The sequence below is a fragment of the Anopheles moucheti genome, chromosome 3, assembly GCF_943734755.1.
Source record: "Anopheles moucheti chromosome 3, idAnoMoucSN_F20_07, whole genome shotgun sequence".
NCBI lineage: Eukaryota > Metazoa > Arthropoda > Insecta > Diptera > Culicidae > Anopheles > Anopheles moucheti.
Window position 1 is genome coordinate 11,938,437 of NC_069141.1, and position 70,697 is coordinate 12,009,133.

General features: G+C 45.0%; 4 protein-coding genes across 7 annotated transcripts; 3 read left to right on the forward strand and 1 right to left on the reverse strand.

Annotated features, from left to right (window-relative positions):
- The first annotated feature begins 13,986 nt into the window (after nt 1-13,986).
- On the forward strand, nt 13,987-32,963 carry LOC128305614 (dachshund homolog 2). Its single transcript, XM_053043151.1, has 12 exons — nt 13,987-14,801; nt 20,525-20,551; nt 22,122-22,291; nt 24,281-24,494; nt 24,555-24,623; nt 24,920-24,996; nt 25,064-25,312; nt 25,377-25,631; nt 27,225-27,308; nt 27,736-27,882; nt 28,053-28,493; nt 31,540-32,963. Exons 1-12 carry the CDS (start codon nt 13,987-13,989, stop codon nt 31,668-31,670), a joined length of 2,679 nt encoding a protein of 892 aa, XP_052899111.1. The 3' UTR covers nt 31,671-32,963.
- Nucleotides 32,964-35,652: 2,689 nt separating this feature from the next.
- LOC128302075 (transmembrane protein 87A) lies at nt 35,653-38,942 on the forward strand. 3 transcript variants are annotated; one of them, XR_008287364.1, is made up of 11 exons: nt 35,653-35,669; nt 35,759-35,966; nt 36,115-36,175; nt 36,246-36,352; nt 36,418-36,588; nt 36,660-36,860; nt 36,932-37,215; nt 37,280-37,498; nt 37,565-37,836; nt 37,911-38,517; nt 38,689-38,942. XR_008287364.1 is itself a non-coding variant. In XM_053038799.1 (10 exons), the coding sequence occupies exons 2-10, from the start codon at nt 35,853-35,855 to the stop codon at nt 38,129-38,131; spliced, it is 1,650 nt and encodes a 549-aa protein (XP_052894759.1). In that variant the 5' UTR covers nt 35,653-35,669; nt 35,759-35,852; the 3' UTR covers nt 38,132-38,942. The 3 variants fall into 3 exon arrangements, 1 of the variants encoding a protein (XP_052894759.1); XR_008287363.1 differs by having other exon boundaries at nt 37,911-38,195; nt 38,261-38,942; XM_053038799.1 differs by having other exon boundaries at nt 37,911-38,942.
- Nucleotides 38,943-42,251: 3,309 nt separating this feature from the next.
- Nucleotides 42,252-45,615, reverse strand: LOC128305671 (uncharacterized). Its single transcript, XM_053043241.1, has 6 exons — nt 45,452-45,615; nt 43,943-44,151; nt 43,728-43,863; nt 43,374-43,639; nt 43,169-43,304; nt 42,252-43,094 (listed from the first exon to the last, which is right to left on the reverse strand). The coding sequence occupies exons 1-6, from the start codon at nt 45,528-45,530 to the stop codon at nt 42,985-42,987; spliced, it is 936 nt and encodes a 311-aa protein (XP_052899201.1). The 5' UTR covers nt 45,531-45,615; the 3' UTR covers nt 42,252-42,984.
- Nucleotides 45,616-55,457: 9,842 nt separating this feature from the next.
- Nucleotides 55,458-59,353, forward strand: LOC128305670 (uncharacterized). Of its 2 annotated transcripts, none has more exons than XM_053043239.1 (6): nt 55,458-55,592; nt 56,829-57,037; nt 57,172-57,307; nt 57,416-57,678; nt 57,794-57,926; nt 58,085-59,353. In XM_053043239.1, exons 1-6 carry the CDS (start codon nt 55,484-55,486, stop codon nt 58,198-58,200), a joined length of 966 nt encoding a protein of 321 aa, XP_052899199.1. In that variant the 5' UTR covers nt 55,458-55,483; the 3' UTR covers nt 58,201-59,353. The 2 variants fall into 2 exon arrangements, with proteins under 2 accessions (XP_052899199.1, XP_052899200.1); XM_053043240.1 differs by having other exon boundaries at nt 57,178-57,307.
- Nucleotides 59,354-70,697: the final 11,344 nt, after the last annotated feature.

Consider the following 70,697-nt stretch of genomic DNA (forward strand, 5'->3'; position numbering starts at 1 on the left):
GAGCAAGAGTACTACTAGATATTGTTCACTCCTTTAAACTATTGGTCAAGGTCCTTTAATTCAACCAGAATATTATGAATACTTTATTATTAACCTCAGGATGCGACTTCAGAAGTTGCTACCTTTAGAGACCTTGTTCATTATTTACAGCGGCTACAGCGGCTACTAGATTACTTACCTGTCTTGATGTCAACATTGAACAGTGTTCCATATTGGTTTAGTTTTGAAGTTTGCTCTGGTCTTATTAGGGGCCATTAAATGATTTGTTGTAAAATAAATAAATCTTCCATAATGCTCCATGTAACATCAATGCGATAATCCCTGTTTTCGGGTGTATACTTCGAATTACAACAGCCCCACGGTGCCGGTGGGGGTCGAGATAATTATGACACATGTGTCACAGTAAATGATACATGCAGTGCGCTCGCCGTAGAATGTCCGACCACAAAATGCCACTAATTTAGTCAAAACCGTATTCTACTACTGCTTGCTGTTCCGGTGCGTCGACCGAGCGGCCACTACCCGTTGCGACCGGTCAGTAGACGGCCCAGTAGATGGGGACGGGCTGCTACAAAACCGCAAGCGTTAATCGTATCGGAAAACCGCAGGCACGTAAAATGTGTAGCGTCGAAAGTGACCCGAGATGTGTATATATGTATATATATATATTTTATGGTGAATTTTATTTACACACTCACGGCAATGCCGGTTGCGTGGCGTGCTGATATTCGCATGCAGATAGCAATCTTCAGCTCCATTTATCTCCTACACGCTGTTGCATTTTTTTTTTCGTTGTTGTTGCGTTCATTCTATTGTTTATGTGCGATTTGCACGCCGCCTCTGTTCTGCATTGGTTCTGCTATATTTGTCTGCGAAGATGAAGATACCTTGCGAGACGTCGATTTGTGTGGTGTTGCTCACGGGAAAAAAAGGTGTCCAGTTTGGGATGCCCCGTTTAGTTTAGGCAGTTCGGGAAACGGACCGAAACGGGTGAATGTTGTTTGTGTGTGTGTGTGTGTTTGTGCGTAATGCAATAAGTGTGTTTAACACGCGTGCTAAAGTCTCACCACAAAAGCCTAACTAATAACACGCCTGACGGGTAATGCCTGGCACTTGATCGAACGTTCGAAACATGATAGTTTTGATCTGTCTCTGGTCCGCGTTGGGACCGAGCGGGGTGGACTTCCAACGTGCCGGGGAGGAAACAACCCCGTCAAAGCACGAAGATAGCCACGATTTGACAATGTGTGGTTTGACAATTGGCCAAGGTGAGAATGTCGATTAAGGTTAGGAGGGTGCTTTAAACCGGTAGTGGACAGCACGCTGGACGGATCAGTTTTCTTTTCATTCTTTCTCTTCTCACCACCACCACCATCTCGGACCACGTGTCGGAACTTAGGGGGATGGAGGATCCGCCGGGTGGGTTGAGTTACTTTTTAGCGCCGCTCTGTGTGTGTGTTTGCACCCATCTACATTGTGCAGTATCACGGTCAGGTCCGTAATCATCAACCGGGAATTCTGGCACTCCGGTAAACAACAAACACACACACACACACACACACGCAGTGTTCGACCCCTTTGATTTGGCTTCGCCTCGTAAACGGTTCGACACGACGCCCCTTCGGTGGAAACGATTTGAATATTTGTAAAAAAAAACAGCAGCAATGCGGGGGTGTGTGTGCTGGACGTGCAAAGACGTGAGAAAGAAAGGTGCCAAAGGATATTTGGGGAAAAGATACGTTTAAAAATGGGGAAAAAGGGCAAAAACGCAACACAGCACGCGGTAGCGGTTGCAGTCGCTCCGCTTGGCGACTCTATGGGATATGTCATACAATCCGGTGACGTTAGGGGCATTTGCGCTGTTGAATGGAAATAGCATATGCATGACCTTGTTTTGTTTCCATTATTGCTTCACCAACACGTCGCACCCTTATCGCCGCGCTTATCCCACTCCCACCCCCTGCTCCTGGCATTAACACGCCATCGAGGCGCTCCGAGGGTTATGGTGCCGTGTTTGCGAGGGCGAGGGCGCTATCAAATCCAAACAGTTGGTTTTTTGTTGATGCGACGCCCATTCCACTCCCTTCGCCAAGTGCCGCTCGTGCAATCGGGCTCACATTTCGCTTTGAATGAACTGACTGTTCGATAGTATTCGGGCGTTGAAAGTTCGCCCGTTGCGGTGCGGAAGCGCAGGGCAGCAAACCGATTCCCTTTTTAACTGTCCACGACAGCAGCGAACGGCAAACATTAGCCTGTGCCTTTACGTGTAAGCAGCAGGACGGGACAGGTTTTGCGTCGAGTGCTCCGTGCGCAATGGGACACATCGTGTCCGTACGGGGCACCGAGCAGCAAAAGAAAGGGTTCCTAGCCATTCCTCGGTCGAGGCAAAAGTACAAAAGGTTTTAATTAAATACTCATTGGTTATTGTTACAAGTCGACAAGACTACTTTTTAAATCCCCATTTATGCAAATGTAGTTTGTATGACTTTTGCGTCGTGTTTTCGTTCTCCTGCCTGCCCTCCGCACCGCCTCCTTGGATTGGAATTAATTGCGTGGAAGGGGTGGGGTTGTGGTAACGGAAAGGGGAAGAGAACGGGGGAACGGGTAACAACATGATGATGGACATCCTGCCTGGATGTCGACTTTTGGTGGCGACACCGCAACAAAAGAGCGCCAAAAGACTACGGTACGACACAACACGTCACAGCAGGCAAGGAACGCAACCTGCCGGTAGATCGGTAGACCATACGGACAGTGGTCAGTATTTGGGTGAAAGGCGTGAAAATTGTCATTAGAGAGCAATAAAGCTAAGGGGAGTTAGCGGGGGGGGGGGGATGGAGATTAAAAAGGGAGATTGAAGTGTAGTGAGAAGATCAAAGCAAATCACGCCCCGATTTTGGGGGGGAGGGGATGGATATGGAAAATATCAAATGCAGATCATTATTGTTTCGCTTTTTTTTTTCGGACCTACGGAATGGGTTTTCGAACTGTTGGGATTTGACATTTTTGGGTTGAAATTAAATTTAAAGCTGTGAATTGCTGTTAACACATATTCGTAACGCAAAACTATTGCTCCAAAAAGCGAACGGTGCCGTTAGCGTGCCCGACCCTCTTCAGTCGAAGTTTTCCCCGGGAACGGGGAAAATCTGTCGTTTCAGCAAACTATCTCACCGTAATAAGACTCAAATACCTTCTCCCGTATGTGATAAGGAAAGGATAGCGCCAAGCAAAGGGCCGACACTGTGTAATAAAATCAAATAAAAGGATCACCCGAATAGATAGAGCGCGACACAAGCGTTCGCTTGTTCCGTTCCAGAACCATCACGGGTCACACACACATACAATATGTGTGGGTGTTTAAGTATACGTGTGTGTGTGTGTGTGTGTGCGCTAGAATAAATTAAAATCTGTGCTCCGAGATCTTATTAAAGATTCAATCTTACTTTTAGTTACACACGGCGGAAACCAACAAAGTGTAAAATATTGTTTGGAATTATTATTACTTCCCAGGGACGATTATTTTCTTGAATGCTCTTCGGCCTCGACACGCTACATGCAAATGGAAACTTCAGATTTGTGTGTAATAAAAACATGAAACAAAAGGGCACACCCTTCCTTTATTAGGTATTCAAATAATTTATATCCTCGATGCCTCGAACCTCCACTCCCACCCGACTTGCCGGCCCGATCACCTAGCACCCCCCGGGCACCTTTTACGTCGAAGAAAGTTGGAAAGGATTATTTCACGATTTTCGGGCTGCTCAAGAAGTTTCGCCCCGAAATAGCGGCGCAAACCGAGCACCAAAAGGGCGGGCACCTCCCACCTCCCTTACGTGCAGGGAATTTTCTCCGAGGGGTGGGAGGGGTAGTGGGGGTAGGAAAAGTCGGGCCCTTTCCCGGTCAGTAAATTGGGAAAAAGCGGTGCGGCGAAACGAAGTTCGTACGCAGTCATTGCGCAGCAACTGGGGCCGGGGGACGAGGTGGGAACGGGATAGGGGTTTGGGGACGGTGTTGGAAATAGAAATAATATTTTCTAACGAAAATTTAACCTGTTGATGTGTTTGGCAGGGTACCACGGAAGCAATAAGAGCAACAGCAAACCTCTATTCCGATGTGCGAAGCTACTTTGGGTTTGGAATTAAGAGCAACAGGCTTTAACTGCTGCTTTGCGTACATTTTGCGCTTGCAGCAGCAGAAGACTAGCCCAGAAGATGGTGGTGGTTGTTGTTGCTTGTGCGGGATGTTTTAAGCAAGTCCACAGCCACAGCTCAAGGAGATTTTGTCTAATTTTTCTGTGCCCCTAATGGTGGCCGGAGAAACGGGAAGGATTACCGCTTACCCTTTGTCTGTACGATGAAATATAAGTTAAAACCCCTGTTTTGCGGGATGTTTCTCCCTATTGTTTTCACCTGTACCATTCCCGATGTCCCGGGCCGATGTTTGGTACATCGGGCAATGGGACCGGAATTTCCTTGTTCGATTCTTCAATTTTCCGGACCACTTTTCCGGTTTCGGTTAAAGCGGGTCGGGGTGTACGCCGTACGGTCCGCTTCGCTTCGAAGTAGTTAAATCGAATGAATTATTAATTGCTGAGCTACAGGTTTTCTGTGTCACTCGCACAAATTGTACCCGTACTGCCGGGGTTTTGATTCGTACCGTTGATTTGAAGCAAAGCACCGAATGGGAATGCATTCGAATAAAGCATGAGATGTAATCATACTTCACCGCGCACCGTCTGAATGGGTACCGGCGTTCTGAATGCGTTACTCGTTGCAATTTCGTCATTCATGATGTGCGACAGTGCAGCGGACCAATGCAAACAAACCTGCTGCAGCGGGCGGTTTGCTGAGCAAATAGTGTTTCGCCTCAATTAGAGTTTGCGCTGTCTGGATGCCCTCGGTTGGTAGATGTGCCACCGGAATGGGCGGTGAGTTTTTCGTTTGCACGATGCAAATTGTGCACTTTTCAAGACATTCTATTTGGTTTGCTCTGTGCAAACAGGTAGCGAAATGTTTGACCAAAAAGCCCCTGTAAGGTTGGTCTCATGCACGCCCTAGAGGCTGGTGCATGCGTCTCCGGTAGAATTCAATTCAAAAGTTTACTTTTTATCAAACGGCCGATTACGGAAGATAAATACACAGTTTATAGCTGCACCCACTGGGGCTGGACGGTAGTCAGAGTCCCTGTTTCTGTTCGGTTCACTGATGCTGTACAGTGTCCTCCCCATCAGGTTGAGGCAGCGCTGAACGGGCCTTGACCATTGTTGTACATCACATGGTTTAATAAGCGCTTAATGTGGAGCGGAGCTCAAAATGGAGCGGTGGTTTTATACCGGAAATATTGATTTTCCTACCCTAAGAAATGACTTCCCGCCCAGCTTGACAAGTCCGTCGAACCGAGGGGATACCCGCCTGTGCTCCCAGTGCCGCCAGTGGTGGAGTTTTCGGTAAAGTATTATGTAGAAAACAAAGAAGATACAAAAAAAAACCGTCTTCGTTGGAGGTATTGTGCAGGATGCTGGACACGACGGTAAGTTTGGTTTGCGATAAAAGTAAAACCAAAGTAAGTTTAACAACAAAAAAACCCACTGAAACTGTGGAGTATCAGCAGCAGCAGCAGCAAGAACAAAAAAACTGGGATCGGAAATTTAATCTAACATTATTGGTAAAGAAAAAGGAAAGCAAAAAAAATACACCGAAACTTAAGAGCCACATTGAGTTTCAGAGCATAGTGACACAAAGCGGGCGAAATAATAAACGCACCACACAAAAATCATTGATGCGGGCTTCCCGAGTTTAGTGTGTGGTTTGGTGAGTTATTAAATGACAGGTAGCAATCGAGCTCCTTTTTTTTGTCCCGTTGCTGTGGCTGTGAGGAGCAAAACTCCTCACTAAGAAAAAGGGAACAGATGAAGCAAACAACCAACCAAAAAAAAAAAAAAAAGCGAACTTAGTTATGATTTGCCACCAATAAGCAGTAATAAGAGCGGGCTGCAGATTAATTTTCATTTCGTTTTTAGGACGAACGGTCCCCTGATTGGCTCTTGTGGTAATTTATCGTGACAGTTCGAGCGCCGACAGATGCACGGTGGTCCATCGGTGGGGTACAGTTTTTTTTTTTGTTTCTTGTCGGATTTTGCAAATGAACATAAATGTGGGTATTTATAAATATATATACAGTGTTTTTTTCTTTCATCGATATTTCCGTACGGTTCTAATGTTCTTTGGCAGGGCCAAATTTGAATATCGGTTTTCATTCGGATGAAATTTTCGAGAGTGATATTCGATCTTCTCAAAACGTACCGAGCTGTCGAACGAATCCGGCTAGATGCGGTACCAGGCGTCGCCTTATGGGAAGAACTTCCTGCGATTCCCGACAATCGAGGGGTTTTATGATCCTTTCTTCGTAGTCACGCACTTGCGTATCCGGGGGGGGGGGAGGTTGGAGACCGGGCCGATTTTTGGAAGGACAGATACGGCTGTTGCTTATTAGCAAGATTTAATGTATCTTCGCATCATTATTGTGTGGCGAAGAGAGTGTTGTGTAAGCACTTGAATCGATTACAGTTTAGGGGTGTACGGCTTGTTTGCGAAACCCGCACTTCTATGCTTATCAATTTCCAGCGTGTAGTGGTGGCGGTCATATGGATGCTGTTTAATTATACGGGAGCGTGATACTTTACAAGCGCCTTGAAATATAAGTCCACCGAAGCGATTCGGCTGGTGACATCCACACCAGCAACAACGAAAAAAAACGCAAATGATGGGTCTAAAAAGTCCAAAGACAAGATGTTGGAAAATTCATTTCATTCAGAGAATAAACAACGAGTGCAACGTGACTAATATCTACCCGTCGTGGGTCCTTCCAACCCGGACGGGCAGTGGCAGAACGGAACCATGGCTGAATATAAATTGGATCATTTGTAGTAAGTTTTGTGCGCTTTAAAACATTGCAACACGGCAGACCATTTTCGTAATAAACCTTGGAACCATATGTGCGGCAGTGCGATGAGTTATTGAACTAATAAACTAGTGTATATGTACTGACAGACATTACGGACAGCCCGTGTACATCCCCCAATTTGCGCCAGCGGGATCCCGGATGTGCGCAACAGTAACACGGTAGATTAGAAGATTTTGGAAATAGGTTTCTTTGTCCTGCGGATTGTAGTAAGAAGAATTTAATTTGCATTTAACCATCGGATGCAGGTGGGCAGTCTGGCCCGGTGAGGATTGTCTATTGTGTGCCGGGAGAGAAGGTCAATGCAGGATGAATCGGTGTGGACGCGAGCGGGGAAAGTAAATTCGGGCGTGGATGGTAAAGGAAACAAAAGAAACGACCATAAGATGCTAGGAGTGAATGGAACATAGTATACAGTAGTACACTGCCGGGATTCGGGATTTGCTCGATGCACCTTCTGCGCATGGTCCCGAACGAAACGGGCGTGTTTTTCCGTGCCGTTTGGTATTCATGTATATGCATACCATGGGTCGTCCTTAGCGATGTCCTAGCCAGGCCCCCCCCTCCCCCCCCCCCCCGCTCTCGGGCACACGGCCGAGTATGTTATGTGCACGCGCAGCTATAGACGCGAGCTGGGCTCCAACAGCACCGCTACCGCACAGTGTGCTACCCGACAGTACGCAAATTACCGCATTCTCGTGCGGTGGTGGCAGAAGCGAAAACTGTGCAAAGATTTCACGCCAGTCAGGCATCGGCTTTCTTCAACCTTGTACCCCAACGCACGGGAACGGGCCTTTTACGCGAGGCGTGCACGCGTAGAATCGATAAGCGCACACGGGAATCGGAACGCTTCCTTCCAGGGGCCGCACTGTCGCAGCGCCTTTCGCCTTGGAAGTCTTCATAAAAACACCACACCAAATAAGCCTCCCAGAGATAGAGAGAGGGTGATAAACGATTGAATTTCGACGGGCACCACGAAATATCTACCCTCCGTATTCTTGCTGTTTTTTTTTGTTGGCTCTCTGGCAACCGGGCACCCAAGCAGGAGGAAGGCAAAAACACTGATCCTTTATTATTGCGCTTTTATTGCAGTCAGTTTCTCCCGGTTGTGGCAGGAGATAATAAAGTGACGTGAGTGCAGGATGATAAAAACATGAAATATATATATATGTGCCCGATAGGAGTAGTTGCCGTAATAACCTGTACGAGTTTGATTAGCAAACTTCGCTGCCACCTCGGAATGGGTGGCTCGACGAATCGAAGAGATTATGAAACGATTCGAACTGATTCGACGACGGCACTCCATCATAAATTGGACATCGATAGCACGGCGATGATATTTTCGGTGCTGCCATGTAATCGATGTAACCGTTTTTCGCCGTGCGATAAGCCCCCTCTTGCTGCACCGTGCGCGCACTTTCCCGAGAGCAATTTTCTTGCTGCTAAGCCCTATTTTGGCAAAGCCTACTGAGCGGAGTTTGTTGCTTAACGACTTTTGGCTGTCCTTCGACGGCACGCAGTTTGCACGGTGCTTGGAATTGGTCACCGTTCACCAGCATCCACGGACGAGACGGACCTTTACGCTGCTGGCATGTTAATCAGTCTGTTCTGGCTGTAACGATTTTATTTTCCCTCCCGTCCAACTAACCAACTCGTCAACAACTCGTCAGTCGGATATTGAGGAGCAGCAGCAGCAATTGGGAAATGCGTGCCTGCCTCCCGGAAAAACTCCGGCTTCTTGTGAATGGGAAGTAAAAACCGGCTTATCATCTTTTGTGTTTGTTGTGTAATTTTTTACTTGTACGGAATTTCAAAGGATTTGTGGCACAGTTGCGCAACCCCGACCCGAGGGCCGCCTGGTAGTCGGCCACGGCACACGGATGAGAAGATATCAATTTCTAGCATCGGTCCAGCGCGGTTTTAGATTCCCATTCCCAGGGCAGTGCGGAAGCGTCGCAAAAGGCTGCGTCATTGTATAGACAATTAAATTTGAACAGAGATTTCGGTTCGAAATTGAATTACATTGCATTTCTCCGGGGGGCCCGGGGCCGGCGCGGGGCAAACGGGCCAATTTTAAACCGGCCGTTTCCGTTTCTGCCGTTGCGGTGATATATATAAAAAAAAGGCCCATCACCATTGCCATCATCCGTATGAAGTGAAATGATAAAAATGGCTTTGATAAGGCATGTATGTGCAATAAAAAATAATAAATAGTCATCGTTTCCTTTTGTTGCTGTTGTGGGGCTCCCGTGCGCTAGGGGAAAAGAGGGGAGCGGGAAAAAAGCCCCCGATGCGGTGGCCGGCCGTGAAAGGGGATAATGTGAAAAGGATAAGTTCCATCATTACGGTGGTGACATACGAAAAGCGATATTAAATTTATATCCCGAGTGCCCGGGAGTAAGGAAAAATCATCCCATCAACAACAACAAAAAAAAAAAACACACACACACACGAGAAATCCATCGAAAGAAAATATCACATAGAAATATGAATATTGCAAACATTTTCAAGTCGATGGTTGATAAATATCGCGACACACAATAACAAAGCCAACCAACAAAAAAAAAAGGAAGAGCGAATCGAGGGACATCAGACGACCGTGACACACGGTAAGGTGATTGGAAAAATGGGAAAATCGTTCGCGCAGCACCCTTTTCTATTATTTTTCAACTCAACCAAGGAATGACATTTCACATTTTTTGGCTTTTATGGGCCTCCCCTAGTGCCGCGGGGGTAAGTTCCGCTGTGTGGTGCGGGTATTTGACAAAAGCCATACTTTGAAATAACATTTATCACACGGCGCTCGATGATGTTGCAAATGTGTATAGATATCAAATACAGATATCCCGTTACAGTTTTGATCACAGTCCCATGTTCATGTTCACTGTTACGCGTTCGGTGCGGTAACATTCGGTGTGGCCTGGCGTGGAACGTGGTTCGCTACTGAAATTTGGCTATCTTTACTTTGCGACAAAACTGATGATAGCCTGGGGAATGATTAGATTGGTGGAAAATTTTCCCTGATAGAGCGTAATTAGATTAGCGCTGCAATCCTGTTCGGGGAATCCCAAGTAAAGGTTGCGCCGAAGAATGCATCTGCTGAAGTATTAACTGACAGTTTATTCACGTGATTAAATGATGCGATTCAGATTCGATAAAGAGCATATTAAAATCGAACTGAAGTCGTTACTGTGTTGAATATGTATAATAAATCTATGAATGAAATGTTTTTGATGTGTTTAATGTAATTTACAGTAAACTAAACAACTAGGGGACATTGAACGACAAGAGCACAACGCATGGACATTGACAACACTAGTTAAATCCGAATTAAACCAAAACTCTTTAGCTCAACACCCGAAAAGTTGCGGTTGGTAACATAATCTGCACTTAATCCCTTGTAGCCGAGGGGTTCCGGTGTGATTGTGCATCTAGTGTTGCGTAGAATATGTATACGAATATGAAGAAGTATGATTATTTTCTCGAGTTTTAGAAACATTCATAGTTGGACCGTATGATTACACTGTAATATTTGCTCTTACAATATAATATTTATACAGTTTTGCAACATATTAACGTACTTGCCTAATTTTGTGATAGAGGTAATGGTTCTTGCGACTGCGACAAGGATTATGCGGAGCAAGGATTACGTGAGAAAATTAAGTCTTGTAAGCCTTTCCTGAACTAAACCTACTTAAACAACTTATTCCTCAACTGCCTATCGGATGTCTGGTTTGCTTTTGAGATTGCTCACGGTCGTGAATCTTGTTCCGCAAATCATTCTCTCGGTTTTTTATTAGCACTCGTCGGCATCAGAGTTTCACTTTAATTTAGAAGCATAACGCCAGCCCGGTCCTTGTGGATGGGCCATAAGTTTGGCTGGATCGTCCGGTATCATTCTTATGACGTGGTGTTGATGGCAAGGCTCTCCTTGTAGATCTACATTTCGATGATAGAGGACGGTATTGCCTTTGAGGAATGTTTTAAAATTTGAAAAAGAGACAGTCGATACCCGAGATACGCGAATAATGCGTTCCAAAGAAATCCACGTACCTCGAGATTCCTCTAAAACATTGTTTCGTGTGTCTTATTAAGGAATACTTATTTCCACGTTACGAAGCCCATTCCAAATTGAAATGTATGCATTTTATGCTATGATATGAAAATATTGTTTTTCAATAATTAAATGTAACGAATTTCTAAAATTAACCATTTAAAAATTGCATTTCTTTATTGAATATTCAAATTTTTAAAATCCACGTATCTCCGAACCGTGTGACTCGGGTATTGATTGTACAAAATATATCAACAACTCTCATATCCTTAGTGTTACATGATGATCTCCTAAAGAACTCCTTAAATGTAATCATTCCATTCATACTCAGCTCAGATTAATACAGCTTCGAACAGAGTTCATATCACATAAGTGGACGTAAAATACTGCAGCCTCAAGTCCGCATAGTTCTGCATAGCTTCAGCTCAATCCTGTGAATGGAGCAGTCTGCTCAGACTGTAATATGATCGGTAGACTGTCAACACCCTTGCACGTATCTTGGCATTAATGTTGTTGTCGTCGGTATTGACTTCAAGATAAAGATAAATCAAGATAAATGAAGCTTTGCACGACTTCAAAGGTGTGTTGCACTTATCTGCACATCACCCCTGCGCAATTCGTGCATATTTTTTTGGCAGGGTCGCTAATTTTTCACCACAGTTGATTTACATTTTGATTGAAATAGATATAGAAGGTAGTGTAAAGAGCATCGTGCACTTAACAAGAGAATTACCAGGATTGAGAAGGATTAGTCTGGTCGGTGTAACAAGACACTCACCTGCTGTAATCTTGGATAGTTTCCCATCATTGTAATTTCCACAGTAAAAGAAGCAATGCACATTTACTCAAAGCAATATGTCGGAAGGCACACAACTTCGATCGACAATGTCAGATTTCTGGCACCAAACGCACCAGCGAAAAAAAAGAAGAAAGTTGTAAAAAATGTATGTCAATCTGATGCAGTAGTTGCGGTGGCCCAACAACTTCTATTTGAAAATGAGAAAAAAAACAACATAACCGACAGCAAAATTTGATCGATCGTTACACAGCACATAAATCGAACCGATCGATGGCAAAAGCACTCGCCCGGTAACGGCGCGCAGCGTTGTGCGGTAATTACGGATACTTTTGTAATTTTGACATTTTGCGATGTGAAATTGTTTTGCTGCGGCACCGTATGATAATAATGGTTGGCCAGTATATAGCTATGCATGTATATATACCGACCGTCGTTTAATGAAACAGCGGGCAGGCATTGGGCCCCCGGACCGATAAGAAACAAATAGCGAAGATCGCATCGGTGCGATCGGTGCGAAAACTATTGCGTAAGTTGCGCTTGGTGCCATTTTGTTGGCGTTTTGGCAGAAAAGACAAATGAGCGCTAAAAATTGATTCGAATAATAATGCAAAATAAACATTTAATATGCATACATTCGATGCAAATAACAATCAATTCGCGCTAGTGGTTTTGGAATAAAACAGCCAGCAACATTGAAAAAAAAAAATGCGAAAAACAGTCCGCATTCGAATCGAAAGGGGCGTGTCTTAGGGGCGAGTAGCATAAGCATAAAAAAAAACATCCCCCAGCATACATCCATGCTCGGGTACATACATTTCATTCGTATTTGTTCGCCGTCGCTTCGTGAAGCTGTCGTACTCATTTCCACTGCCTGCTTGGCGCTGGCAGCATAGGGATGATGTTGCGCGCTCGTTTGCCCTCGCTATGCTGGGGCGGATTAAACGCGTAGCGCGACCGCGGCCTCGATCGCGCTCTCTCGCTCACGCTTACTCGCGCCCGCCTGAATACGAGCCCGAGCTCGTACCGCTCGGTACGGCTGTGTGCGTGTGGCATTCGGGCAAAGGAAATGCTCTGTACATATGTAATGTAAGCGAAATACAGATGAGAAGTTGAAGTTGAATTGAAATGAAAATACAGTTGAAATGAAAATACAACCCACCTATTTTTGTTTCATTTCAATGTTGTACGATTAAGTGATTCGTTCTTTAATATATATTTTTAAACTGTTATTTATTATTCGTGTGACTGCGGCGACGGGGATTCGTGTGTATCTCTCGGTCGTGCTCCGGCCCCAGCAACATAGCAATCCGATTTAGACACTCGTAACGAGAGCGCGTTTTGCCGTTTGTTGTGTGATTCTCGGGAAATAAAATCTTGTGTCTTGGCAGATGGAAATCTGCGGCTGCCGGCTCCGCTGGTCGGTGTAATTTTGCGCTGCCCAGGTTCCAGGTCGACCCGTGTACGGGTAAAGGCCCGTCCAGCAGCCCGTTTGCGTTTGCTTAAAGCCAGAGAATTGGAGAAGAAGCGGAGAGCAAGAAAGATCGCATCCAAACGGGAATCGGGTCGAAGATTGTCCGCTGCATAAGTGGCCACGGCAAAAGGGCCAATTCGCCTTGGCGGGTGCCGTCGATCGCTTGTACACCCCGTTCGTTCGTTTGTGCGTTTGCGTTTGGGTTACGTGCGTTAGTTTGGTTTTGGTTGGGACAAGGATTACTGTCGTGTGTTTGCGCGTTGATTAGTTACCTAGTTGTGGCAGCGGCATACAGTGTCAGGTACTTTTTTCGTGGCGTCGGGTGTCTGAACTTGCGGTTCTGCCGTGCTTTTGGAGCGTATTTCTCGGTGCGTATTTTTACGTTTGGTGCGTTTTTGGTGAAAAGGATGTCCGCAGTTTGTCCACTGCTCGGTGCGGTAGTTTTGCAGCTCATTCCGTGCCCGCACTTGACGTGAAAAATGATGCTGAAAGTTTCCGTGTATTATTGGGTGTATTTCTGACGATTTTGTAGCGAGCTTTTGTGCGAGGTGCTTTGATTTTCTTGCAAGTGCTTTGAGGTGAAGATTTGTAGTGTTTAGTGAAGCCTTTGTGTGCGTGTGTGTGCGCGCTCGTGTGTGCGTGTGTGTGAGCGTGTGCGCGTACGTGTGATAAGTGTGAATGATCGTTGCGATCGATCGAGTGATGGATTCCGCAATGGATACTGCGTCCACGGCTAGCGATCACAGTATCGCTTCGTCAAACGATTCCCGGGGCCGACACATTTCGTCCCCGATACAGCACAACCACAATGGTAGCAGCAGCCATCAGCATCCGTTAGACAAAACGCGTACACCGACGCCCGTCAGCCCGGTGCACAACAGCCACAGCGGTGGCAGTAATAACGGGCCGCTGAGCAATCACCACGGTGGCCGCCAACTTTCGTCTAGTCCGCTGAGCGTCAGTGCCCAGGCCCAGATGATGGGCCACATGGCGCACCCACTGAGCCCGCCGCACGTTTCGACACCGTCCAGCATGGCGGGCATGGTCGGGATGCCACCGAGGATGGCCCAGAACCTGTCGCACCTGCCACCGCACGGGCTGGGCCTGCTGAACTCCTTCATGCATCATGCTAGTCCACTCGATCTGATGGCCGCGGCCCACCATCATGTGCCGCCGCGATCGTACAACAGTCCACCGCCGATATCCAGTTCTGATCCCACGGCCAACGAGTGCAAGCTGGTCGACTACCGGGGCCAGAAGGTAGCTGCCTTCATGATACAGGGTGAAACGATGCTATGTCTTCCGCAGGCGTTCGAGCTGTTTCTGAAACATCTCGTCGGTGGCCTGCACACCGTCTATACCAAGCTGAAGCGGCTGGACATTGTGCCGCTCGTGTGCAACGTCGAGCAGGTTCGAATACTGCGCGGGCTCGGCGCCATCCAACCGGGCGTTAACCGCTGCAAGCTGCTGTCCTGCAAGGACTTTGACGTCCTGTACAGGGACTGCACCACGGCAAGGTGAGTGTTGCACGGCCGGCCCATCACCGTGGGCAGTGGCACTATATTATGCACACGTATATGTATAGCCCACCGCTGATAAACCGTATAGATAGCATGCCATCCGTACACGTTTAGTGTCTTGTATGATTTCGTTTCGTTTTCGGTAGACAATGGCAAGTTACGTGACAGCAGTATAGCAGCTAGAAGTTTCGTATGCGCCTAGTGAAGCAATAGATTTACGATTTACTGTGAAGAATACATTTCTTTCTCGTCTGCATGAAGTTGAAATGTCGTCAATGTCGTAGGTGTTTTAAAATGTCGATGCTTATAGACTATTTCGTTTTTCTTTGTTTGTGTGTGCATGTTAGACGTGAAACTTCAAGGATTTTCTTGGGTGGGATTTTTGGTCAAATTTGAAGAGAAAGTCACATGTACCCATTATACAATGCGATCAGATCTTATGCCTTACATGGATCGGGGATGTTGGGGGTCGTGCCGCAATATTTGGACATCGAAATGACCGTCTGCAATTATTCTCAAAAGTCAGATCTTGGTTGGAGACACGGTACCAATTCCATGTGCAGCAATGCCATCAAAACGTTATGGAAAATATTTTCTAATATAAGAATAAGATATGCAAAAAATATATCGATCGAAAAGCATATAAGAATATTTCGCATTTCTAATCGCGCATACTTCTGATTGCGATCAAAAGGCATTCCAAATAAGTCTCCAAATGCTATTCGAAGCTTTCAATAGCGATCGATGGATATTTTGAAAGCTGAAACACAATTAATATTTTATCTTTACAATAGTCAAAGAAGATCCGCATTCATATACAATAAAGTTATAGTGCTTGATATCGGAGCGACGGACAACAAAGTGTTTGAACCTATAGAAAATAAGATTCCTTTTTTTTCGAACTTGCTATGCTAAACATCTCAACAATTCATCGAACAAACTCATAATTAATAATAAAAAAAGAGCTAAGAAGAACCCCTTATTAGGAGGGGAAAAATAGGCTAAAAATGCAACTGTATGTGCTCCCAATGCCTACTCTTCGAACAGCGAGATTCAACTTTTTCAATTACAAGTCCTTCGATGGAATCTGTCTAGTATAGAATTATAGAACACAACAACCCAAAACAAAAAAAAAACCAACATACAACCGAATTGGTAACTATAACTCCACGGAAGGTGAAACTCATTGAAGCGCAAAATCTTCTATCTTTTAATCCCTTGTTTGTGCACCGTAGGAAACCATCCAGGGAACCAGTTGCTTCCCACCGTGCAACACCACGGCGGGTTGTGCGTGCGGCCGAGCAAAAAGGGGGAAAAAACAGTTGCCCTACGTGGACACCGGGGTATTTTTTTTGGGAACGGATTGCAAAACCTCAAAATAGTTTTGCGGTCTACCGGGTGGATGGTGGTAGAAGTGGAGGACAGTCAGGCTTTTTTGTTGTGTGTGTGGCTGCTTCTTGTAATCATTTTGTAACTGCAACAAACTTACACCGGAAAACTCATTCCGACGGGGTTTTTTTTTTCATATTCGCGCCCCAATTTTGGGCGGTGGCATTGCAACAGTAAGGGTGAAACATTTAAAAGATTGTCCGCTGGAAGCTGATCCCATTTGATTGGTGCATCGCCCCGTAACCCGTTCGGTGCCTAGGTAATTGTGACGAAAATGACGACAACGATAAGGACGTAAGCCTTTGGGTGATCTGCGGTGCGGTTGGAATGCGCGGTGAAGGCACCAGCGAACGATTGATCACTGTTGATCACATTCAGCGGGAGAAAATGAAAACGGAGTCGTGATCGCGCTGTAGCTGGAGCGTTGGGTGGTGCATCGTGGCACGGGGAAGTGTGTAACAAGCGTGTTCCCTCTGGCACTGGATGTTGGTGCTGGCCGGTTGGTGCGAAGGGGTGGGTTTCGTAGCGTAGTAATTTTAAAATCCTATCTTCCAGTGGTAACTGATATCGAAATGTAAAGGCAATGTAAAGGTGTGGTACGGGTAATACCGAAGGCTAGGCAGGAAATGGAGTTTTATTGCTTCTGTGATGTGTGGTGGCAAAACAAGCCTAAGAGCCGGTGTGGGACCTGCCTTCGCGAGAAATTGTGTTTCGCCGGGTGGGAGCGGAAGGGAAGCAAATGGTCCGCGAGTGTGCTCACGGTTCACGTACGAATCTTGCAAAGTTGCAAGATGCGCCACAGCTAGCTGGCCGCGTACGGGAAGAGAGTTTCATCTCTCCTAGCATACATTGTGTAATTATCCTTAACCTGCCGTTAAGCAACGGAAGATATGATTGATGGATTTTCGTTTGAATCGACACTGTAATGAACGGCACAACCATTCCTAAATTACGACTACTGTCAGTCGTAAATCCTGAGCGGAAAGGAAGAACAACAGCAGCAGCAAAAAAAACAACACAGACGAGTAAAACCTTCTGTGTTTCTCCGGCGCAATAACAGTGCTGATTGAAATCTTCGCTTCAAATTTAGGCATTAGTTCCAGTTAATTTAAAAGGTTCGGATTGTAATTAAACCGAGTCACTACCGTGTGTGTACGGGCACCAAGCGCGGCCAAAGAAATGGTAATCAGTGATTTCGAGCATCGAAGCAGGCGTCGCGCACCACCACCACCACCACCACCACCACTGGCTGGTGCAGAATGGGGGGTTTGCATCGGAATGCCTTATTTTAATGATCCTAAGTTCGACGAATCGTAATGGATATTTGTGGCGTCGATGGATAGTTAATTGCCGCCTTGTCGTTAGGTGCGCACGGGGTTTTGCCGTCTCGTTTTGTGCGTAAAGTGTGATACATTGTGCTTTTTCGGTACAGAGATTTGAATAACCGTGACCGTGGTTCGGTTTGAAGAAAGTGGAAAGGGGTTGGGGGGGGAGTGGAAAAAAATGTTCCAAAACGTTCAATGTTGTTTCATTGAGGAAAAGAAAACAAAAAAAAAAAACACACACACACAACAAGCGGCACATAAAACGTAGTGTGAAAATAAATCAGCGAGAAACAAAACAATATTTTTGCTCACAAAACCGCAAGGTGTAACCAACAGAAACGCTCATACGGGGCTTCGGTGCACGGTATACGTTATGATCTTTACGCGAAACAAAATGTTGAAAATCACAAATTAAAATATAAAAATGGTATGAAATAGTAATGGTAATCAGCATAAAAGGCAGATACTTAAAGTTAATCAAGTGCCCTGCACACGGGTTTGTCGAACAGATTACTTAACATACGCAGTACGCGGAGATGGAGCGTATGGCTGTGAACCTTATCGCAGACAGAGTCCTATTAGAATTCGCCAATTTGCGCACACGGTAAGGAAGCACAGGCAGCCAAACATGATAAGGTGCCGTTTCGCAGCCGCACCGGTTCTGCTCCGCTCAATCTGTCCATCGGTCTTATGCAGATCGGTTGGCATGCTAGACATGATTGGTGAGTTTCCTTTATTATATTATCTCAATTAATCTTGGACGTAATTCAACAAGCGTATTTAAGTCGGGAAAGGTTATGAAAATGGGTTCTCCCTTTAACAAGGGTTTGGCACGAAGTTTTGCAACCCTGGTACATGATGCATACAGCAACAGCATGTCTTTCGGGGGGAAGGGTTGATTGGGGTTGGGTGGGAAGGGGGACCCCGTGTACCAACAAGAGAAATTTAACGCTAATTGTTCTGTTGTGTGCAAAATGTGAATTTGCTAGGCTCTGGGCCCGCGTACATACGTGGATATATATATATAAATTTAATGCCTTCTCTTCATGCTAACACCTTTCCACCTTCGTTACACGTTGCGCTTGACGTGTTTCATTTCAATTCGTTGCATATAATTGGTCAAATAATATATTCCTTAAAAATCGGACAGTTTTGTAGACCGTAGACGATCGTTCGTACACCGTACAACAGACCATATTACGCAGGACGGTGCCATTGCCAGCGCATGTACCACCCCGTGTACGCCGTGTGGTGGTAGACACTTTTATTTATGATGCACCCAGGAATATTCTCAACAAGGTTTCGCGATTGTGAAGGTAAATGGTAAAACGGGGGAAATTTATTTCAATTGATATGGATGAAATTACTTGATGTAATAAGTCAAGCATCTTACAGCGTACAAACAACATGTGATGGCGGTGATGTAGTGTTGTCATGGAACTGGCTGCGATATTGGGCATGTAAAGCATAAGTTCGACAGCTTCTTTTATATCAACCGGGCAGAATATGCGAGGTGGAATGTGTCCCGAAGTAAATCAAATCCGCCATGACTTCCAAACTCGCTAAACAAGTCTCGGCGCCTCATCAAAACAATAAACAATAGTGCGGTACGCAACACATTACCGATACGTGATGTTTGTCTATCGCTCGTGGAAATTGCACACACACGCACACAATTCGAAATCATGTTCGATGTTCGTAGAGAAGTGTCGTAGTGTCCCCCTCCGTACAACCGCAACCGTAATGAGGGGCCAGTTCGAACGGATCGTCGAGTGTTGCTTTCGAGGCTTTCCCCACGACTTTCCCGCATTAGAAGCTAATTCTATTACGCCACGGAAGGGTGACGATGGTATTGGGCCATTTAGGCAACGAACCCGGGGCCCCGGGGGAAGAGGTGGAAACAAACAATCTCGCATCTGGAGTGCCCTGTTGGAAAAGGCGAGCGGATCTGACAAAGAATCGTTTAACATTACGGTGCTACAGTCATCATTGTTGTTGTCGTCGTTCCGGGGATTTTTTTTTTATTCCCCGCGTGTGTTTTATTGCGAATTGATGCTGAACAACAGTTTGTCCATAACCTGTTTTGTCGCTTGCTTGTCGGTTGCTGGTACCCCTCGTTTGTCGGGGTTGTTTGGCGGAGGCGGACGTCCACGCAGAAGGGAAGCGATGTCAAGCGATGGGAAAAAAGGGGATGAAAAGGAAAAGCGCGTCACAAGGGGGAGAGAGAGAGCTATCCCTGGGAGAGAGCGAAGAAAAGGGGACACAAACGGACTGCCGAACTGCCGGGCGGAAGAATCCATTTGTGTGTAATCGGATCTCGGCAGATAAGAGCCAACATCGGGCGGGCGGGTACGAGGCGCATTCTGGCGCGTTTTTCTGGCGCAGTCGCTTGGGCTATGCAAAACCGCAATTGCGGCCACAAAACCCCCTTTGTGGAGTTGCACGAGCTGTGCGGTTTTGGCACCTTTTTGCGCGGTTTCCCGCGTGGTTCGGTTTGGATCGCTAAAACAGTTCCTGTCCTGTTGTGCTACCAATTCGTAAGGGGCAGTTATGATCCTAATGTTTTCGCTACCACCCATTCAACGGACCGGTGCGTGTTCCAGCTCGTGTTGCGTGTTGCGTGTTGGAGGGCTCGATCGCCCGATTGCTGATCGGTGTGTGGTTTTTCTTTCTGTTCCCGTGTGTGTCTGCGATCCGACACATTTTTTGAATAGTTTGTGCCGATTCCTTGTATACCAACACAAGTGATATATGTGATTTGTACACACTTCCCTCTTTCGTTGTTTGCTGTTGTTGGTGTGATGTTTAGGAATGTGTTTTTTGTTTCTTTTTTCATGTGTGTGTGTGTGTGTGTGTTTTGTTTTTCTCTCAAAATAAAAAAAAAACTTAAAAAAAAAAACCCCTCGCCCCCCCCCCCCCATCCCCTACCTCCGTAACTAGTTTGTTTGTGTTTTACAACTGCACTCAATGAATGGATGATTTCTCTCTCTTTTTTTTTAATTTCAGATGCTTGTCCATAAAGCCACCTGAGAGGTATGCCTTCCAAAAATGTGCCATTTCATTAATTGTAGATGTAGAAGAGTTACAAACAAGCTAGCACCAGCCACCAGATCCGTTTTCGCGTTCGCCCAGCGTACGACACTCACACTGCACGTGGAAATAGAGCGACGGGGGCAGGGTGGTTTTCCTTTTGTGGCCGACAGGTGCAGGCAGGGTTTTGTGTGTGTGTGTGTGTGTTTTTTTTTTCTGCTGGACTTACCTTCCTTTTTGTGCTCTTGTGATGTTTAATGTCACTGGGAGCGCTGAATAAGGCACGCGAGGCGATCTTTAGCATTGTTTGCGTGTGTAAAACTGTTGCACACGTGCTCCCTAAAGCAGTTGGACCCCGCCAGTCTGGAAACTGAATCATCCATTCCACGGCGAGGCGTTTGACCTCATCGAGGATATCCATTTTCCCCTAAATGCTATCTGCTTTCACACTCCCACCGACGCGAAACTTTATCGGCTTCCAGCGTCGCGCGTATCTTTTGCGCGAAATCATTTGCGAAACGTACGACGGAAGCTGTCATTATTGGAATTTGCAGCAGCAAAGTGTTTTAGTTCCTCTACACACACACACACACACACCCTCTCGCTGGTTAGCGATGAAAATTAACGGAAGATATTGGAGGGATGACTGCCGGGTGACTTCGGCTTTCTGGTACGGAAGGATCGGGTAGGATCTAATGGAGAATTTATGGTTGAAAATTAATTTGTAGAAAATATAATTATTATTTTACTTTACCTCTACTATAAATCACGGCCCTTCCGAGAGGAGTGGTGCTGCGGTACCACGACGGCGGGCTTTGCAATACGATAAGTTACAAATGGTTTTATTTTTCCCTTTGCGTAGCGCGTCTTACCACGGATGAGGCTTTTGCACAGGTCCCTCGCTCGCTCGCGGTCCGGGAAGAAACAATTCCGGCACGCGGGGCACAATCGCATAATAAAAATAAAGATAATAAAATGCATAAATCAATTTTCAACCTACAATTACACAGTACTTGCTATTGCTCCATTCCCGGGCGGCGGCGGCGGCGGCTCCATCTGGTTTTTTTGCTTCCCCTGCACCATGCCGGCCAGGCCATTGCGATATCATAAATCGTCAGTAGTGGTATTTTAGCAACGTTTGTTAATGCACGTTCTTTCACGAATGCTCACGCGGGATACGCAAACACAGTGCGGGAACGTCTTTTTCTTTTTAATTTCCACCTATCATCTGCTGTGAATTTTGGGCAGCAGCAGCAGCAGCAGGTAATCTCCCGCGTATTAAATTGTTGGGAGCGTTCTTAGGCGTAAAACTGTCGAAACAATTTCAAGCGGAAAGAACAGAACACGTACGCTATTGGAAATTAGGATGAACATTTCATTGGTTTTTTTGCTTCCTTCTTTTGTTTGTTGATGCCCTCCCCGTTCCCTCCCGGTGAGGGAAAGTTGCTGCACACATTCGCGAATACTTGCGCTGAAACTTGTCCTTGTCCAAACTAGGCGGCTAGCCATTTTTCTTTGCATTACACAAACATAATTTCCAACCGAGTCTAATGTTATACTAACCATCTCCCAGTCTTAACTCCAGTAACTCTCTGCTATCGCACAGTTCCAGGCCCGGCAGACCGCCGAAGCGAGGCCCTGTAGGACTTTCCATGCCCACGTCGCACATGCCGCACCATCCGCAGCTGAAGAAGCATCGGCTAGACAACGGCGAGTTTGTGTACGAGAATGGACACCTCAGTGGTAAGAATGAGCTATTCCTGTTTGAACGTTTGCTGAATTATATTATCAACTTCAACCATGTTTGCTAAACTGCTGAAGATCGAAAGAATTATTTTTTTTTTGTAAAATGTCCTGTAGGAGTATTATATTTCACTTGATCATTTTCTTTGAGGTGAAAGTTCTTGTTGAGCACTGCATGATAAGTACGAGATCCTTTTTATGTCGCTCTTTATTCTTTCCGTTATCGACTTTGTTCTGTCCCTATTTTGGCCTTGTTTTGAGTCCTTACCATTTGAGTTACTGTTTAATGTTTCCGTTTAGTAGCTTCTTTTTAAACTTTTAACTGCTGTGACATTTAACAAAAAAGAAGAAAACATACTTTAAGTTAGTTTAACTGAAATGCTTATTTGAAAAACATTTATATGTTGATAGCTTTATATGAAAAATTGATATTATTATTAAAAATTCATTAAAACTAAAGCTACTCCTAGAATCTCTAAGACGAAGAATAAAGGTATTGATTTAGAACAGTTAATCAACCAAAGAGTACAGAATATTATTTCAACAGACAGTAACTAATGATGAAATTGAAAATATATGTTGAAACTGTGTCGTCCTGGGAAGCGCCTCGAAAGGTTTAAATTGCCAACTTAAACAATATTGGCTGTCCACGGAAGGCTGTCCCGTTTTCCCCGAATCGGCGGTTATGGATAGCCAGTTAGTTTAAGAAGAATTAAACACTTTTTTGTTGTTGTTAAAGTACATTCTAAAAGCTCTCGTTACTTGATGTCTGATGCAAAATTATAAGCTGCGATCGATAATCGACCAAGAAATCCCAACAGACCTATTGCAAACGTGTCTGCAGCGATGGCCTAAGATAGCACAACATAGTTGATATCTCGCACCGAAGGTATTTTGATAATAACCGCCCATTATTGTGCAGTTTCACCAGCCCTTTTTATAATAAGGTGCATACCATTTACCGGCCACCGAGCAATCTTGCCAGACGGCCAGTCAACTACGTATATGCACCAACGTGACATATGCGCGGTGTGTTGCTAAACGCCTCTCCAAAAAAAAAAACCAGCAATACGCATATTTTATTCATGCTTGCCATACTTATAATTTGCATAATCAAAAAATTGTGTGTCTATGTAGCGCATTTTTGTGTGCGCGGCGCGCTGAAGGTGTAAACAGAAAAAGGAGCCAAAAGCTTTGAAACCAAAAAACAAAACAAAAAATGTGAACGAATCGCTAATAATTGTTCCGACGCTATGTTGGCGCTGGCGGTGAGCGTGCAGCGTATCACCTATTATTTTAGCCGATGAAAAATATTTATGTTAATAGATTTACGGTTTCTGCAGCGGTCAGAACGTCAGACGCATTCCAGCCGAGACTCATACGGATCGGGAAAACTCCGGTCCGTCCGTCCGTGGCGGAACCTTCGGACGCGGATCGATCGCATATTGCCAAAGACTGGCAGGCTAAACATTAGAGAGTTTGAAGAAAAGAGAAGGAGAGAGAGAGCGAGCGAGAGAGCGAGCTTTAGCATAGAGTCGCACAACAAAGAGTGATAAGCGAGGAGGAGGAAAAGGGGGGTTGCAAAACGCGGTTTGCAGATGCAGCAGCATAAGGAATACATAATAATAAATAACAGCTGGAAACGTTTAAAATGATTATACATGAAAAGCTCCATCATCAGAGCCCCCCGAAGCGTGAGGGGAACCATGCGTTACAGGTGGGGGGGAGAGGGGGGGGGGAGGGAAGGGATGTGTGGCATCCCTTGAAGAATCGCGCAAGATAGCGAATGATGATGGACAACAAGGGTATCGATAAATGAAAGAGTTTTCGGGCCCCCCAAAAATGCCATCGGGACTGCCCCGTGGACCCGCCATACAGTGGTTAGCAAGCGTTCGTGTGTTTTTATATGAAGCCTTTCAAAGCGTGATTCCAGCGTGCAGTACCGATGACAAATATTAATCCCCCCCCACTTCCCGGTTCCATCGCTAGATCTGCCCCGGCTGGATAAATCACCGCTGCTCGCGAACGGTTACAATGCGCCGCCGACGCACCTGAACCACATACCGTTCATGCAGATGAACCCGCACCCGTCGGCCGGCGGTCACCCGCTGATGAGCCCCGGCGTCAACCCGCACGGCATCCAGCGGCCGGACGGTTCCATCATCAAAGGGCAAAACATCCCGGGTATGGAGGCGATCGCAAGGTGTGTTGTGTCGTGTATATCCACGAAAGCCCATGAACCCAGTCAGTTGCTCATTCGCAGGTCGCACCACACGGGCATTTGGGAAAATTGCAGAGCTGCCTACGAGGATATAGTGAAGCATCTGGAAAGGTGAGTACAGCGCGGCGCGAACTGCAACTGAGCAAACGGTGGACAGTGGGAAAAGCGGGACGGTAATTGTGAACGGGGATCGCGGGGATCGCGTTGCAATCGGGGTTGAAAATTAAACAATGTTAATGTGTTCTCATGCCCAGTTGTCTTTCGCGTACAAATCGATCGTGGGGTTTTTTGAAGAAAGGGGAGCGAGTATGGAGGTGCCTTTCCATTGGTGCGTTCTACATATGAGTCGTTTTTTTTGTTTTTCTCTCTCCCATTCGGTCCGTTGTGGACGTTGTGGCGTTTGACAGACTACGGGAGGAACGGGGCGATGACAGGACGCCAAACGTTGACCACAAACCGCGCGATCTGAGCTCCCAGGGCAGCGGTAAGAGCGTGCCACGTTTGACGATCGAATCCGGCAAACATTCAATACCCATTTCCATTTCCCGCAGGTCCACCGCTGACGGATTCGCCGAACGGCCAGAGCCCGGCCCTGAACCTGTCCAAGTCGGGCGTGGGCGATCATGGTGGCGTTGGCGGTGGCGGTGGCGTCGGTGGAGCGGGCGGTGTTGGCGGTGGCAGCAGGCCCCAAAGTGAACGAAGCAACCCGATCTCACCGGAACCGTCCGTGCACGAGGAGGACGAAAATATGAGCGAGGCGAACATATCCGATACGGAAGAACCGAACGATAAGGACGAAGGTAGGACGACCGGCGCGGACCATATGCTTTCGAAAAAATTGTAACGCAATGCAAATCATTCCAGACATCAGCGACTGCGAGCGGGATATGCATTCGCCGGTGGCGGCCGTCATGCCGATACCGGCGGAGATCGAGGCGCACCGGCAGCAGGCGCTGAATTATTCCAGCTTGGCGGCGAGCGTCGCTGTGGGCGCGGTACCAACCGGACCGGACCCGAACATATCATCCACCGAGACGCTACTGCGGAACATCCAGGGGCTGCTAAAGGTGGCCGCCGATAATGCCAGACAGCAGGAGCGACAGACGTCCTACGAAAAAGGTAATTTTGTCAAAATCGTATTACATACAAACATACACAGGGAGAGGGAGAGAGAGAGAGAGAGAGTCCGACGAATCGCCCTCAAAAACGGGCCAAATAACGCAATGCGACAAGTGATCGATCCTGCCCGATTCCGCCCGTAACCGAGATGGTTGGGCGGAGGAGATGGACTCGGGAAGATTGGAGATAAATCCTGAACAGGGCTTAGTGGCCAACGTGGATTCTGCATTCTACGGAGTGAAGAATTCGGCACTGGAGTCGTCAAGATGATGGAGGTCTCCGGGGTTGAGTCTTCAATATTCAAAATAATACTACCTCAAAGACCCCGAGAGTCTGGCTGGCGCTCCTTGCGCAGGACCTCCAGGCTCATCTCTCCGGGCCAGTGTTTCAGCCAATCGATCAACAATTCATGCGTTCCGTTCCCGTAATATGAATGTATATAAACGATTTCACTTTATAGGTCCATAATTAAAGATAATTGTTATCGATTTTGCGCCTTTTGCTGCATTTTTTTTTTGTTTTCGTTTGGTTCTTCTCTCTCCTTCCTCTGGGAGGCTCGTTTTATTTTGGGTGAGGGTCCTATCCGTTGGACCCTTAGGTTTGGTGTCTTGTTTTCGCTCCACCGCGATCTAGGCGACGATCGAGGAGTGCTTGTGGGGAACCGGGAAAAATTCTACTCACTCAACAACAAAAAAGCGGAAGATCGACTGGCTCACATGTTTGATTTCAATTCCACTTTCTGTGCTGTGCCGTTTGGGTGCACCGTTGCGGGATAGATGATGAATTCCTTTCTTGGGTTTTGGTTGTCGGCGGCCCCCCTTCTTCCCAATCGCTATCGGTGTGAGCATAAGTGGCCGTTTTTGGGAAATACATCAATTTATTATTTTTATTCCATTCCACACCCCTCTGGAAACCGTTGGCAAATCGTTTGCAAATGCATTACTGCGCCGGGCCGTGCGGGGGGATGTGTTTCTTTATTTCCACCTGCCTCTCTCCCCCGGCTCAAGCCCAATCCCACAGGGAAAGGAAACCCCAATCTCTGATTTGCTAATAATGATCTTTGTCAGTTGTTTTTATCGTAAAAAGCAATGTTTATGCGAATTAACCTATCATTTTCCAGGCAGCCAGCGGTACAGTTTTTCGATTATGCTTTGTGGTTAATTTTCGGGCGCAGAAATAAAGGAGTTTGCCAAAAGGAGTTTTGGTTTTGCCTGGTTTTCGTTTTAGGGAGGAGGCATCGTTACTGTCCGCTGATCGATATGATTCCGATTAGTAAGAATTTGATTTAGAAAACATTATTACACCCTGATGGAAGGGGGGGGGGGGGGGGGGGGGGGGCGAAGGTTGGACCAATCGATCAGCCATCGATCAGACCGTGGCCTTCAGTTCAGTTGGGGACCTTGAGGGGACCCTTTTCGGTCCCAAGCCAAAAGCCTCAAGCAAAAAACCTCAAAACCAAGGAGACAGTTATGATGAGTTTTAATTATATTTTCCCCATTTTTATACACTTCTTTCTCTCTCTCTTTCTCTCTCTCTCTCTGTCTCTCTTTCTTTTATCTTTTTCCACTTTTACTTATCGATGCGCTGCTGCAGCCGAGCTGAAGATGGACGTAATCAGAGAGCGCGAGGTGAAGGATTCGTTCGAGCGTCAGTTGGCCGATGAAAAGCGATTACGAGGTAAGGACATAATACCCAGGATGGGAATGCGCCGGGTCTTCTCGGTACGTTTATGATGCCCGTTTGCATTTTGGCCGATGCATCCGCGGACCGCGCCGATGTCAGATTATATCGTTTGAATTCGTTGCCTTGCGAGTGAAACTTTAATTGTTTCGCCGAAAAAATCGGGAACTATTGGGTTTGGGTATCGTCTTTTGCTGTATTACACATCCGTCTCTCGTTCGTCGTTATCTCCGTTTTAACTGCAGCTTTTGTTTTTTTGTTGCGTTATGAAATGATTGATGAAATTCGTCAACGATTTAGCATCATAAATCACACAATTTTCTGTCCGCGGCTACACGGAAGATTTATTCAAATTGGATGTAGCGTTTATTCGCCGTGCCGGTATATTAACTTCCCGTTCACCGTGGTCCCTTCTTTTCCCAAGCACTGTACCAAAAGCGATTTAAAAAGGAGCGTCGATTGCGCATCCAGATACAGGAGCGGCTGGATGGCGAGCGGAAGCGACGCGTACAGCTGGAGGACATCATCAAGGCATCCGGCGCACCAGCAGAGGCACTCCGTATCATTGCCGGTAAGCGTAAACGTGAAGGGATTATGCTTGAGCACACACTCACACACCCTTGTGACACCCTTGCCGTTTTGTTTTTTATCTTTGGGGTGACAACGATACGCTGCCGTGGTTGATATGCGCGCTTTCCATGGCTCCTCGCGTCCCGTTTGATGATTTGTTTGGATGTGCAGAAAACATCAGCACCGATCAGCAGCAGCGTGAGAAGGAAACGCGCGACACGGAACGCGACAAGGACCGGGACAAGGAGCGGGAACGTGATCGGGACCGCCGGGAACAACGTGATAAAGGACAGGAACGTGAGCGAGAGCATCATCTTCAGCAATCGGCGGCGGCAACACTGTCCGGTGCACCGGACCGGACCCGGCCCGACCGGGGCACTATCGAGGAATCGTTGCGTGCCGATAGGCATCGGATCGAGGCGGAACGCGAACGCCGCGCGTCCTCATCCGAGCGCTACTCGAAGGAGGAAAGTCCCGCACCGAACCATTCGTCATCGTCACGCCCGAGCCAGGAGGTGTCACCATCCCAGCCGCCGATCAGCGAAGGTAAATCGTGGAACTATTCCGGCCTCGACATCATGGCGACCGGGGCCTTCTGGCAGAATTATTCCGGTGAGTAATTGTGGGAGTTGGGCCGGGGTTAAAGCGTGTTGAATTATTGAGGTCCCCCCGGAACGACCAAAAGAAAAAGAAAAAAAAAAAGGGAAACCCCCCGGAAGGGCGACATTCGATATGCAAATGGTTCATGCATTCATAAAATTTCGCTCAAATTGCATTATCAGCGCTATTGAAAGCCGCCGAACCGTGCAATTGATGTTTGGTCGCTCCGGCCCCGCTTAGCGCTCCCTTCACCAGCTACTAAAGAGCGCAAATAGAGCTCAAAAGTGGCCCTTAAGATGGTTGCCAGAATGGTGGAAACCCAAAAGCCGAAAGCGAGGGAAAGCCGAACGAGCATAAAAGACGCACCGCGGGGCCGCCGTTCGCTTCGATACAAATGATGACAATAATGATGTCAATCGTAACGCCCGTAACGAAGTTAGATCCATTTTCATAATCATTTTGCAATTTTACATCAATCTATTTATTTTATTTCGCTCCGCACAGTTTCCCCTTCGGTCGCGAACGGAACGGAAAACCCGGTCCTTTTGGCCAGACCGAAACGCGCACTAATCGGTTTTTTTGTCTTTGGGCGGGCGAAGTGGCCCGCTTGCCACTTTCACCGGAGTTTTTCGCTCACTTCTCGGGGTTTGTCGGGGCAAAGTTGTGCTGCAAAAGTAGCGTTTGCCTTCAAGGCTTCTCCAGGGCGCGGCAGGCAGGAAGGTTAACCAAACCCGCGTTGACACACACAACATACGGAGTGGAAGCGGAAACATTTTCATGTCGATGAAAAATTTAAATATATATTAAAAGTAAAACAAAGCAAATTGGTACCCGGGGTTTTGTTGGTCTGGTTACTGGGCCACCGGGGGGAAGGGGGGAGGGGTGGTAGGCAACGTGGTAGGCTGTTTTGTTGCCGTTAAAGTTACATGCAACCATAAATGTTTCTTTCTGGTTTCCTTTTCCGTTTTCTTCGCTGCTGCCACTTTCCTCCACAAGTAGCGGGGAATGTGCGTCTTTTGTGACTTTTCTTTTCCTAGCTCCAGTTGCTTTTTGTTAAACGAAAATAAAAAAGAAAACGGCAAGTACTTCAAATGTGCGCTTTCGCTTCTTCCTTTTTATTCATTTTATTTTGCGCGGTACGCATCGTACTTGTGTACTTGGGCGCGCTTATATTCTCCCCAGGTTTCATTACCTTTTTCCACTCGCTCGCTCGGTTGTATTTGTATTAAATGTTTTTTCATAAACATAATCCAATTTATTCACTTTTTTTTCTCCTCCTGCTTCTTCTTCCTTTTCTTCTTCTTTTGTGAGTGAGTGAGTGAGTGTGAGAGTCAGCGTTATGTTATTATATTCAGATAATGGTTATGGTTGACGATGACGGGCTCGAACCGGGACGGACCACTAGGAGGGGGAGGGTGGGATCAAAAGGGCAGGTACGGAGGGGGGGAGGGTTTTTTTTTGGCTAAGAAGCATCGGGGATAAAGGGAAATGGTTCGCTTTCGGCATGAAAATATTTTTTGGTGCCTGGCACACGCACCACTCAGGAAAGGGGACACGGTTGTTTGTCCCCGGAGCGGGAGAAGTGAAAAGCTGCCCGATCTGTACGCCAAACGTAAATTCATGCATTTCTAAGTACGGGAGGCAAGAGTATTCTCTGCCTAATGCCGGTGTATCCTTTTATTTTCCGTGGATAAGTTACAGTGAAAGAAGCGAAGAAAAAAAAAACACATCCAGCCCAAATCACATGCGGCGCCTGTGCCGCAAGGCTTAGGCGAGGCCAGCATTAAAGAAAGGACGAAGCAAAAAAAAAAAAAAAGGAAATCGCAAAACAACCGTGAAGGAAAAATCCCGAGCCGAAAGATATGGCCGAAGTGAAAATGGTGCAGAAGAAAAGCAAACGTCTTTTTGCTACCCGTTTGGGACGCAATTTTTATGCCAAACAAACGTTTTTCGGGGGCTCGATCAAAGTAGCTCAACGAGCGAGCGAGGCAACTGTATGTGGAGGTGGGGGCAAGTGAGACATCATAAACAGAGCAAAAATACAAGAAAAAAAAAGAAAAGGAACCGTTGATTCAATTTCACGCTACGCTACGGAGATGATCCATTTACTTCGGGTTGCGATTCCGCGTGTCAGCAGAATGGTTTCATTGTGCGCGAGAGAGACACGCACACTTTAGCCCTGTTGATTGCACAGGTGTCCCCGGGAAAATCGTCCCCGGAATCATACCGCCTTGAGTGGAAGATCTACTCGGTAGTGCAATTGGGTGGAAGTTTTTTTTGATCCAAGCATCCACAATACCGCCGGTTGCCTCGAGTGACGAAAGTGACGCTATTCGGGGGCTTTTTTTGCGTTTTTAATTTCTTAATACTTGCCACGGGTAGGTAGGTGGCATGGCTTTTGTTTGGGGGTTAGCATTTCCGTTTGCCCACCCCGAAAGGGCCCCGTAGTTAAAGTTGCGCTAGGGGAGCTATCATCTGCCAAACAGCCCAACAAACGGCGAGTGGCTTTGGTTCGGATTTACAACAGGATTTCACGTCGCGCACAATGTCGCAATGTGTTTTGTGCTGGTTGGTGGTGTGGTTGGGCACCCTCACATCCCCACCCCCCAAGGGGTGACATTCGCGCGTCACCTTGCCGTCCAGGAAAACTTGCCTGCAAATCAGGTTTAATTCTCCAGGCGATAATCGTAGCAGAAGCGTTTTAGGAAATGAAGCGAAGGTATATTCTGCCGCCGGCTTTTTTTTTGGAGGGTAGTTTACTGCACTGAGAACCTTCCGGGCATTGGAATGGTAGTGCGGTTAACGCGGAATGAAACATCAGGGAGAAGGAAAAACGAACCTAATTTCACCAAAGAATATCTTGTGTGTTTGGGGGGTGTAGGGGACGATGTGTTTGCATATTCGTTACCCGAAATGATGCTAGCATGACTTTTATTTTTCCGGCCGAGACTGTGTGGTTTGGATGTGTATGATAAATAAATATATATATATGTATACATACGGGTGAGGTACAGTTGAACTGATTTCGCCCTGCTTTGTTTCCCCTGTTTTCTTACAGAATCCCTCGCCCAAGAGCTGGAACTCGAGCGGAAGGCACGCCAGCAGGCAACGGAAGGCGAGGTGAAAGGACCGCTCCAGGATCGTTCGAATTATTACAAAAACTCCGTACTATATACCAGTGCCACATAGTTCAAATTAACGCTAACCTTTATCGAAAACCCACATTTTCAACACCACTATCGTACTGGTAACCATCCCGCGTAACACATGTGCAATTATATTTAAAACAAAAGAAAACAAAGCAAAACAACAAAAAAATAAAGCAGCAAAGATCTTCAAGCATCTCACACCCGTCACCATCAGGCCCCGTGATATGTTAACTCATTACCGGACACCACCTGACCGGTGGCCGGCTAACGTATATGTTCAGTAACGTGTGGTTCATGTGGAGCATATCACCAGATAGGGTGATAAAACCGGCACAGAGAAGCAGGGAGCGGCATCGGCAGCAAAAAACAGAGTGATCGGAAAGGAAATTAGCGCAAAAACACACATTAACGCATGCCCGGCACAACTGCAGAAACTGAACTTTGAAAAGCTTTCGCGCAAGACACGAACGCCCTAAAACGAGCGCTCTCGAACGAGTCGAACAGGCCAGAGCTTAGAATGTGGGGTAGCATACTGGCTATGGTTCCTTCACCCCCGGGGAGCTTTCGAATACGCAGCAGCACGAATGGCCACTTCGATGCGATCTCAACTCCTTTGCACACGTTGCACACACGCCACGCAGTACAGTGTGATCATTCGCTCTGCTATAGCATTACATCACGCGCCACTACATTCCGGAAGGTTCGGCCGGAACTCGCTCCCATCCGACATCCGACAGGATCGCAGCATACGGTGCAATGTATCATATACGTAGGAGGTATACATATACATGCAGAGGGCCGGTTTTTTTTATAGCGAACAATGTAGCACTACTATTCGGAACGCAGACGGAATCCGATTACGAACGTAAACTCATTAACAAACAATCACCCTTAAAAATAAAAGCTTTGTACGAAGAAGTATTGGATAATACACACTCACACACATACACACACACACACACACACCCACACACACCCACACACACACACACAAACACACACCGATTCTTAACTTATTAAAGTATTTCACTTATTTCGCATCGAACAACATCATCTATTTCGACTGTGTGGTACGTAGCAAACACCCCGACTGTGTCCCGCGACTGGTAGTCTGGACAAGCATTTGCATTAGGCAAACCCTGCTGAAAAATAAACAAAAAAAAACTCGATTCCAAATCCACACAACTTGATAGATTGGACGAAACATTCGATCGATGATAGGATGATGAGCATACAACAACAACAACAACAAAAAAAGATTAGAAAGAAAGGAAAGCAAGTGATTACCGTCTGTATTTGTGTTTAAACATTAAGGAAACAAAACAGTATGCGAGAGGTGAAGAAAACAAAACTGTGTGTATGCGTGTAGCTCACATTCGAATTGTATAAAAAAAGACCACAAGAAAACGCTGTAATTAGTTCTGCAAAAAACACGGCAAGATTTGTCTTGAGTTACTGTTCTTGCATTTAAACCCAATCTCCCAGCTCCCATGGTGATGCCGGGACGTTTTGAGGTGTGTATGTGTGCTTATTTTTTTTTTAACTGACGATTTTAATTATTTATTTGTCACGATATTTTATTTATGGTTCTAAGCCGCGCCCTATTTCTCCCCACCTCCCCCGTCAAATTATTGGTTGTCCCGCCGCGTAAACTGACTGTTAGATTGTTGGCAAACGTTTGATTTTGCTTCTAAATTATTAGCTTATTGTTAAGAGGTCTGGACTACATTAACTGTATATCTATACACAACATATGAACTGTGCTATGTGCTACAAAAAAACACAAAATAAACCTATATTAACTAGCAAACGGAATGTGTGTTACTTACGTATCTTGAGTCTGCTGCAGGAGAAGCCTCTAAACCGCTCACGGACGGGCGCCGTCATCTGCCAATCCATTATTCCGGCCCTTGTGGCATGAACGCCATCGCTCCATCTCAATTTAGGTCTACCACACCTTCCCTGTCTATGTGGGCGACCTAAACGGACTTTGCGGACTGAGTTGTCCAGTGTCATTTTCATAAAGTGTCCAGCTACCCAGGAATCTGACGAGTCTAATCCACTGACGGTGTGTTCAGCTTGTAGAGCTCGTCATTGACGCGGCTCCTCCATGATCAGCGATCCGTTAAACGTTATGTGGAATGAGAGGATCACCAGAGAATCAAGGAATAATGCAAAATTATAGTAAAATTATAATTATATACATTTTTTTCAGCGGCGGATCAAACGGTAGGCGGAGTAGGCGGTCGCCTAGGGCCTCGCCCCAAAAAATTTGTGCCGATTGTGCGATTTTTGAAAATTTTACAGCAGAGTTAATTTACAGCAAAACAAATTAATAAAGGTAAAAAGGTAACAAATTGATCAAACATATCTTCCTTGGTTATATAAAACATTTGTTTCTACGTGATAAATTAAATGCAGAGAAGAATATCGACTTTGACTTTAAAGTATAAACGAAATTGCACCAATATTTCCGAATGTATAGTACCAGGAGAGCATCCACGGAAGAGGTTGCACCTAGTATAGCAATTTTGGTCGAAAACCGCCGAAAGGTATGCAATGTTTAAACACTAACTTTACCGTTAATCGTGAAAAAATTCTTCGAAAACTACCAGTTTACGAATGTATAGTACCAGGAGAGCATCCACTGAAGAGGTAGCTCCTGGTACTGCGCCGTAAGGTATGCAATGTTTATACACTAACTTTGCAACCAACTTGCAACGCAATGCGCCGTAAGGTATGCAATGTTTATACACTAACCTTGCAACCAACTTGCAATGCAAGTTTGGTGCATGCAAGAAACTTGCAGCAAGATGGCGTCCAACTTCGTACTTGCATGCAACAAACTTGCATGCAAGCTTGCATGCAAACTTGCATGCAAGTTCTTGCAAGCAAATTCTTGCATGCAAACTTGCATGCAAGTTTGTATGCAAGTTTGTATGCAAGTTTGCATGCAAGTTTGTATGCAAGTTTGCATGCAAGTTTGTATGCAAGTTTGTATACAAATTTGCATGCAAGTTCTTGCATGCAAGTTTGCATGCAAGTTTGCATGCAAGTTTGTATGCAAGTTTGCATGCAAGTTTGCATGCAAGATTGCATGCAAGTTTGCATGCAAGTTTGCATACAAGAACTTGCATGCAAACTTGCATGCAAACTTGCATACAAACTTGCATGCAAACTTGCATGCAAGTTTGCATGCAATAATTTGCTTGCAAGAACTTGCATGCAAGTTTGCATGCAAGCTTGCATGCAAGTTTGTTGCATGCAAGTACGAAGTTGGGCGCCATCTTGCGCGCCATCTTGCTGCAAGTTTCTTGCATGCACCAAACTTGCATTGCAAGTTGGTCGCAAGGTTAGTGTATAAACATTGCATACCTTACGGCGCATTGCGTTGCAAGTTGGTTGCAAAGTTAGTGTATAAACATTGCATACCTTACGGCGCAGTACCAGGAGCAACCTCTTCCGTGCATGCTCTCCTGGTACTTTAAATTCGGAAACTGGTAGTTTTCGAAGAAATTTTTCACGACCAACGGGAAAGTTAGTGTTTAAACATTGCATACCTTTCGGCGGGTTTCGACCAAAATTGCTGTACTAGGTGCTACTTCTTACCTACCTCAATAAATAAACGTTAGGAATTTGCTGTAAATGTGGTACGCATGACATTGAAAAATTAGCTAGCTCCTTCTCACCGCTGAAGGTATAGAGTCACCCTGTGGCAGTATAAATTTCCCGACTCCTTTTCCTCCTTCCGGGGGGAAATATTTGCAATAGGCAGTAATATTCATGGAATTGATGAAGTACATATTCAAAACGCTTTTTATTTGGTCTTTTCAACGGGTTTTTGATCAGTTTTTATTATTCTTTACTTTAAAACTCAACGCACAGAAAGTAACAACCGGTACAAATAAACGCGGCTTCATTTTTCGTCACCCGAGGAGTCAGCTGTCAAAGCAATATGACAGCTGAACGATTCTCCCCTTCAGCCGACCTGTAAACGTCACAATGTTTGTTGAATGGTGTAAACAAAGCTGCCATGCAAGTAAGAAACTTGAAATAACTTTTTTTTCACTAAAAAAAAGTTATTCATCGCCGGTGTTTTAAAAGCCGTGCTTTTTCCTTCCTCCAAAGCTTATTAAACTCTAGTGCGGTTGATTTGGCAGTGGAGCAATTCCATTCAGCAGTAGAAATATTCTCGAACGAAAGGGCATTTAACGGTACTGCGATGAACGACAGGACGGCGGTGCGACATCGGTTGCGGATATTTTACGCATTGCTTTGTGTAAATAGTGTTTTCGCATTCCCCGAGCAGGGTAAATGGGACCTAGTGTTAACAAAGGTATGTATTGTGCTGTTCAATGAATCTCGAGCCCTTGTGGACGTTTCCTTCGTGGTTAATGAACGGGAAAAGGGGTTGGTAGGGCGACACTGTACAACATGGTGACGAAAACAAATGACACATTTCCATCGCTTCTTATCATTTTTAGCGAAACACGTATATTCCAATACCGAAATCACTTTACGACGGGTTTAGTATTTACGTGCAGGGTAAGTGTACTGTACCAAATGGTGTTGTATGTGTCATCCTTCATGTGTGTTTATTTATTTGCATATAAAGTAACTTGCGAACCGGCGCTCTCCCAGCCAAATAGCAATGCGGAAACACGTGTAAATATATCCTGGAGCCTACGAGAGTTGAAGTGTTGGCAAGAATATGTTAGCTATGTGAGTCACCGTGTGCTGGTTATGCTGTTCTCATTATTTTCAACACAAATTGAATCTATTTTCAGTCCTACCTTTTGCAAGATGAGCGTTTCCCGACGAGAAACAATGTAACGCAGATTGATTCCACAGTGTACCCGAATGTATGCAGCAATGATCGGCACATCGTAATTCCGGAAACAAAATTTGCTGAAGCCAGTCATCCAGCTTCTGCACCATCTCGACGCAGCATTGGAGCAGTAAGATAGTAGAACTTCGATTGAGTAACCGAAACCCAAGCAATTACACACCGTATTTCTTCGCTTCACAGTTAAGCAGCGAACAACAACCGGTATTTACGGTCTCCAAGGATGGACTATACATCTTTATCCTGCGTATTGAACCAGGGGACAAAGAAGGCGCACGGTCCAACGGTGAGTTGGAGATGTTTGGAGAGTACACGGCGAGTGTGCATGTGGAAATCAGACGTTCAAGCGGTTACTTATCTGCAGTGGATTGGCCACTGCTACCGGTGGGTATAAAACGTTAAATCTTTTTTCATACCTGTTAAAAATAATTAAAATCATCTTTTCCATCCATCAGTTCTACGGTGCGATGTGTTTGGTTTATGTTCTACTGGGTATTGTTTGGTTGACCGTGTCTTTCTTGCAATGGAGAGATTTGCTTCGCATACAGTTCTGGATTGGAGGTGTAATTCTGCTGGGAATGTTGGAAAAGGCCATGTTCTACGGTGAGTATCAGAGCATCAATTCTACCGGAGTGTCCGTGAAAGGCATGGTACTGTTAGCGGAATGGGTTTCCTGTGGGAAGCGAACATTGGCCCGTATGCTTGTCATCATTGTGTCTCTGGGTTTTGGAATAGTGAAGTAAGTAAGAAACATGCTACTCAGTATATGGTGGTACATTTTAATATTTTATATTCATTTTTAGACCCCGGTTAGGACCAATGCTGCATCGGGTGGTAGGTACAGGTGTGCTGTACTTGGTACTGGCATGCGTAGAAAGCTATCTGCGCATCATGCACACGAAAAATGACCCGAGTAATCAAATACTTGTCGCCAGCATACCGCTCGCCGTACTAGACTCGGCCATCTGTTGGTGGATATTCACCTCGCTCGTCCAGACAACTCGCACTTTGCGTCTCCGACGGTAAGTCACCTGCATGGATGAAGTTAGTCTCGCATGGTTTAATACCTTGTTCTTCCTTGCTTGCAGAAACATGGTGAAGCTCTCTTTGTATAGACACTTCACCAACACTCTCATATTTGCCGTGCTAGCTTCCGTCGTGTTCATGCTGTACTCCATAAAGGTACACCGGTTTGCGGATTGTTTAACGGATTGGAAAGAGCTGTGGGTCGATGATGCCTTCTGGCATGTACTGTTTTCCACCTTGCTGCTCGTGATTATGATCCTTTGGCGACCCACTAACAATAACCAACGTTATGCATTCACGCCACTTCTCGATAATCCGGAAGATGAAGACGACGGTAATGCGTTCGAGCAGTTCGTTTCCGAGCTTGTGCTGAAGTTCGTTTTCTTCTCTATCCTTTCACTGTTTCAGAGGAAGAAGAGCAATTCATTTCTGACGCGTATGGTGTGAAAATGCGTGGAGCACGCAGCAATTCTCCAAAACCGAACGCTAAAAGTCCCACCACGGACGAGGAAAATTTAAAATGGGTCGAAGATAACATCCCGGCCGCTATCGCGGACGCGGCTCTTCCTGTGTTGGATTCGGACGAGGAAATCATCAACACCAAGTTTGAGGTGTCCAAAATGCAATGAAATGACACGCGTGCTGCATCAACCATCCTATGTTATATAGTATATAGTAATATAAGCTTGCCAGGTAATAACGAAACATTCGATCGATCATTGGAAATTGAGTTCTGGCTCTGCTCGCTTACATACTAGGAATACATACGTACGTGTATGAGCAGGATATCTTCTAATCAGCATTACACAGAGAATGTGCTCTCTCATGTGAGTTTTGGGCTGTATTCATTGAGGGAAATACTTCGCGTGATACTACTTCGAACGGCACTAGTCAAAACAAACGTTTTACAGCAAACGGACAACAACATTGTATGAAGACGGACAGCGGAATATGGCACTTGACAGAAGACATGCTGTGGCATCATGGAAGGGAACATTACGTTCGAATTGTGATTGTGAGTACTTTTCTTCGCTCAAGCTAGATTGGTTTTGCATTATGGAACCCATGTTTTTGCACTAACCCCTACAGAAGTCTGATTTGTTTTTTCGACTGTTCGATTTAAGCCAACTTTCTTGGTTGAATTTAATGATTGTGTTTTAACACTGTTTTGTTTTCGGTAATTCAGAGCTGCTTCTTCCGACCCGAACGATTATGTGCGTGCGTGTGTGTGTATGTGCCGTATCGTTTCGTTAGCAGACTGGAAAGACTGTAACAAACCAAACCATGGTACAGTATCTTGAGATATTATAGATTCCTAGCTGCGTGTACCCTATACACGTGTGCATCATTTTTTGGGCCAATGGAACCCTCGTACTGTCTTTAGGTGTTAGTAAGATAACACATAAAGTAAGATAGATTAATAAAAATACGTACCTTAATTCAAGCTTAATGGTGGTAGCGGTGATATATTTCTTCACTTTTCGTCCGAAACACTTGATGTTTCCCCAAAGATGCGAAAGATTTCACTTCTACGCTTAATAACAGCTAATTAGTAAGCGCCTTTTACTACTCTGATATTCCATATTTTCACAAACAAAACAAAATAATTTCGGACTGAGATGTACAGAGATGTGCGGACTGAGCGCAAGTGAGATGGATTCAATGGGAAATTTCCCTCATCTCCTCGCTCCAATTTTTCGTCGGCTGATACGAAATCCCATACAAACCAGCGGTTTTCAGATTTTCGACACCAAGAGAGCATGTATTAGCGGGAGGTAACGTTTATTCCCCTCCAGCGTGCATATTTTGTCACTTGGGCCATCACTACGCATACCATCAAAGTCATGAGCACCATCGCTTGTGTAAGTGAGATGAAGTGAGATGAGTTTGATGGTATGCGTAGTGATGGCCCATTTAAAAAAATACATGCACGCTGCAGGGGAATTGATGTTACCTCTATGGCTTGGATGCTCTCTTGGTGTTGAAAATCTGAAAACGGCTCGTTTGTATGGCATTTCGTATGACGCTCGATGAAAACATGTGAGAGCGGAACAGCTGTGAGCCCGCTGCAGGGGAATTGATGTTACCTCTATGGCTTGGATGCTCTCTTGGTGTCACAAATCTGAAAATCGCTGGTTTGTATGGGATTTCGAACGGGAGAGTTTGAAAATGAAAACAAAACTGACGGATGCGGCGCTCCTGGATGGCGTTTGGAATAATCGCGGAGCAACGAAGCGACGTGACTGAAAATTGCAAAAACCATTTCTTTCTTCACAGAAGTCACATAACATCTTGTTTATCTTACGGAAATTCGTTTTTTAATTCACTTCAACTAGATAATAGTTAAACAATAATACAAAAACGCTACACAATCTTTAGAAATGTTTACATATTCGTACAATGTTCATAAACATAAATGCGCTTTTTATTCAGTTTGTTCGTCGATTTGGATTTTGTACATTTAGTTGTAAACATAATGAAATAACGTTTATCATGTAAATAAGGCTTTTTCTATCGTATTACCTAGTCGTTAGCATTCGAACCCGATTGGAGGTTCTTTGTGTAATAAACATTGTAGCACTGTCACACTCGCGCCGAACGATAAAACAACTACTTCTGTATCACTATTTTCTTACGGAAAATCGTCTACTTCGGGCAAAGTAGATTAATTACACGTTCTTTGTACTATTTCACTGTTATTTTCGCATTGCGCAGCAAGCTTGCGAAGCGTAAACAACTTGTTTACATTCAAAACGTCAAATCAACGCGATGGAAAGCTTGAGTGAGCTGAAGGAAGCTTTCTGTTTCATTCATCTCACACAAGCGATCGTGCTCACGAGTTTGATAGTATGCGTAGTGATGGCTCAGGTGACGAAATATGCACGCTGCAGGGGAATTGATGTTACCTCTATGGCTTGGATGCTCTCTTGGTGTCAGAAATCTGAAAACCGCTGGTGTGTATGGGATTTCGTATGACGCTCGATGAAAACATGTGAGAGCGGAACAGCTGTGAGCCCGCTGCAGGGGAATTGATGTTACCTCTATGGCTTGGATGCTCTCTTGGTGTCACAAATCTGAAAATCGCTGGTTTGTATGGGATTTCGAACGGGAGAGTTTGAAAATCAAAACAATGGTGACGGATGCGGCGCTCCTGGATGGCGTTTGGAATAATCGCGGAGCAACGAAGCGAAGTGAGTGAAAATTACAAAAACCATTTCTTTCTTCACAGAAGTCACATAACATCTTGTTTATCTTACGGAAATTCGTTTTTTAATTCACTTGAACTAGATAATAGTTAAACTATAATACAAAAACGCTACATAATCTGTAGAAATGTTTACATATTCGTACAATGTTCATAAACATAAATTCGCTTTTTATTCAGTTGGTTCGTCGATTTGGATTTTGTACATTTAGTTGTAAACATAATGAAATAACGTTTATCATGTAAATAAGGCTTTTTCTATCGTATTACCTAGTCGTTAGCATTCGAACCCGATTGGGCCATTTTCAACAACGCCGTAATGTTTCGAATATCCTAGCACAATAGTGTGCTACTTTGAACGATTAGCTTTACAAAACAAAATAAATTATGTTAGGTTAAAGGGAATATAGGAAGATCGCTTCAACCATAAAGCATTTCGCGGCATTCTCAACAGTGTAACATATGAAACATAAATCCTGTTGTAACGTTCTCTCCATCCTCATTTTACACTTGGTTGCTATATTTCTCGTGCTCTGTTAGATGCTGCGCATTGAAGTACAGCTTCCTGCAACCGGGTTGCACGCAGGAATAAACTCCTTACCGAAGAATCAACTCCGGTGGTGGAAGAGGCGCTATTGGCAGCAGACAAACCCTCCCCAACCGATCCGATAGGTTCTTTGTGTAATAAACATTGTAGCACTGTAACACTCGAGCCAAACGATAAAACAACTACTTCTGTATCACTATTTTCTTACGGAAAATCGTCTACTTCGGAAAAAGTAGATTAATTACACGTTCTTTGTACTATTTCACTGTTATTTTCGCATTGCGCAGCAAGCTTGCGAAGCGTAAACAACTTGTTTACATTCAAAACGTCAAATCAACACGACGGAAAGCTTGAGTGAGCTGAAGAAAGCTTTCCGTTTCATCCATCTCACTTGCACTAGCGATCGTGCTCACGAGTTTGATAGTGTGCTGCAATGCAATAGCGATGGTCTATCTCACTTACACAAGCGATGGTGCTCATGAGTTTGATAATATGCGTAGTGATGGCCCAAGCAACAAAATATGCACGCTGCAGGGGAATTGATGTTACCTCTATGGCTTGGATGCTCTCTTGGTGTCGAAAATCTGAAAGCAGCTGGTTTTGTATGGAATTTCGAACCAGCCGACGGAAAGTTTGAGCGAGAGATGAGGGAAACTTCCCATTGAATCCATCTCACTTGCGCTGACGAATTTCGGATTAATGCTATCAGTGGTAATAATAATTTAATCTGTATAAAACTTCTTATTTTAGACAAGGAAATCATAAGAAAAACACGCCCAAAATTATGTATCCGACGAGATTCAGGCATCTATGAGGATTCATGAATCTTTTGAGAATCGACTCATGATTTGAATGATTCCTCGATAAAGATTCGTATGAATGACCCCTTGTAAAAGCTTCATAAAGCACAACACTAGTTAAACCATTAAAATACAGAAACAGAAAATGATAATACACAATACAGCGACTTCTTCGATCATGTATGTAATTTGTGCCATAAACAGTAGCTTATTAATTTAATAGGACAACATGCATTTGAGCTCTAATCTTTCCTTTTGATTTCATCAGTTCTTCGACCCATTCGTATTCTGGGCGCCATTAGGATTCTCCATGCTAAGGAAGAAGGAGCCATTGATCGAAGTGTCGTGCCGCTCAAAGATTCTTTCCCGGTCTGTTTCTCTAGAGACGTGCTCGCAGATTAGAAGTCGTAGGTAAAAGGACGTAAATGTGCTTCGAAAAGTGAGGTTAATTCTCCTATAGCTGTATCGCGCCGTCAGTTGTAATCAACTGTAGTGTCATTAATTTACATTTCAGTTTCACGTTTGGTCATGCGAGAGTCAATGCATAGAAATTAGTACGGTGATACGCATCTAAACGATGTTGACTTAAATCGGTTTGGTGCCTTATGAATAGTTTTTCATCACGGGGTTTTTGTTTTGTTTCGTTATTTTGTTATCCCATGCCACTCTCATAAATATATTTGGCTTTGGCTCATCGAGTACCACCATGCTACTCGATATTGGTTTCAAGTCTTTTACATGCGATACATCCTGAATATACATTCTTGCGCCTACTTGCTTTACTTTACTCATGAAGAATTTACAAATCGAAATTAATTATTAAATAGTTCCTGTAATCTTGTTCTATTCGAGGAAATAGTTGTTCGTTCGCAATGCAATGAATGAATGCACTCGGTTAGCATTTATACGCAGGATTGCTGTTATGGTCAGTTACCGTCCAGCTATGCATAGACTAGCGCCGTAGAGAAGACTGCAAACGGCTGCAACAACCAAAGGAAAGTTTTGTTCCGACATTTGAAATTTGGAAACCCCGTTGCTGGCTGTAAGGAAAGGGAAAACCGCACTGGTAAGATATATGTTTGCCGTTGTTGCCGTTGTTTATGTACATTCATACCATGAACTCTATCCGCCCGGGTAGTGGTCGTAAGGCCAGTTTTGCGCGACTCCAGAATGTGAGACTTTTGTGGCTTGTCTGCTTCCATGCTTTCCTCGTTGCTTTTCCAGTAGACGTTTGAGATGGTTGCTAGGCACTGGACAGAAGACAACAAAGGTTCAATCAAAAACGGAAATTTGTGTTGCTAATTGGTTAATACACTCACCTTCAGTTTAAGATCTCCTTTGCGGAAATGCTTAGGTTTGATGCGAAATTCCAATCCTAGTGTGGATGTCTGTAAATGGTCAGGTGCGAGGGAAACTATGGTTGGATACTGCCGAACATAAGATAGATCGGCCAGCTCGCTGTTGATATACCAAGCCAGATGGACGGCTGGTTTTGATTGGCCTGAAGTGCAATTAACTCGCACAAGATCACCTATCTGATACCGTGGGCTTCCCCCTGATATGACAGGATCTGTTGCCGGTGGTACTGAGAAGAAAAAGGAACAGACAGCAATTAGATGCACACCGATATGCCCTGGGATCGAGAATATTTGGCAGCACAAAATTCAACTCACCGACCACCATCATCTCACCGTTATCGGCGACCGTCTGAAAGGAGGGTGCTTCGGCCGATGCTTCACAGCGATATTTGCCGCCAGAGGATAAGTTTATCGACTCCAGCATCACGTGACTGTTGGTGGAATTATGAACCTGCGGCAAGGAGGTAAAACATCGAATTACTAAACACGATTAAAGACTGTAGCTGAAAAGTTTTTTTGCAAACACGTACATTCACCGTAATGCCCTCGACCGGAAAGGTCTGTTGGGGAGGATCATCGCGAGGCACGTACCGATAAAACTCCCAACCATCCTTGTACCACTTCACCGAGTACAGCGCTTCACCCTCCATATCGTAAAGACACTCGAGCTTGACCGTGTGGCCCAGGATCGCGTGCTTGGGAATTCGTAGCTCTGTCAACTTAATGGCCAATGCATAGTCTGGAACGAGAGCAACAGAAGAGTAGTTGTTGCAGTTAGATAACAACCTTTAGTTGCTGGAGAATCGCTAGTTAAATCTGCTAGGATGTTTCAGCTTATTTTTGAAGTCACATGTCGCGGTCTAACTCGGTGTGTAAGTTCGCCAGGTAAAGCCTGAAGGATCCCTTCTCTCTTTCCATCCATTTCGTCGGTCAGGAGCATCCACCACAGGGTTAATCCATGTTAATTAATATCCATGCTCTAATCGCCATTCTAGTATTTCATGTAGTTATTGCTTTTATGCATGATATCGTTGATCACGATCCTTCCGCTTTCTGTTCATTTTAATGAACCTGTACAGTGCATGGCACAACTATATAAATAATTTCTTTCTATTCAAAAAAATGGTGAGATGATGTTTAGGGAATGATATTATTTAATTAATAATTCTGTAATGCATTAAATTCGATATTTACTATAAATTGTGTAATATTAAAATGATGAAGAAAAAGGTAGAATATGGAACATGATAATAAAAAAATACGAAATTAATTAATTGGCTTTCACCGGTCGTATAGCTATGCCGCGCACTGTACTGGCTCGATGCATCGAAAGATATAAATGATACACTTTCCACACGATCCTTCCCACTTACTCATTCAATTATTCCGCCCCCTGTTTTGATCGCAATGGGATACTAAAAGTCAATAGTAAATGATCTCTTGTTACGATCTTTGATAACTGGCGAAATCAGGATCAGCAGTGCTGTAATTCTAGAACGGCGGCAGGCGGAATTGCTGTTGCAGGAATCCTCCTTTCGTGGAAGTTCTCTTGTGGGGTCCGATGTGATTAATCGAGCCGCGTCTGGCGTCGATTTTATCGGCATCGATGGGGATTTGAATGAATGGAAAGAGGGTGAATGATACTTTGTCCGAATGGGGTTTGATACCGATCCTGTCTTTTGAAGATTAATATCCACTATCACACGAAACCGAACCGAGAAGGTATATTTATTTTACTATCGTTAAAAATGGGATCAAATAACGACTTAGCGCTGCTAGTGTTCTAATGGACACAGCACTAACAGCAATCCAATTTCTCATCACCTGTAGCTCCGTGTAGGGTTCCACAGTACCTTTTCTATCCTAACGTCAGTCATATCTGTGCATAATATCAGCTATTCGAACAGTCACAAAGTAAATTGATCTTTTCATCGTACTTCATGTTCTGTGCTGGAGCACTCGATGCTCATCGCAGATGATCTTAACTACCCAGTTCTTCCCTCCCAAACAACACAAAACAGCTCAAAGCTTTGGCTCACCTTTAGCGATTAAAACCACAAACAAGAACCACAAAATCAACATCGCATGTTTTCTGAAGCCGGTTGCAGTGAAAAACATTGAATTTGAGCCAACGATGGTCACTAATTGTTGCTCGTACGTTGCTCACACCACATCACACACATTGTATCACATTATTCTTCGGAGATCGATTCGTTGCCTACGAGTGCGACGACACTGGCGATCCATAGTGGGTCTAAATTTTGGCCAAACACAAACTGGAGCAGAACAATTTGTTTGAATTTGAAGCTGTTTTGTGCGCTCTTTCGCACAATAATTCGCTTCTGATCTCTTAAATAAATTTCAACAAACTGTTAACACCACACAGAGACAGCCAAAACAAAGAAACAGCACAGAAAGAGCTCGTCACTAATGCGTCGGAGGAGAACTGTTTGATATTGACCGGTAATTAAAACGAAATTCGTAACGTACTTCCTCCCCGACGGCACGACACAAAAGCCACATCCGATACAGCCGACCGTACCGGGCAGAGTCAGTTTGGCACGCAACAACTCGCACACGATACCGCACGCACGGCGGCCAGAAACTTCGTGGCTGTAAGTGAGCGTTAGAGCGTTCGCTCTCAGTTCGAACCGGTTCCCCGTGGTACGCATCGTAAACTCCCACGCCAGAAGCGAGCCAGCTGGAACCGCACCACATGTGTGCGACTGCAATGGCAAGCGACGTACGTTTTATCGCGTTGCTCGCGCGCGAGAACCGAAGTTGTAACCCAATGCACACATGCACCGTATGCACGCATGCACCTTCTAGCCCTTTGGTTGCATTCGGCGAGGGTTCGGCGTACCGTACCGTAGCAAAAAGGTCCTTACCGTAGCCTCTAGCTAGGCATTTGAGACCTTCTCCCGAACTGGCGGGCTGCTGAGTATGTGGTCACGCGTACTTGTGTGTCGCGTATATTGTTGTACGACAAACGGAAAAGGGATGAAAAAATGAACAATTTTATGCTACCGCCTATGGTTGAAGCGTGCTTTTTTAGAAATATTTTTCAAACTACTAAATTATGTACGTTTGTCAGACTGTCACCCCCCCCCTTCTCGGTTTGAATGGGTTTGAGTTGAGCATGCGTCACACGAGCACCAGCACGAATGTTGGGCGAAAACGGTACGAAGGCAACGCTTTAACCACTTGCAAACTTGCTCCAGATTCGTTCCGTTACACACGAGAACGAGATGTGATTGTTATGTCAAAAAGTTTTGAAAGTTGATAATTTGAAAAAATCCCAACAATTCTCCTTCAAGCACGGGGTGTGAGATGTCGTTGGCCCTTAGGTACGCTTCCGAGCATATATTTTTGAGAAGCGCAAATAATCGATTAGACACGCATGACACGCGGTCATGTGTGAGAGCGAGCATCTTGGTGGAGTGGAAGAAGCAGAATTTCGTAGTTCTATTTTCGAAGATATTGCTCATTTGCCATTGTGAGTGGGTCTCCTCATGCAACTCAACTTTTAGTATCGAAGTTTCGTCACCGAACGAGCTGCCGTGTCAAACAAACACCGATTTGAGTTCGAAATTCCAAAAAAAAAGGAAGGATCATGTCTGCAATACGATCACGTTAATACGCAGTTGCTGTTGAGCTAAAGGTAGTGCAAGATCTTCAGAAAAATGTTCTACCGCTAGCAGCCGTCCTTTGCTTGGTCAATTGCTGATAAGGAAATTCGTTGTTTGTATAAAATAAAAAACCGTAATAACCTCCAGCAACTTCAAGAAGTACCGAGTGGGACCTCCGCACTTGAGGGTGTGTAGTGTTGTTGTAATTAATTATTCACGTCCTCTACACACGTTCAAAGCGACCGATTTGCAATTCGTTACGTTTTGTTGCCATTTCCGTGGTTGGGGGGGGGCGATTTTGTTTTGCCCTTCCGCGTCGTATGTCTGCACGAACATGCTGCTTGTCAAGAAAAGCAATGCAAACAATTGTGTGCGTCGTGTAAACAGAAATATTTTCAATTACCCAAACCCGCGCCATGCCTTGTTTTCCCCTCATTGCGTGGGGGAGAGCGATCTCGCCGGTCTTCCCCGCGGTATGTTCTATTTCTATGGAGCCACGGCAGCAAAACATGCGATGCAAGAATGGGAAATTATGGTCCCCTTTTGCTAACCTGGAGCGATTTGCAGACCAATCAGTAAATCAATAAACCTCCGAGAGATGAGGGCCCGTCCTCGTCGCCCGGGTTTTGTGACGATCCATCCAGGAGGGAATGCTAAAATGTGCGCACGGGAGTAAAACTCACCATCTTAGAACCGAGAAGCCCGTTTAGCTCCACTCAAAAGTTTAAATAAGTGGCGATGCTGATCGTAACGAGCGTACAGAGTACAGAGACACGGGAAACGGGAAACAAAAGCAAAGTTTTTAAATTGGTTGTTCAAAAAGGTTTGGCACAGAGCAGCGTGCCGGCTGCTGCTGGAGAGAAGGTTGTCCGGACGTAACATGCACGACGGTACAAAGTAACCAATTCGGCAAGGTTCTTGCAGCCACAACATTCTTGTTTGCCTAACCGTTTAAACTCAGCAAACAATTTGTAGCCACTTTAATCGAAAGCGATTATGCGTTTGGTGACCAAAGTAGGCTGCTAATGAGCGTGTGTGCGAGTTTGCTGAAGATGCTGCGCTAAGGCAAGGCCTACTGGAGCTCAACCAAACACCAATTTATCATCGACGCGTTAAGAAGCAGTGTGGAATGGAGCAAAGAATCAACTTGTCCGCTGGAACTCGGGTGAGAACAGCACCGTTGCGTTACAATTGAAAGTGTTTTGCAGTATGTAATGTTTCACTGCCTTGCGTGAACATCCTTTCCCATGTGTGACCGTGCGGCAAGCAACGCAAACAGGGTGACAGAATGGGAGCTGACTTTTTTAATTTTCAAACGCACCCCCGTGATCCGTGATCGGTTCCAAGGCGTGAGCTGCTTGAATGAACCTTCTTCAAACAAAAACGAAAAAAAAAACCCTTGTGGGAGTGGGATGACTTTTTCCCGTTCCCGTTGTCATACGCACGACGAAGTGGTTTCGGGGGTGAAACATCATCGCGCGCCCCGCCATACGAACGGGAAGATGCACACACACATCACATAAAGCGCGGGTCATAAAGAAGCCGGGACAAAACCGGAAAAAAAGGCATGGTTTCTCATTCTCCATTCGGTTCGGAGGGGGGAGGCAATAATCGATGATGATTGAGCAGTGCCGTGTAGCGGGTGAGATCATCTTTCCCTTTCATTTAACCCTTCGATCGGCGAGAATTAGTTTTACGAATTGTGTAGCGAGGGCCACACAATGTCGCACTGGCAGCTTTTTCGGTCTGCTGTTACAGAGAGACAAAGAAAATGATTTAACCGCACTTGAAGCTTGAAATAACCTTCGTTTTGCTTGCTGCGGTAACTCTCTGTAAAAGATGGCCAAGAGTGTCGAATTCTTTTTTTTTTTGGTTGGTTTGGTTGTTTTTCTAATACCCAACCAACTAACGCTGGAGAGGTCCACGACGAGGGTGGCGAGTGCGTGTCTGCTGCAGCGGACAGTAAATGGAACAAGCGTCAGTGAAATGCATTAGCGTTATGGCGCGAATGATCGCGCGCTAATGCTCTCTTGCCCCGTTGTTAAGTACTTTTCAGCACTCTTGAAAGGATGTGTGTTAAAGTGACGGTCCTTTCGTGCACGGTCCCATGCCAGACAATGGGAGTCGTAGCCGCTTATCATAAAGTGTGGCTGGTAATAAAAAAACACAGCAACAGCAGCATCAGCAGCAGTTGCAGTTAAAAACTCTTCTCCAACTGCCAAGAGGAGACCTCGTCCAAAAACCGACGCACTATCGGTACGATCGGTGATCAATGTATCAACACGTGTTTGTTTTGCGAATAGAGAAAGCGTAGGCATAGAAATGGGAACCTCCGACATTCTAACCATTGGTTCTTGTTTTATCAAAAACACATACACGCCACCAGCGAAAGAACACCACACTGTCGCTAATGTTGATCGAGCGCTTCTAATTGAAAACATATGGCAATGGGTTGGTGTTTTTGGGACGAGGGCGAGAACTTCCCTTGCAGCTATAGGGAAGTCCCCAAAAAAAACGCGAGACCTCATGACACATGACGCATTTATAGAGTTAAATTTCATGGTCGTAAGGCCGATCGCTCATTCGAAGTGGACGAGGGGGAGAGAACTAGTGTTCGGTGTTCGGTGATGGGTTTTGCGCTAGGGTTTTCATGAACTGGAACTAACAATTTTGTATCAATTTTGGAACATAACTCTTCACACAATCCCACACTCCCCGGTCCCCGGGCGCTGAGATGGGGGTGCCCGCGCGCGATCACTGGGGGCGAAGTCGATCACGGAAATGGCTTTCCCTGCTAACCAAGAACTGCTTTTCCAGTAGCCGGCCCGCGCGTACAGTGTAGTTGCTGTGGTCGCCAATGGAGGAAGAGGACGTCATTAATCACAGCAGGGTGCGTTCGTCCGTGCGTACATGTGCGTGATTTACGGCGTACGCCGCGCGCGTAGTACGATTGGCGCGCTGTAAACAGTATCGACAGAGTATGCTTTACGTAAACACGGGAGCAGCAAAACCTCTAAACAATATTTATGTTCTTAGGAAAAAAAGGGCCAGGGATGGGTAGACGAAGACGATGGGCTGTGAGTACATTCGCATTGCCGGGGGATGGGAGCAAATCTCCGCACTTGGAACGATCGAAACCCATTACCCCGTGTGCGCGTGTTTGCTGATCTGCAATTGGATTGATGTTAATTGTTGTTTTTATGTCACGCTAGGTTTCGGAATTAAATTGACCGCCCTGCAGACTGTTTTATGATGAAGCTAGTCTAAATATTACCAACAAAACCCCTGTGCCTGTTTGAAATGGCTTCTTTATGGACTGGCGACATGGGGAGGCATGGGGGCAGCCAAACGAATGTGGGCATGGTGGCATGGTGGTGGCCTCGCGTTCGCCTCACAAAGTGTTTTGTTTCCCAAAGTCCCGAGAATTTCGTTTCCGTTTTGGCGGCGAAACATAATCCTCGAACCCTGCCCGAACGCGGCCCATGTCATATGCTTGCAGCTACGCTGGCATATCAAGGCCACGGGCCGGACACGCCCGGGGTGAGGGGTTGAAAAAGTGCAATTTCAGTCAATTCGGTGGGTTTCTGGCTGCATTTCCCCGAGTGTTTTTTTTTGTGTGTCTTCGTGAGACACGGGACGGGACCCGAGGCTCTTGTCCGGGTATGACTCATTGGAAGGGTACGTCGAAATGGTCTAATAGGGGGTGAGTGCGATTGTGCGATTACTCACCGCATTGGCTGTGGCAGCACGGTCGGAAGGTGCGAACAGCTGTCATTAGGACGAAACACAAACAACGCACATGGGTACGAACCGAAAAGCCGATGTCCGTCCACCCTCCGGTCCGGCTAGGTTCAATGCTGGTGATATAATATATGCAGACTGTTGGCTGGCCCTTTGAATAGTGATGATTCACGGACAATAATTGTACTTTGTTGCGTGGGATGGGGGGGGGGGGGGGGGGGGAAATTCATTACACACCTTCAACACATCAATGGTAAGATAGTAAGAAGATACCGCGAATCCTTAGTTTTACCCGCGGCCAACGGATATCGGATTAAATAATATTGCTCTAGGCGTCGCTCATAAGCTCGCACGGACACGTTGTGCACCTTCATCAACTGCAAGTTGAACGAACGAACACCGTTGTGAAATAAAATAAGATCCTCATGTCCTACACTAACACGTGTTTCGGTGCACAGTACAGGCGGTAAGATAATTGTAAGGTTCCTTCAGTTGTTCAGACACGAATCAACCTTTACGGATATCGAATCAATAAAATTCGTTAATTTTAACACATAAGAATGGACTTCAATACACTGGATATCTGCGGAACTCTGACACTGACTTGTGGACTCCAAAGAGGAGTCCGCCTGCAAACAACTCGTATCGAAATAAATAAATAAATAAATAAATAAATAAAAAAAAATAAATAAATAAATAAATAAATAAATAAATAAATAAATAAATAAATAAATAAATAAATAAACAAATAAATAAATAAATAAATAAATAAATAAATAAATAAATAAATAAATAAATAAATAAATAAATAAATAAATAAATAAATAAATAAATAAATAAATAAAATAAAATAATTAATGAAGAAGAAACAAATAAAAACTAAAAAATGAATATCAAAATGAATTCAAAATGAATGAGTTCATGATCAGAGCATGATCCAACAAGAAAGCCAGAGAGAACAAGCCTAGACCTCTTCAGATATTCCTCTATTCTTTTGTGTGATTCAAGTGCGTAAAGACAAGAAAAAAATCATTACAATCCTTATTATATTATTATATTGTCATATTAAAAATTAACGAATTTTAGGGAAAATTTGAAATTTGACAAATAAAAAAAGTTAATTCCTCGAACTGTCAAAAATTTTGAGATCTGCGTAACCCGGAAAATGACTAACGTTTTACGCCTCATTGTTATGGTACGCACTGTAGAAGGATGTTGCGCTGCAGATGAAAACAAAAGCGCACGGCCAAGTGTCCTCCTTTTGTCCCCGGTCACGTACATCAGCAATACACTAACTAGGTGAAAAAGAGTTGTCTCCATCCAGAATTACGTGACGTGCTGATGGTAGTGGCTAGTCGTTCATTGTTTCATTACAGTCACTGCTTCACCCGGGGAGCATCTTACACCACACGTTGGTCCCGTGCATGTTTGCACAATCCTTGTGTTTTTTGTTGTTGTTGCACGGAAGATTTGTGCAAAAGTGTGCAAAGTAATCTCATCTGAGCTGCTTGATTTGATTGCGGGAGTTTATTAACAAGCTCCGAGCTTCTCTAGGGCTATCTAGTATAGCCCGGTACGGATAAGGTGCATTCAGGGTGATATATCACCGGTGCGTGGCAGTACGTCCGCGGCATGGGTGGAGTGAAGGCAAACTTAATGTTTTAAATTAATATTAATAAGCATACACATTCTTACGCGCCCGGCGAGCGCCAAGAAATTTGTTTGCATCCGAAACAATTTAACAACAGGTCCGGCCCCGATCGTGGGATGTGGGGTGGGTGCGAGGGTGATTTTGGCCATTGGCTAATTGGCATCAATTAATGTGTTCTGTCTGTGCTTAATTGTTTAATTGTGTGCTGGAAGCAGGAAGAATGGGCGAATTTGAAGAAACGGTTATGAGGCACACAAGCATTTCTCAGTACATTTGTGACGCCACAAAACTAATCTTTCTCCATCAGCTGGATGGAGGATTTGGACATTGACGAGCCGTTTTGTTTGTTTGAATTATACACCCCCTTACAGAAGAGGAGCTTCAATCTTTAAGACGAAACAACCTATTTTATAAACAAAAATAAACACCATTTTGCAAAGCGGGAGAATTGCATCCCGGTTCGTACCACTGTGCGTAATTACAATCCCGATGATCATTTTTACACGCTTGCATTGTCGAAATTGTCGATAATGGAGAAATAATGGATTAATCAGTGACCCGCAGCGAACAGTTACGTACAATCGACCGAAACCGACCGCAGTCCGCGACGTTGATGTGCGACGCTGCTTTTTTTTATTTCCCTCCCGCCCGAGGTTAAAAAAATGCATTATTATAGCAGCTATAAGTTCGTGCCGCTGCGTTACACGCGCGTTATCATAAATCACACTAGCTTTCGGATCGCTTTGAATCATTCCCAATTCCCACACACACACCCTTTTGGCGCCTTGGCGAGGGAACTGTGAACTCTGGGCGAGGATATATAGGTACACTTTGCCGGGCCCTTTATCTACTGTGGATGTGCAATAGTAGTGCCCGGGAGGAGGTTCCTTTTTTTTGCGGTTCTGGCGCCCTTAGCCCCCCATCCACTATCCCCGTCAGGAAATTTCAGCACAAAAACCCTTCATATCGCCGCGTTTCACTGTATTGCGTGTGATACGGTTTTGCTATTTGCCGGTTTTACGCATACGAAGGCGAAAGAAGGCGCGCGCGTTCGTAGAGGCAATATATTTAATCCTTCGCTGAACTGGAAAAATCGATTCCCGCGATGCACTTGCATTTTTTATGCATTCCCCCCGCGCGGCACTGTCATGGTGCAATGTTGCAATGGTGCAATAATAAAAAAAGGAGTAGCATTACGATCCATCCATCGAAACGAAAAACGGTTCAATGCGGTTTTATGCTGTGGCGTGGTGTGTCGGTTTGAAACATCCGCACACCGCGCACAGGTTTTTACCTGCGTGCCCGTTGATTACAGCACAGTGTATTATTTGGGAAAATTTGTGAGAAACAAAAAAAAAAAAAAACAGTACGACCCAATGGTGCGCTTTCCATCGTTGAACATCTTCACTGCGGTTGAGAGACAACCCGGAAATGCATTTGCGTGTGATTGTTTAATGCTAATCAAGTATTGCGGGTTTTCGATGTTACCGTTCGAGCCCGTGATAAATGAGTCTGATTTTGTTATTTTGTTCTCTAAACCAAACTAACATTCATCTGGCACACCTTCACTATCTACGAATAGGGGTGGACGTGTGCTTTTCCGATGTCTTAATTTACGCCCTTCCCGTTGCTGCATCAAGCGTAACGCATCGCGATGTAATTGGGCTTGAGACGCACATAAATGTCACACATATGCCTCTTTGATTGACTTCTTGCACCGGGTTGGACTTGGAAATGTTGGAGGACAAATGTCTTCCTGGTAGGAGTGGCCGAGCGCCCGACTGCCACTGGACAAACCCAGTGCGCGATCGTTTTATTTATGATGATGAACATTTTGATTGCCAACTGACATGTCGGAAGTTGGGATCGGAATCCCCCCCCCCCCCCCCCCCCCTCACACACACGAAAGATGGTCTTTTTTTTGGTCTCTTCCTTTTACCCTTTGGAAGCAGCAAGTTGCAAATAATGCCGTTAATGGGTTGCTGGGACGCTTGACGGGCAGCCAGTTGGTTGGTTCGAACTACGAAACAGCTAATTGATTGATAGAGTATTTGATCGCATTGTACGAAATTAACGATGGGTACGAGCGACAAACCGGGACACAAACACACACACACACGCACATACGCCCACCACACATCCACCCACGGACTGGGCACGACGACGGCGATGATGATGTGCGCTTACTTTCGATCCCCACCAACAGAGGGCGTGCAATGAATTTTCATTTCCCGCATGCGCTCCCGAACGCAAGAATTTCTCTCTCTCTCTCTCTCGCTCTCGCGACTCTCCTGTAAATGGAGTTGTTGAAGCTGGATTCAGTGATGCGCTACCACGCGTTCAGTGCGAATCGGATCGTTTGCTCGTTGTTTTGCGTGTCGCTAGGCTAGGCCAGGATCTAGAATTACATGAAAGTGACACAATTCGATGACCAGTGGCAGTTATCAAACAAAAGAAAAGTTAATTGATGTGGTAAATGTACGGAGAGAAAAAAAAACCGGTCCAATAAAAAAGAGCCTAAGCAACCCGAACAACGTGAACGATTGCTGAGTACCTATGCGTTGCGTGTGGAAACATCAGAACAAACATCAGGCAAACGAGCAATGGATAATGAAAAGTGTTTGCTATGCTGATCACTGCTCCACCAAAGAATGAGCGTGTTATTTCCGATAAATTTCCGTCCGCAGCCGAGCGAGTGGAATTTGAAGTGATTGTCCGGTAATCGATCGGCGGTGGAGTAGTCACCGTGCTTGTCCACCCAGGAAACGAGGTGCAACGAAAATCCACGTGAAGTGAGCCCAGGCGAAGAAGAAAGGCAATGCAAGCAGAGTAACAAAGCGCAAACAAAGATCGAGTGTTTCGGTGCGTTGGGAGAGAGTGAAAGAGAACGAGAGGGTGAGAAAAACGGCAAGAGAGGGTGCGATTGAGTGTGTGTGTGTGTAGGGGTTGGGGTTGTTGTGTGTGGGTGTGTATGCGCGCTGGACTAGTGAAGTTAGTGGTCAATTAAAAAATGATAGCATGGGCTCCTGCTATGTCCAATACGGCCGCCGATGAAACGATATGAGCACGTATGCGTACAGTACAGGTTGTTGGGAAATACGCAAACAATGTACGAGATGTGGTGTTGGATAGTAATTCTACAATTTCTCCTGGCGGAAGGTGAGTGGGAGGGACTGCAAACAATCGAGCTACCCATCCACGTGGTGGTCTACCGTTTGGCTTTGCTTTGCGTTCGAAAACGTTCCAAAATTCGCATTACCAAAACGCAACGATTGAATTATATAAATTGTTTAACACTATTGATTCTTCTGCTTGCCTACACTGGAGGATGTATTAATAAAATTAAGAGGATTATATGCCAACGTTGGTTTTGCTTACACAGCTTACATCATCAATCGTGTGGGGTGAATTTGATTCTGATAAAGTCGAATCGAAGGATTTGAATCCCTGTTCTAATGTATCTCTGTAAATTCCTGGACTCCCAAAGAATCACGATTACATCATCAACAGTCTTGAGAGTATTTGATACATTTTCATCAATCAGAAGCAATCGTTAAATCGAATCAAAAGTTCAGAATCTCTACGCTTTAGATTTGTGGATCTTTGAAGATTCTTTATTGACAATCGATTTAGTAATTTCTGCAATAAATCTTTATGTTTACAGCTACTGTACTCTGGTAGACTTTGGATCATTTATTGAATTATTTAATTTGGCTCAATAGGACTGAAATTTTCTTTATAAATACCTTTGAAATGATTTTTATTCTATGAAACAAAAACAGTTCTACTTTTTAATATTTAATTTAATATTTTCGTAAAAACTTGTCAGATCAATCATCTTACTTGGACTATTTGATACATAAACTATGAGCATTAATATTTTAAGATCTCTAATGACTTTTCAAAGATTCGTAACTCAAGATTCTTTGAGAGATTCATTACTCCGTTAGGAGTTGACTCATGATTCGAATGACTTTGCACTGAAGAGAGAATGATTGATCATGAATGACTCTTCACAAAAGATTAATTTTGTTCACCCAGTTCAGTCATCATTATCATCTTTCAGATAAATTGCCTGCCTATATCCTTTTTAGATAAACAATTTTATACCAAAATTCAAGTTGAAAATGAATTTAGCTTTGAGAAATAAGTTCATCAATCGTATGTGTTACAACTAGTACCTAGAAGTGTCAAAAAAGATTAATCTCGATGATCCAGAATTCCTTGGGGAAAAATACTAGATGAATGTTTGAAAAAGTTCACAAGATCCTATCGATTTCTTATCGATTTTAGTCGAACTTTCTTCTACAAACCACCAAACCTTTTCAAAATTGCACGTAACGATCGGTTCGTCGAATTAATTTCATAATTTAACCTTCTCGTCTGCCGTGACAGAACTCGCCTCAGGTATTATGCTCACGGAGGTGCGAGTGCCCAAGCACACCATCAAGGGGCACTCGGTAAGATTGGAGTGTCATTATGACATGGAAGGGGAAGCGCTCTACTCGGTGAAGTGGTACAAGGATGGGTACGAATTTTATCGATATGTGCCAAGAGACGACCCGCCCGGGACGGTATTTCCCCAGCCGGGCATTATAGTGGATGTGAGTAGACCAGCACTGACGCGCGTTCGATTTTCTCGATCCCGTTCGCTTGGGGCGGAGCGGGGTCTTCCGCTGTTTGGGTGGTAACTAAGAATTGGTTCGTTTGTTGCTATCCGTGTTTCGTCTATCCGCAGCTACAGAACTCAACCAGCGAGCAGGTGGTGCTGGACCCGATAGATCTATCATCCAGCGGAAAGTATCGATGCGAGGTGTCAGCCGAGGCACCTTCCTTCCAAACCGTGTCCGACCACGGGGAAATGCTGGTGGTTGGTAAGTAAGGGTCCCAAAAAGCCCAATAATGCCGATGCCGTGTGCCGATTGTAATGACGCGATCTGTGTTCGCACCGTCGTTTCTCGTTCCCGTTGCGTCCACAACAGTGCTGCCTGAGGAGGATCCGTACATTACGGGCGGGAAGCCACGCTACCAGATCGGCGATATCGTGCGCGTAAACTGCACATCTGGCCGCTCGAAACCGGCGGTCCATCTGACGTGGTACATCAACGGGGATGCGGCGGATGGGTCGCTGGTGAAGCGGTTCGAACCCATCGTGTCCGGGCCGGACAAGCTGGAAACATCCATACTCGGGCTGGAATTCCGTGTGAAGCCAAAACATTTCAAGCGAGGTGATATGAAGCTCAAGGTAACCGAGGGGGGGGGGGGGGGGGAGGACGTTCTTTCGTGCGGGTGGGCCGGGTGGTGCGACGGTGGAAGAAAAATGTCTAAAACATGCAAATTTCTCCTTTGGCTTTTCGCAGTGCCTCGCCACAATATCAACCGTATACTGGAAAAGTAACGAGGAGAGCGTCGAGGGCGAAAAGATACAGAAGGCTCCCATGCTGGAGTCTCGGCGGGCCGTTTCAAGCGACACGCGAGCAGACCGAGTTCAAGGTAAGCGTATGCGAAACGGCGCAGACCGGGTGCGGGTGTTCTTTTCTTTATGGCACAAATTTCGCACTGTCCCGGGGTTAAGGCAAAACCAATGAACACACACGAACGTGATGGAGTCCTTTTCTTTTCTTGTTCCCTCCGTGTCGATACCGTTTCAGCGGCGAGCGGTGATGCATTGGCGAATAAATATTCATCGGGGTGGAATTTTACATTGCGCTGGCTGCTCGCCGTAGTGTCCGCGAGCCGGTTCGCCTGTTCGTGGTTCGTGGCCTAAAATGCAATGCGCGTAATGCGCGCACGAGTCGGCGAGCACAATCCCAACAATTCGCTCTCTCTTCAACGAAAAACAAAACAAAACTATAACAATTTTATTATCATTCACTGTAATACATTCCGTCCCGAAACGGGTCGACTATTTTCGACCCCGACGTCAAAAACCCTTCCTACCCGTGTCGTGTAAGGGCGCAAAGAAAGGAAACCCCCTTTTTGCTCCCCCTTTTTCCTCCATTCCCGCGAGTTTACGAACAAAACTGTCGAAGGAAAGGAAATGTCCATAGAGCCCCGGGGTTTTTTTTCGTTGTTGTTGCGCCTAGAGCACTGTGTCCGACCGACCGAACCGGCCCCGTGTCCAGGAGCGGTGCAGTTTTTGGATATATACAGAAATTAAATGCGCGACCCAGGGCAGTCGATTCATGTTGCGGGAAAGATGAACTACATCACGCCATTGTTCGATTCGCTGAAGGAATGGGGCTGCCCCGAGCAACGTAATTCGAACCCGTTTACGAAACAGAACGGAACAGCTGCAGTATGTGCGAACACACGTCGGTTTTTAACCATCCTACACTAGACGGCACGCTATATTAGCGACTGAAGGCGAGGGCAGCGAGGGGACAGCGAAACCAGATGCCCCCTTTGCGGATGCGGTGCCTGCCTCGACCGGGCTATGACCAGGCCTGGTGACTAATAGCAGCAGCGTGTTTTTTGAACTATGGACATATCGAAAGGATGAAACACGAATCATATCACTACGACACAATGAAGTAATATCTTGATGTGCTTTTTCACTGTTCTCCCCCCAAAAAACAAAAAGGAAAAAAAAACTAACTAAAAAGGAAACATACTACAATTCGACGAAATGGTAAACGAAAAAAAAAAAAGGATGAAATCATTCAAACATATCACCGGTGAATATTAAAGGCAACAAAACAATATTTGCAAAAGGAAGAAAACGATATAAAAAAGTATTAACAAACAAAAAAAAAACTCTTTTCAACTCCGGTTATTCGTGGATAAGTGTGTCGCAAAATCGATTCGATCCCTCCTGTAAAAAGTTGTGTAAATATTGTAAAAGAATTCGATCCAAACCCGATCCGTGTTTGGCTGAGATCGGAACGTGTCCAAATTGTTGCTATGTTTGTTTTGTTTTTTTATTTAAACTACCCTCCCTCAACCCTCCCTTCCACGTACCAACCCTTCAATAAACATTGCGAGGATTTTAGATAACATAAACAAAACTGATAATCTGAAATTTTTACATCACAAAAACACACACACACAATACAGTCAGTGAGGTACACAACATAGCAAAAAACAAACAAACAGACAACACAGTAAACACAAAGAAAGCTAGCCAACAACCACTACTTTCGACCGTATAGTCGAATATTCTTCTAGAAAATTGTTACTTAACGCATACGAAAACAATGGTACGTATGAACAACGAGAGAACGAGGAACGATGGCCGTGACTGATGAATAAAATAATTTTATCCATTATGATAACGATACTCACATGGGCGATGGTTGGGGCGATTTGTTTCATACACTCCGAAATCCGCGGCTCCGCAATGAGGTAAGTTGTACTTTCCGTTTCCTTGAAGTTTTCTTTGCAGGATGTTCCAATGAGGATTTTTGTTGTTGTTGTTTTTCTCCGATTTGACAGTTGATTATGAAGGTTATGAAGTTTAAGCTGCAAGAGATTAATAAACTGTCATTTAGTCAGGCTGTTTTGCGACATTACCATGTGAAGTTAGTAGGAGAGAAGTTTTATGTGTAGAATTGGTAAAATTGTTTTTCAGAGTGTTGAAATTAAAGATACTTGGTAAGAGCTATTCTGGATCCTTTTCAAGTTAAACTGGAGTGGAAGTTGAGATAGAACTGGAAAACTTCGCACAATGTGGATGATGTTTAATAAGAAATCGAGCCCTGTATAACGTTTTATGCTCTATGTACTAAGTGCTGGAAAGAAGTCGGTGACACTACACTAAATTATTCATCATTGGAAGGTTCCTTTTGGAGTATTTAAGAGATCAAGAATAATATTTGCAATTTGACAAGGTTCTAGAGTGCAACTTGCAAAGTCTCCTTCTTCTTACTTTGACGCACATGTGGTATGGAAATTCAGCTTTTTGGGCCTTCTGTTACTACTCTCCATTGTATTGGATTCACACTTCAAGACTTCAAAGTATTCGAGATGGGTTATTTAGGCCACATAGTCTACTCTAACTCTCAAAATCGTGTCCATTATTGGATTCTACTCAAGATGAGCTAGAATGTGCCTTGGTAAATTTGAAATTTTTCCAACTTTTGGTAGCTTTTGCAAGTTAAAAAGAAAGCTCTGGTTAAATATCATTCGATTGAAACCCTGTCAGAAAGTCTAGGAAGCTGAAGAGACCCCAAATATACTTCAATATATCCATGGAACATAATCCATGGAATGGGCTCAACTTTAATAATTTAATACCTTTTATGCATAATTTCCATGTCCTGATTACATAGCTACCAGTTTGTTTCGTAAACCTTAAAAGATAAGAACAATAAAATAATGACAGAAATTCGAAATGTCAAACTATTAGCCCATAGAATCAGCGTTCGATCACAAAAGTTAATGAGTACGCAGATCCACACATAAACACGCACAAAGCACAAAAATCAGCACAAGTCACCGGCTGAAGGATAATGTGGACCACGCGCTGTGCGGTATCAGTAAACCAGCAAGCAAAACAAAACAACCACACACAAAAAAAAAATGCGGCCTGGTTTCCCGCTGATAGTGTACGAAAACGTCGGCGAATTAATAAATGTCGCAGTTGATGCTGCGTGTAATTGATGCCAAACTAATGGTGTAGCCGGTGTTGTGTAAGATTCATTCTTCATTCCCCCCTTTCGCGCACGTCCGCCGTTACAACACCGGAGCGTGTCCGAGAATCCTTTAGGGTCCGGCTGGGAATTATCAATCAATTACTTTATTTGCCAAATAAATGTCAAATATCTTTCAGATCGTTACACCACCATTTCCATCCGACCACCCACCGGAAAGATGGAAGGCGTACGTTACCACATGCGGACCTCTGCGAAGGGGGAAAGTTCTCTCCCGGTGACATTTGTTCTATTCTCACAGGTGCACGTGCGGTCGGTGGTGTGACGTGCGTGCGTGCGTCCCTTCACGGGATGCTGTTTGCTGCAGGCGGCATGGGTGTGGGTGAAGAAGCCCTTTTTCCGTTCACACTCCTATCATTTGGAGACACATGGAAGAAATACACACACACGCCATCCCGACGGCGATGCTCCGTTCACGCAAACACCCGGGTGTTGGAATGTTGTCCAGCGACGGGGCGCGTCGTGTCGGCAGGCATGACATGGGACTCGATCTGGCCAAAGGGACAGAACAACCATAAACAAAACAACAAAAAAAGAGGGGAAAAAACACGAAGAAGGAGCAGCAAATAATGTCATTTTATTTATGTGGTGACTTTGCGGCAAACGGCAACAGCAGAGAGTCATACTCGAATGGCGGTTGGACCTTTACGTATAGTTGGCCCCCTGAGAAAGGAGTGCAAAAGCGGAGTGGTGTGTGTGTGTGTTTGTAGTCGGGCAGGACGAAAGTGCTCTAGGCGTTTGTTCTCCTGTGTCCCATTACGTCTTCGTACGGTGCGAAAGGTTGTGTTTGTGTATGTCTTCACCTCCCTCCCCACTTTCGTTGTTTCTTCATTGTGTCCCTCCGATAGCAATATCCAAGATTTATGGTTTCTGTAATCATACCCGCAGAAGTGAAAGTACAAACGACCCCGGTACGTGTCTGGTTTTCCGGATGTTTACGCCGCATTTGATGACGCTCCGAAATTCTTTGACTCAGCGTTGACTTACCCTCCGGGGCTGCACCATTATTCCTTCACTGTTGGGGGGAGGTATGTTTTTTTTTGTCCAAGGTCCAGGCCAATAGGAAAAGTTGTGTCATTTTTCATACAGTTAGCAGCAAAATGCTTATACGGTTGTTTTGCGTCGGTTCGCATCCATTCGTGTTGGGCCCATTGCAGTGGGCGATCGCCCCATCACCCCAAAAATAAGAAAATGCCGATCGTTCATCATTGTGCAACTGTATACAAGTGCGATGATCGATGGATTGCAAAGGATCGGAAAATTGTTATTTGATTTACTGGCACGGGAAATAACTTGGCACGATTTCTCACCCAATGGAACCGGAGAAGCCGCACCTTACGCAGCGCGTACCGTTGCTCAGATGATGGCTACATTCTAAGCCTCGCTTAAATTGTACCGTCCCGGTGTGATAAAGCGCCCGCTCGCCGGTGAATGGGAACGCAAAAGGACATGGCACGGCACTTCCAGTTAATCGAGACCCGGTCCCGGAGACTCGGCTCACTCGTCGGTCCACCAACAACAAAAAAAAAGTGCCACTGTGAAATGGTTAAAGTTGGACGATTCTCTGCTCAAAAGTGCAACCATTACAATAGAACGGAAACCGTTTGGTGTCCAGGCAGTTCCGGGTTTATTCTTTCCGCCGCTTCCGTTAGCCATCCTCCCGACCCATTTTTCTCATTCTCATGTCCATGTCCATGTTTCCCTCGTCGACAGATAAGTTTCCTCAATGTTATTAAAGTCATTACTCTGCACAGTGCCCCGCCGCACGGTTCTCCGCACGACCGCTAACACCGCTGGTTTCAACTTTTAGCTTTAGCCACCGTTTCGGATGTTTAGTTTCGTTCCTTTGTTTGACACTAAGAGTTTGCGAGAGCAGCGCTCCACGCAAAAGGGACCTTCATTCAGCAACACACCCCGGGCAGCACACACTAGTGCAGAAGGCAAAGTTATAAAAAGTTTATATATTTTATTATTATATAATTCATCTGTTGAAAGCATTTTTATCACGTTTGTCTTTTCCACGCTAGCGTTTTGCCGTGTGTTGCTCACGCTCTCTCTCTCTCTTTCTCCCGGCGGTGTCGTTTCGCCGGGACAGCGTGAACAGAGGCGGTGGTAAAAAAGGGAGGACTTTTGCTTCTGCTGCCCATTTTTCTCGAGGGAAAATGAACACGTCAGATAAATAAAGGGCAACACTCGGAGGGGTAGAAAAAATCCTTTTGCACTGCTGAAAACTAAGCGTGGCGAGAGAGGCCGTCGTGATCGTGACCCGTACCGAGCCGAGGATGAAGGTGTTGTGTCTGCGTGACCATGCTTCTCACGTCATAATGCTGCGTCGTCGTACCGGACGGTGGCTCGGTTTTCCTTCCCACGTGTCCTTCCCCGTGATTTTTTTTTTCGCCCTGTTTGCTGCTGTTGTTGCCCCCCCCCCCTAGTTCTTTGCGGATGTTGACATGGAGCTGTTCGGTTCTCTATATGTCCTTGTTTTGTGATTGTTCTTCCTCCCCGGACGGACGGACGGCGTACCTACTGAAACCCACGACGAATGGAAAGATAACTCTGCGTCACTGCGGATTTTTGTTTAGCCGTTTGTTCGGTGGGACGGTGTGTATCGGGGGTCGCAAAAGGTTACCTTTTAATAACCGTCACTCAAGTCAATAGACAAACATTTTTAACAAGGTCAAAATACTCCCAGCAGAGTGTTCCGGGCTAGAGGACCGGAGCTTGGAAGGATGTCGTGAGGGGAGAGAGACAACTTTACAAGTGGGTCATTGTGTGCGCTTTTTTGTGTTGTGAAACATTCCTTCAAACGCTTCGAGCAGTTCATTCAAATGTGCTAAAAATATATGTTTTTAATATTAAAATTCCATTATTTTGGGGATGTTCTTGAAGGATCTTCAACGTTTCGTCATCCAAAATGCGCTAAAAATATACAGTTTTCGTATATTGGTCAGAATCTCTTGGAGGATGCTCTTGAAGGATCTTCAAAGATCTTGCGTTATTTGTAATGTCACCGGACAGCAGACAAAGCTTGACGCTTAACATTTTTATTGGAATAGAAATAGACGACCGTTTTAAGTGTTGGAAAATTCGGGAAGATCACAGACTCATTCCGAACCGGCTGACAGGTTGAGAAAATGTCCAATCGTCTCTTCTATCGTTTCTTCCTAACAACAGGAACAGCTTCAACATCGTCTCAAGCGGCAGTTGGAAATGGGTGGTGCCCCCAAAAATCGTGACCACTTTGGAGATTTGCAAGAAAACCTAAGCACAATGGGAAGAGCATTCGTTTCCGAATTGGTTAGCGTGTGTTTGTGGTTCCTCGAAAGTGCGGAGAGAGAGGTTTCAAACATTTATTTTTAATATCCTCCCAAGGGTGTGTGTGGGTGTGTGGGTGTGTCTGTAATGAGCCATTTCCGCCATATGCGGGGCCAAATTAAATTTTCTCTGTATGAAAATTAAATTTAATTAAACCGAGGGCTCTCCAAATCTGGCAGGATGATGACAGTTTTTCCTGCATTTAGCAGGCAAAGTTTTGCCAACGGAGCGGACAGCCGACCGACGAGCGTTTCAATGCGGCGCAATGTAGTGGAGAAGGTGGCCCCAAAACTGTGGTAGGCTTTCAGGCTTGTTCGAGCATGCTGCCCGCATTAAACCATAAATGATAAGGCGTCCCAATCGCTATCGGTGTAAGCTTGAGAAAAGTCAAACGCGAGGACGAAGATTGCGTTGTGCTCCTGGGAACTTTTGCCAAACTAATACGGCACAACCTTAGTTCCGCTCCTACGCTTCTCGCGCTAGAACACAAGGGTGGTAAAATTAGTAAAATGGGAAAGTTGCAGAAATACCCGCTCGGTGGCTGAAAAATCTTGTAATGCTCCGCAATAAATAAATGCAAACAAATGATAATGAACGCAGTCGTTCGTCCATCCGTCCGTTTCGTCGTTTCGTTATTTAGCAACTGTTGGACACGGACGTCGTCGCCGTCGAAGGTCTGTCGCACCCACCTCCGCCAGCCCGCGCCTGCCCAAACGGTAACGGCAAATGGACGACTAAGATACGGTGCGCTCTCTATAAAGATAACGATGGTAAATTTGTGGGACATTGAAGCATAAATTTTCATATCTTCCCGGGGCGCAGTCACAGTCCGCCGTGGGCGGACGTCGTCGTCGCCGTGTAGTCATCGTCGGCACGGTCTCGTTCGGTCGTTCGGCTATTGTGTTTTTATAGAGCAATTTCGCTTGCGGAAAAAAAACATTGAAAACAAAAATAAGGAATGAAAATTAAGGTTGTTCTATTGTCCTTAAACTAGCTTGGCTCTGCTCATTTCCATTTTGTGCCATTACTTGCTTCTTTGCCCGTGGCCCAAAAGGTAAGAGGGAATGCCCGATGAGTGAACTCACAAAAAGGCGCAAGAGAGCACAGAAAGAGGTCAGAAATTACTTTACGGGTTGTTTTTTTTTCTTCTGTTGTTATTGTGTGCGTTTGTTGTGCAGATCGGTGCATTAATCATAATTGAATGTAATCATGTTGTCAATCTACTGCAGGAATTCTATAACCGTTGGTTTTCCCGCGGAGCAGAGTGGACTTTTAATAATGTTGCGACGGCATGCTTTTCGGCAAGGTGCAGATTGGACATAATTTTTTTTTCAACGACGATAAATTATGACACCAAATTTGCCTTCGTTACCTTGCTGTATATCATAAAACTGTACATCGATCCTAATCAATGGTATGATTGTTTTTGTTTTTTTTTTCCAGGGGGATCCATCCATTTTGCATTTCCACTGCAGGTGGATGTATTCCGGTGTCTCCCATCGTCGTGATTAGCACCAACGTTTACAACAATTAAAAGTTTCTAGGTTTTGGCCAAACTGCGGTTGAGAGGCTTCGTAACCTTTGCCGCCCTGAGCTCGGGGCTCGGTGTGTGTGTGTGTGCACACATTAGGGGCACTTGCAAAGTTTCCTGTCGGGGTTTCGTTCTGCTATTGCGTTACAAACACTCGGCAAAGTTTATACGAACAGGCCTAGCATGTCTTCTACTGCTAGCTAGTGGTGGGAATTTCGTTCCGAACCTATTCGGTTCCTTCTGTTCCTGCTGTGGAACGATCGAACCAGGGTGTATAAAAATTAATAAAGTAGGTTCAGATATTTGAAGATTGTATTCCGTACGGGACGAATTTTATATAAAACTGAACAGATATTGACTAAACGATAGCAAGAATTAAGGAATTAAGAATTTGATCCGTTGAATTGAGAAAATCCATGTATAAGACATAACTACGATCGTTATTGATTGCAGTTGCGATCAGTTCGAATATTAATCCTTTAGCATGTTCAACGCCGTGTCAAAAATCGCAGTAGTTACCGTAGGGCTGCTGTCAAAGCTTACTTGGATTTTCTGTATAGAACTTCACCCATTTTTGGGTGATACGAGCAGGCGGTAGCGTGTTAACACACGTCTTATTTTTGAAATTTTGTAAAAAGTTCACTCGAACTTGACTTACCATTCATTTCCTTAGTTTTTTAGTTTGTTTGTTTAAAGTTCTTCCTTTATTCAGGTGATGTTTTGAGAGCTCTAATCAAAAATATCGTTGATAGTTGCGAAGAATTCATTCGAAGAACAAATTTAAATTCAACACTGTTTGTAATCCAAAACCTGTAAATGAATCAAACTGATAAGTTTAATACTGGTAACGTATATATATAAAAATTATTATTTTCATTTTCTCCTGAAAGTAGCTTCAATGAACCTACTAGGATCGTTCCGTTCCGTTCCGAACAAAAAATGGAACTTTCCCATCACTACTTCTAACGCTTCTGCAGGGACAAATAAAGGTACGCAGCGTTCGTTTTGTTTCAGTTTGTTTGATAAATATTCCGACATTCGTGCCCAATGCTGACGGCCATTGCTACAGACATATGGGATTGCTTCTCGGTTGCTTGTTTCACAAGAAAGTTTCAAGGTTGGTTGGTGAGGACGTTTTCCTATTAGACGTTTTCCTCTTCCTTACCGAACGAACTATAATTTAATACGCGTAGCAAGGCAGAAGTATAGGAAATTGTTCGATAATTATTAACAAAAACAGTTTTGATAGGTTTTTAGAGATTAGTTTCTTAAGTGAGCAATCAACCACTTAAATGTTTTACCCACCAAACCAAAATCACCAAAATCCCAACAGCGATGCCTCGACGTATATCGTGCGCCCCGTAAAATGTGGCACCATTTCAAGCCTGTCGCTTTCGTGGTCTTGTTTGTTGTGTAAAATATTGAAGCGTTTTTCGGGGGAGGATGCTAACTGTGTGAAATTTGTCTTGAAATTGCTGCCAGCAAACGCTTTGGAATTAAAATTTATGGCTCACCGTAGCGCTGGTCCGGTGTATTAGATGGCGTGCGGCGTGTGAGCGAGCGGTAACTACTGTACACTATTTGCACACGCCTTTGTTGGCAGTCCTGGTCCGATGCCGGATGCCGTGCGGAAACCGTGGCCATTGTCTGAATTTGAGAGCCGGGCCACACAATGGTCAAGAACATTGTGAGCTGTTGTGTATCTATTCTAGTAAGCTGTACAAGCAAGGCAAACGCAAGCTTCCACCGTAAGCCAAGTGTTTCGCAGCGAAGTTAAAGTGTTGTGCCGGCTGGCTGATTGCATGAAACATTAAAATGGGCAAGCAACGGACACGGACACAGCACCTCGATGAGTGGTTTGGCGACGACCGGAACGGTGCGGGATGAACGGAATGGACAAATGTAATAACGGGGCGTCTTAGTGGTTACCCGACTGCCCGGCAATGACAGTGCTGACCATTTATTCAGCAAAAACCGCATATTCAGAACTCGACAAAACACTGCAGAACACGGCGAGGAAATGGCACAATATTTTAAGTCCAGTCCAGAATTTTTGTGTGACTCCTGCCCATTTCTAGCGCTCCCGGTTAGGTGTGAATGAGCCATTCACCGGGTCCCGAACAGGTGGCTCTTCGGGTGAGGAGAATTATTCGCGGTTATGGAGACGGCGGTTATCGCTCGGGGTAATAGCGATGGTCACTGTGGGGAAATCCTTCACGGTGATCCTCACCACGGTTGGGTGGGACACTTTGTTGTGCTGAGTGATAGTACCGATCGCGAGTAACAGCTTCCGGAATGGGGTGCCAATCCAGCAGCAGTGCATCTTAAAGCAGTCTAGCTGGTAGTGTAATTTGTGGTTGTCCAAATCGTGGATGTCGGTTCGGAGCAAGAGCAATTCATTTTCGTGCAACTGTGCGCTAAATGAATCATTCACCACAGCAATGCTGTATGCATCGTCTGCGAATTGGCGAATTGAAGTTGAAGTGCGTTAGCAAGAGTTTTAAGCTTATCAAACCGAACCCGGCACGTTACGATACGTTTAGCACTGGGGATTTTCTGTTGGCAGCATTGTCACTCTTCGTCCTCTTTAGCTCCACTTCATTTTGTCGTGTTGGAGTTTTTGGTAGGAATGGGAAATAAACCTCCAAATGGATCAGCCAAATCCATCTCGTGTTTATGAACGGTCCGAAAATATACTCCACAAATTCGGCGAATAGAAGATGAGCTTGAGAAATACGGCCTGAAAATACTCGCCCTTTGCGCAAGTGAACACGGTGAGGCTTTTCGGAGAAATTTATGGTTGGTTGAAAAATTTTCTTGGAAATTGCTCCGAAAGTATACGACGCAATAACGCGCGCGATTAAAAAACGATAATGGGTGGAAGAAATTCGTAATCGATCTTTGTGACGTGCGTACATTGCTGGCATTACAGCGACCTAGCAGTTACTTTGCCTGGGGTAGCTATTTAAAGCTATTGATTCGCAATTTATTATCGCAAAAATGTACACCGTCTCTGTGCGTTTGGGTGACGCAGTTGAAGTGCTTCGTCTAATTTCTGGTAATGATGTGCAGAACTATTCGAGTCTTGTATTTAGTATCAAATACCGAGAAATGTCACCATTTGATGTAACAGTGCATTTATTAAGTATCATTAATTATTTATTAAGCTTCATTTAATTTTCCATGGAAATGAAAATCATCAAAATATGCTCCATTACTTAGCCTAATGTAGTTAAATGGCTCTAATATTTCTGAATTATTTTAATTGCAAACAATGACTGGCACTGCAACCACGAGAGGAGGCCTAGAAGAGTCCTGCTATTTCTGGCATTCTTTGACTTCTTTGCTGCTGGATAGTCACAGTCCTTGCAACGGAGGATTGGTCCGGATGGGATTTTGGACCGGTCCTTTCGTGTTAAAATCGGCGCCACTATCAATTATTCCTCGAGCCACTCCAAAGATGGACATAATCAAACATCCCTAAACACCCTTAGCAAATTTCTCTTAAGCTTTGGAGTATGAAAGGAATATTTTGCTGTGTTTGCGTAAGTTTTTGATAACAAAATCCTTCCTTCAGAAATCCTCGAAAATTAAAACAAATTCAAACATTTTCTTTATGGTCTGAAAGGCTTAGATGTACACTACTTAAGAAGTTTATTGGACGGCCTGGTAGCATGATGGTAGCAGCGCTGGTCTTCACCCGAACGGATTGGTCTAAAATCCCAGCCGGATCAATCGGATGATTATCCAGCAACGGGTAAATTAAGTAATAGGAACCCAGACATGGCAGGGCATCCTAAGCCTCTTTAAGTTGTTGTGTCGATAAAAAAGAAGCAAAAGATTGTATAAAGCATCACCAACGGCATCAATTAATTTTTCACAAACAGGCAAAATACAATCTTCAATATTTCTATCAAATATGTTTATATTTGAGTGCACTGTTGGTGCACAACTCGGAGCCTTCTTAAGGTCGAGATTCCCTGCGGCCGCTCAGTTCCCTTATAGGAAGATCCGCCTCTGATTGTTTACTACTGATCTTGTGAACCACTAGTGAGCTAGTTGCCAATACGCTACGTCATTGAAAAAATTTCCACTTGAAGGAAAACACTGAACTGAACTGGCCTGTGTGGTCCAAAAGGCGAAAACTTATCACTGGTTTCAAATGAGCATCGTCGATAATTCTGTCGAGCGATTCTATTGATGACAGGGACGACCTTGTGGTCCACTGATGACAAAGTCCTTCTTCTCACGAGCAATAACTCCCACAAGCACTATCTTCCTGTCAGACTAAATAGGTGTGGTAAACCCTCCAGCGACAAGACAAGACCCTAGCCGATCTGTTTAAACCGTACAAAAGATCACCCAACAATGTGTAGAATTGTGTAGCGATAGTTCATCAATCTACTTGCTGTTGCGATACACGTTAGCACAACCCTTCAGCATTAGCCAGCACAATAACAACACACCACTTGAATAAAGCACACCGACGATTGTCATTGTTAGCCGGAATGTTAAGCACAAATCGGTGGCACCGTTCGGTTCGAAACTGTGGTTCCTCAATCGTTTTGCTGCACCCAACCCCCAAAACACATCACTTTCGCCCGCCTAGTTTATCGGGGAAATTCTTCCCCAATCACCCTCCCACCTTTCGGGAAAAACCAGATTGTGCGCTACATTGGATAATTTGGCAATGCCAACAATCACCGAAATATTCACCACAGTCATAAATTTGCACACGGTGCACACCGCGCCATCGCGCGCCTGGCG

What these genes read in the sequence shown, in the direction of transcription:
- LOC128305614 (XM_053043151.1), top strand. Translation starts at nt 13,987, where the DNA reads ATGGATTCCGCAATGGATACTGCGTCCACGGCTAGCGATCACAGTATC. An exon ending in CGAGAATGGACACCTCAGTG is followed by an intron (nt 22,292 to 24,280) that starts GTAAGAATGAGC and finishes TTCCATCGCTAG; the next exon opens with ATCTGCCCCGGCTGGATAAA. An exon ending in CGATGAAAAGCGATTACGAG is followed by an intron (nt 27,309 to 27,735) that starts GTAAGGACATAA and finishes TCTTTTCCCAAG; the next exon opens with CACTGTACCAAAAGCGATTT.
- LOC128302075 (XM_053038799.1), top strand. Translation starts at nt 35,853, where the DNA reads ATGAACGACAGGACGGCGGTGCGACATCGGTTGCGGATATTTTACGCA. An exon ending in GGCAAGAATATGTTAGCTAT is followed by an intron (nt 36,353 to 36,417) that starts GTGAGTCACCGT and finishes ATCTATTTTCAG; the next exon opens with TCCTACCTTTTGCAAGATGA. An exon ending in CGCACTTTGCGTCTCCGACG is followed by an intron (nt 37,499 to 37,564) that starts GTAAGTCACCTG and finishes CCTTGCTTGCAG; the next exon opens with AAACATGGTGAAGCTCTCTT.
- LOC128305671 (XM_053043241.1), bottom strand. Translation starts at nt 45,530, where the DNA reads ATGTTTTTCACTGCAACCGGCTTCAGAAAACATGCGATGTTGATTTTG. An exon ending in TGTGGTTTTAATCGCTAAAG is followed by an intron (nt 44,152 to 45,451) that starts GTGAGCCAAAGC and finishes CTCTCGTTCCAG; the next exon opens with ACTATGCATTGGCCATTAAG. An exon ending in TCGAGGGCATTACGGTGAAT is followed by an intron (nt 43,864 to 43,942) that starts GTACGTGTTTGC and finishes TCCTTGCCGCAG; the next exon opens with GTTCATAATTCCACCAACAG.
- LOC128305670 (XM_053043239.1), top strand. Translation starts at nt 55,484, where the DNA reads ATGAAACGATATGAGCACGTATGCGTACAGTACAGGTTGTTGGGAAAT. An exon ending in ACAATTTCTCCTGGCGGAAG is followed by an intron (nt 55,593 to 56,828) that starts GTGAGTGGGAGG and finishes CTGCCGTGACAG; the next exon opens with AACTCGCCTCAGGTATTATG. An exon ending in CGGGGAAATGCTGGTGGTTG is followed by an intron (nt 57,308 to 57,415) that starts GTAAGTAAGGGT and finishes CGTCCACAACAG; the next exon opens with TGCTGCCTGAGGAGGATCCG.